This window comes from Gymnodraco acuticeps, unplaced genomic scaffold (genome assembly GCF_902827175.1).
Source record: "Gymnodraco acuticeps unplaced genomic scaffold, fGymAcu1.1, whole genome shotgun sequence".
NCBI lineage: Eukaryota > Metazoa > Chordata > Actinopteri > Perciformes > Bathydraconidae > Gymnodraco > Gymnodraco acuticeps.
Genome location: NW_022990673.1, coordinates 3,514,328 through 3,586,416, shown reverse-complemented (window position 1 = coordinate 3,586,416; position 72,089 = coordinate 3,514,328). Strand labels below are relative to the sequence as shown.

At 41.1% G+C, this 72,089-nt stretch overlaps 2 protein-coding genes and 1 long non-coding RNA gene across 4 annotated transcripts in view; 2 read left to right on the top strand and 1 right to left on the bottom strand.

The window, feature by feature from the left end:
- LOC117555151 (vitellogenin-2-like) overlaps positions 1 to 5,317 on the top strand; it is an 8,592-nt gene extending 3,275 nt beyond the window's left edge. The window contains exons 14-34 of the mRNA XM_034229919.1: positions 5 to 129; positions 234 to 335; positions 451 to 570; positions 663 to 849; positions 934 to 1,027; positions 1,146 to 1,331; positions 1,418 to 1,538; positions 1,616 to 1,832; positions 1,919 to 2,268; positions 2,334 to 2,378; positions 2,459 to 2,527; positions 2,618 to 2,824; positions 2,902 to 3,044; positions 3,197 to 3,335; positions 3,444 to 3,573; positions 3,668 to 3,851; positions 3,959 to 4,053; positions 4,150 to 4,244; positions 4,326 to 4,491; positions 4,845 to 5,006; positions 5,094 to 5,317. Of these exons, the coding sequence (XP_034085810.1) occupies positions 5 to 129; positions 234 to 335; positions 451 to 570; positions 663 to 849; positions 934 to 1,027; positions 1,146 to 1,331; positions 1,418 to 1,538; positions 1,616 to 1,832; positions 1,919 to 2,268; positions 2,334 to 2,378; positions 2,459 to 2,527; positions 2,618 to 2,824; positions 2,902 to 3,044; positions 3,197 to 3,335; positions 3,444 to 3,573; positions 3,668 to 3,851; positions 3,959 to 4,053; positions 4,150 to 4,244; positions 4,326 to 4,491; positions 4,845 to 5,006; positions 5,094 to 5,206 (3,050 nt within the window). The 3' untranslated portion in view covers positions 5,207 to 5,317. The remainder of the gene's footprint in view (positions 1 to 4; positions 130 to 233; positions 336 to 450; positions 571 to 662; positions 850 to 933; positions 1,028 to 1,145; positions 1,332 to 1,417; positions 1,539 to 1,615; positions 1,833 to 1,918; positions 2,269 to 2,333; positions 2,379 to 2,458; positions 2,528 to 2,617; positions 2,825 to 2,901; positions 3,045 to 3,196; positions 3,336 to 3,443; positions 3,574 to 3,667; positions 3,852 to 3,958; positions 4,054 to 4,149; positions 4,245 to 4,325; positions 4,492 to 4,844; positions 5,007 to 5,093) is intronic.
- Positions 5,318 to 43,715: 38,398 nt separating this feature from the next.
- Positions 43,716 to 52,545, top strand: LOC117555147 (vitellogenin-1-like). The gene is made up of 34 exons (XM_034229917.1): positions 43,716 to 43,755; positions 44,445 to 44,465; positions 44,625 to 44,776; positions 44,864 to 45,115; positions 45,200 to 45,361; positions 45,451 to 45,599; positions 45,679 to 45,829; positions 45,920 to 46,077; positions 46,161 to 46,326; positions 46,407 to 46,532; positions 46,622 to 46,840; positions 46,927 to 47,138; positions 47,225 to 47,322; positions 47,414 to 47,538; positions 47,634 to 47,735; positions 47,826 to 47,945; positions 48,036 to 48,222; positions 48,387 to 48,480; positions 48,568 to 48,753; positions 48,871 to 48,994; positions 49,077 to 49,287; positions 49,377 to 49,729; positions 49,806 to 49,847; positions 49,955 to 50,029; positions 50,133 to 50,339; positions 50,438 to 50,580; positions 50,669 to 50,798; positions 50,889 to 51,012; positions 51,102 to 51,285; positions 51,368 to 51,462; positions 51,554 to 51,648; positions 51,798 to 51,963; positions 52,127 to 52,288; positions 52,381 to 52,545. The coding sequence occupies exons 1-34, from the start codon at positions 43,716 to 43,718 to the stop codon at positions 52,482 to 52,484; spliced, it is 4,935 nt and encodes a 1,644-aa protein (XP_034085808.1). The 3' UTR covers positions 52,485 to 52,545.
- On the bottom strand, positions 52,379 to 64,619 carry LOC117555149. Of its 2 annotated transcripts, none has more exons than XR_004570364.1 (3): positions 63,826 to 64,619; positions 53,203 to 54,628; positions 52,379 to 52,975 (listed from the first exon to the last, which is right to left on the bottom strand). It is a non-coding gene; the product is annotated as an uncharacterized LOC117555149 (long non-coding RNA). The 2 variants fall into 2 exon arrangements; XR_004570365.1 differs by having other exon boundaries at positions 54,556 to 54,628.
- Between the last annotated feature and the right edge of the window lie 7,470 nt (positions 64,620 to 72,089).

The window sequence follows — 72,089 nt, the reverse complement described above, 5'->3', positions numbered from 1 at the left end:
GCAGGCCCCTGGATGATTGGTGCCGCTGCCAGCGCCTTCTATGTTAATGATGCTGCAACTCTGTTGCCAAGAGCCATTGTGGCCAAAGCTCGCACCTACTTTGCAGGAGCTTATGCTGATATTCTTGAGGTATGACAAATATGTCTTACATCACTAGTTAACACAACAAAAGGCTAATTTATCTAGCATGTGCTTAGTAAAAATACTAAGGCTTTAAATGCTGTTTTTCTCAGGTTGGAGTGAGAACTGAGGGAGTGCAAGAGGCCCTTCTGAAAATCAAGGATGTTCCTGCGAACGCTGACAGGATGACCAAGATGAAACGCGTTATGAAGGCTGTACGTTAAACAGATCACACTGAACATTTTTTAAAAAATTATTACAAATTATGATTGCACATTTTATTAAGAGAAGTATTATACTCTGTTGAATTTTACCTTTTCCTTTACACAGCTTTCTGATTGGAGGGCTCAGCCTTCCAGCCAGCCCCTGGCCTCCATCTATGTGAAGTTCTTCGGACAGGAAATGGCATTTGTCAACCTTAACAAAGCCATTGTTGATCAGGTTCTCGAGGTAATGCATATTTTACTGTACGCATGACTGCTTAGTAATAAATGTATTATGAACTTAATATCTAATGTCTTACGACAATGTTGTGTTGACAGCTCGCTAATGGACCAGCAATTAAGGCTGCTGGCAGGCAGGCTTTGGATGTTCTGCTGGGAGGTTTCGCTCTGCATTACGCTAAACCAATGCTGGTTGCTGAGGTTCGTCGCATCATTCCCACCGCAGTTGGTCTGCCAATGGAGCTCGCTTTCTATACTGCTGCCGTGGCTGCTGCATCTGTTGAATGTAAGTTGCAGTTGTTCAGCTTAACTGTTCCTGATTTGGGAAAATTATTCATATTGATACTGAAAATGTTTGGTTTTCTTCCAGTCCAAGCAACTGTGTCACCACCTCTGCCTGCGAACTTCCATGCTTCCCAGCTTCTGAATTCCGACGTCAACATCAGGGCTACCATTACTCCAAGGTAATCCACGTGTTGCTTACTTGAGCAATGATTAAGACTTTTCTCCTCACTTTTACTATGAAAAATAAATGTATTCGTGAAGACTACCCTTAAAATCAATATGTTCTGTCCCTTGCAGCGTTTCCATGCATACCTACGCAGTTATGGGAGTGAACACTGCTTTCATCCAGGCTGCCCTGCTCTCAAGAGCAAGAGTACACACCATCGTTCCCGCAAAGGTTGAGTTAAGAATTGACATGATTAAGGGTAACTTCAAGCTTGAGCTTCTGCCGGTTCAAGGCATCGACAAGATTGCTTCTGCAATGTAAGTATTTGTCCTTGCTTAAAGTCACAAGTTTCACCCAGTTCTGAATAATACTTTTTTCAACTATATATTTTCTTCTCCAAAAGTGTTGAGACTTATGCTGTTGCAAGAAACGTGGAAGACCTTGCAGCTGCCAAAATCACACCAATGATCCCAGCTGAAAATGCAACACAGGTGTCAAGAGAGACTTCAAAAATGGCATCCTCGGTGAGCTTGATTTACTGACCACCATTTCCAGCACTAGCATTTACTCTGTAATTAATCTGGTGCCCTCTGTTTTACAGTCAGCATCATCTGAAATCATTCCCATTGATCTGCCAAGTAAAATGGCCAGCCAACTGAACCTCCCCAAGACCTTCGAGAAGAAACTGTGCGCTCAAATGAAAACCTTCGGAATCAAGGCATGCACTATGATCAAATCTCGCAATGCTGCCTTCATCAGAAACTGCCCACTCTACGCCATGATCGGAAAACATGCTGTCACCGTTGAGGTTTCTCCAGGCAAGTGAAATGGATAACAACAAAATTCCAGTATTTTGAAGAAGTTTATAAAAAGGTAACATATGTAATTATCAATTTGGTTGTAGCTGACGGACCAGTCATCGAGAAGATTGAAATTGAGATTCAGGTTGGAGAAAAAGCAGCAGAAAAGATCATCAAAGTGATTAACATGAGCGAGGAAGAGGAAGTTATCGAGGACAAGAACGTCCTGATGAAACTGAGGGAAATCTTGGTTCCTGGTCTGAATAATAGGTCATCATCTTCATCCAGCTCCAGCAGCTCTCGTTCAAGCCTTTCATCATCTGCTTCATCTATTTCTTCATCCGAGTCTTCCTCCTCTAAACGCAAGAGCAATATGGTGGACCTTCTCTCTCCACTCAGCAGGCCACCAAACAGACAGAGAAGTTCCTCCGAAGAGTCCAGCTCCTTGTTTGAGGTAAGTTGGCTTTACCTATGAACATATACAATATGTGCAGGAATGATTCTATTTGTCTATTGCAGCAACAACTGAATGAGATGAAGTTTATCAAGAACCATGTCCATCAGGTAATTATCAGATTAATGAGACAGAGACATTGTGTACGTCAAGACTTAGTATGCTTAATGTATGGTTTCTTTGTTTGCAGCATGCCCTCTCCACAACTCGTGCCAGCAGCAAGAGCAGTGCCTCCAGTTTCGAGTCCATCTACAATAAGGTAAGTCAACAGACCAAGCCATTCCAAACTTGTTTTTGGTTTGATATATCTAAACTTTCGTTAATATCAATATCTTGTTTGCACTTTAAGGCCAAGTACCTCGCTAACTCCGTCACTCCTGCTGTGATCATCCTCATCCGCGCTGTAAGAGCCGACCGCAAGGTTCAGGGATACCAGATCGCAGCTTACTTTGACAGAGCTACCGCCAGACTTCAGCTCATTTTTGCCAACCTTGCTGAGGGGGACCACAACAGAATCTGTGCCGATGGTGTCATGCTGAGCAAAAACAAGCTGATGGTAAACACATTGATTTTATGATTAGGCAATAGTTGTGTGATGCATGAGATTTTAACTCATTTAAAAAATCCTCCTAGGCCAAGGTTGCCTGGGGCCTTCAGTGCAAAGAGTACGGAGCTGAGATCACAGCTGAGACTGGTGTTGTCAGTAAAAATCCTGCAGCCAGCGTGAAGGTTACCTGGGAGAAACTTCCAAAGAGCTTGAAGCGCCACGCAAAGGAGTAAGTCTCACATTTATGCAGATTTCAAACATTTTAAAAACAGAGTAATGAGTTCCTACGTACTCTGGGAAACTTTATTTGAAATGCAACATTTCAACTTCATTACATTCTTTACTTAAACACGAAAATAACCATAATCTTTATGCTTATAGGATCTCTAAGTACATCTCCTGCATTGCTAAGGAATACGGAATAAACCTGGAAAACACCAAAAATATTTGCAATGAGATTAAACTGTCTGTGGCTGTTGCTTCTGAGAAAAGCCTGAATATTGTGATGAAGACACCAAAGGTTTGACTTTTATTGCCCATCATTCACACAAAACACTTTTTTGAATCATATTTTGCCTCCCAGTTTGTATGAAAACACTAAATCGCTTTGTTTTTTTATTTATTACAGATGACAGTTTACAAATTTGGCGTGAGACTCCCTTTTTCTCTGCCAATTGGAAACACCGCTGCTGAGCTGGAACTCTACCAGGACAACTTGTCTGAGCAGATCTCTTACATTTTCACCAAGGCTAACGCAGGTGAAAATATTTTGAAGAACAGGTTTTACTGAATAGGCAGACTGATCAGTGAAAAGCTAACTTGCTGTTTTATCTTTTCTTCCGGCTCCTCCAGCTGAGTGCACCTTAGTCAAGGACACACTGATCACATTCAACAACAAGGAATTGAAGATTGAGATGCCACTCTCTTGCAACCAGGTTTTGGCTCAGGATTGCACCTCAAAACTTAAATTCATTGTTCTGCTGAAGAGGGATCAAGCACAGGAGCAGAACCTGATCAATGTGAAGATCGCAGATATGTGAGGACAACACTTATTTATATCTAAAGTGTAGGATCTGTCCATGTACAAAAAGGCAAGAATACAGCAATGACTGTGAAACATGTATTTCAATTGTCTTCACACAGTGATGTGGACCTGTACTCTAAGAACAACGTTATCATGGTTAAGGTTAACGGAGTAGAAATCCCCATCGCCAACCTGCCATACCAGCATCCCACAGGTTTGTTTTTCTATGGACTCAAATGTAACTGTCATACTAATATTATTACATTTTTTTAAAGTTAAAAATCACATTTATATATGTATTTTTTTTTAGACAAAATTCAGATCAGACAGAGAGATCAGGGCATCGTTCTCCATGCTCCCAGCCACGGTCTCCAGGAGGTCTTCCTGGACCAGAAAGAACTGAAGGTGATAAAAGATCATCAAGATTAAGATTTATTAATGTCCATACTGTTGAGGGAGGAAACGCTGAACTGTTTATTTCCCCAGGTGAAAGTTGTGGACTGGATGAAAGGACAGACCTGTGGACTCTGTGGAAAGGCTGACGGAGAAGTCAGACAGGAGTTCCACACACCCAACAAACGTGTGACCAAGGACGCAGTCAGCTACGCTCACTCCTGGGTGGTGGCTGGAAAGAGCTGCCATGATGCCTCTGGTAAAACGAAATGATAATACCTCTATTCCGCCTATCGTATATAATTCAACAATATCTGTTTAGTTCAAACCTCAAAACAATTGTGAAGTTATCCTTCATTTGTAATCTTTATTTTCCTTTTATTATTCTTGTATCCTTATTATTGTGCAGTTGTATTTCTTGTTCTCGGGTCTCTCTTGAAAAATTACATTAAAATATAAGAATATCATTTAAACTCAGAATGGCAAAAATAGCATATAAAGATACGAATAAAGACTTCTGTAGGTCAACATATATATATATATATATATATATATATATATATATATATATATATATATATATACCTATATACCTTTTTTAATCTTTTCCAGAGTGTTACATCATGCTTGAATCTGTGAAGCTGGAGAAGCAGGTGATGCTCTACGGCAAGGAATCCAAATGCTACTCTGTTGAGCCTGTGCTGCGCTGCCTGCCCGGCTGCATGCCAGTGAGGACCACCCCCGTCACTGTTGGATACCACTGCCTGCCCGTTGGTGAGTCTGCAAGAAATCACAGCTGTCTTACAACACATTTTTTGATATTTTATGATGCCTAACTACTTTACACTCTCCTCTTTGCAGATTCTAACCTGAACATGTCTGAAAGTCTGAGCAGCATCTCAGAGAAGAGTATTGACCTGAGGGAAACAGCAGTAGCCCACCTGGCCTGTCGCTGCACCGCTCAGTGCGCTTAATGTTAAAGCCTTCAGTCATATCATGTTTTACTTTTTGTTGTATTATTCATGCAAGTCAATTAAATTACTTTGTTTGAGCTGTATTAAATAAATAAATGACGGAAGCATCTATATTGTGTGTTGTCCAAAGTTCTTCTTCAATAAAGCAAACTGAAAGATAATTGATACAGAGGCCCAATTCCAAACCGCCCCCTACACCCTACCCCTACACCCTACCCCTCCGTTTGCATGTTTCCGCAGAGGGTCCGCCACATTAAGTGCTGTTCCAAACCAACGAGTGTGGAGGGATAGTGGGTTATCAAGCCCTCAAACAGCGAGTCTGCATCGCACCTGATTTCACCTGCTGCTCCACCTGACAGGACCCAACACTGTGTTTGTCCGTCATGAAACAAGCTGTTTACAAACAGTTCCGTCGAAACATTCACTGATAAACTGCACAACAAGAGCTATTTAATATCTTCATACAGATGTTAAGAACTTCATGGTTACCTCGTATTTGTTTAATCTTTTTTTAAATCATTTACTCATGTCTAGTCTAGAAAACGGTAAAAGTTGTGTATACACAGACTTTTGCGAAAACAGCTTATTAACATCATATTTTAAAGGTGACCTATCATACTATATTTGAACAATATATTGTAGGGCCATACCTATATAAAGTATATAATATAGTTTTTTTTTCAAAATACCAAACAGATCCTGCATTTTAGCCATGCCTCATTTCGCTCTATATGCTCTTTCCAGCCCTGTTTTTGCAGGGGGCTGATTCTGTGCAACCCAGTCTCATGGCATTTCGTGTTCACCAACACGATTTTTAATCTATTGATTCGTGTTCACCAACACGATTTTCCCCTTTTTTTCGTGTTGCACAGCACAATTTTAAAAGCAATGTATTTCTACTGGTAATGTGTTTCGTGCCTGTGTTCCGGATTAACTTGTTTCCCGATCAACTTGTTTCCCGATCAACTCGTTTCCGTGGGGTGCGCGGCTTTCGACTGAAATACACATTTCGATCGCTTTCTTCTGTCGTTTACATACATCTTTTGGTATATTTGGCTTCTTAGGAACACGTTGATGCACATCCAGTACCAGTGTGTGAGGTTGTGATAACGATGGCGATATCCGGACGCGAACAGCGAGGACTACAACAAGACAAACGAGTTGCTCGAATAAATCATTTAAACCAGCTATTGTTGCCAGACTTATTACGGAATATCGTTGTTAATGTCCAAGTCCATCTGTGTATACCTTCAGACAGCCTCCAAGTGAAGCACACGGTGTTTACTCACAGTTTGAAAGCAGCGTGGAGAAGTCTTCATCTGTGTTAAACTGTGATCCTCCCAGGGAACTGGGACCCGCCCAGGTCAAAATGTGACCCGCCCAGGTTAAATTGTGTTACGATTTCTGTGGCTATCTACCAGCGATCATGTTTAATATGAAAGACTACCCACACATGTATCCCTTATAAAAACGGTATTGTGCAGCACTCATCACGGAGGTGATGAGTCCGCCCACCGTGCACTTTGGGTCGGCCTTGGTCAAGCCCTTTTGACCCCCCCAGCCTGGTTCTCGTAAAAGTTTTTCGCTCAAATGACACCATGGAGGAATGTAACGGGAGTTGACAGGGGACTCTGCCCGCCTCACGAGTGCCTCTCGGCTTTTTTGGCATCCGTCAGGAACTGAATTTCAAAATAAAAATAACCGGAAACAGATGTAGGCATTTCGAGCGATTACCCAAGATCCTCAGCTATGGTTTAATCTCGCTGATTGGATGTTTTAGCCGCAATGCATGCTGGGATTTGGTGTTTATATGATATGAAATCCGGAAAACATTTTAAAATAATACTTAATTCCGAGTGTTCTTGCTTTTCTCTCTGAAAGCCATCACATAACGGCATTGTAATACACGGTTTGGCTGCATTACATATTACAGATCTGCCATAGTTCTTTATTTATAGAGCCCTGATGAGAAGACCTTTGGAAAAACTGGAAGAAATGCCGCCGAAACTGAATACTTGACGTGGATCATAAATATATCAACAATTAAACAACATCTTCAATTTCTCTTCACACAATACGTCTCCTTGCAGTATCAACACTAATTTGGCTGACTTTTACATTTGATCTAATTCATAGATAGGTTATAAATTTACACCATAACGGTGCACAGCTGATATAAAAGGACTTGTAGTTTTTAAAGATATTACTGATTTTCTTTGAATATAAGAATGTAAATACTGAGTCTGAAATAGTATAGCAATATGCTGTAAAATTATTTGAAAGCATGAATAAAACTACACATCTTCAGATGTTGTACATACATAAGTGTCCTACACTAATAATACAAAGTTATTATGGCTGTGTGTACCTTGTGTGCACCGCCTAATGGTTAAAGCATGTTATTGAATTTGTTTTTATGTGTTATATTTGATTTAAAAAAAAATATTAAGAGTACATACTTTCATAGGGGGAAAGTAGAAGGTCTGTGATAGAAATATAGAATATAAAAAATCAAGACGATACTATAAGTGATCTCTACAATAAAACAGTTTAGTGCAGGATGTACAAAGATATTAATAGGAGGAGGTGCAAAACAGAAAAACGAATTAACCTTTATTTAAACATTAAATAATACTTTAGATTAAGGTCTTCTTTTAAATAAGAAAAAAACTTTGGGGGTATCTATCTACAGATAAATATTAAGCCTGACAAAGTACTTAACGTCTAATATATTGCTTTCCTGCAATCTTAACTGTGAAGTAAAAACTTATTTGCAGCAATGTTGAGCCAATCATGAAATGAGTGAAACTGGATTCGCCTGTCAATACACTGATATTTATTGAGAGCCTGAACGGCCGGAGAGTTCACAGCATATCACAGTTCTCATGTAAGATCCCAGCAAACTCTGAACTCTAAAAGCGCCAAGAACCCAACTATACAGACAAGAAGAGGAGGGCCCTAAAACACGCGGGTTTTCCTTTAATGCATGCCAGATGTCGAGACAAAGACTCGTTGCATTGTAAACCCACATGAGCCAAGCTTCTCCCCCACAAGACATCAGATGACCTCTTGACCTGTGTCTTCCTGAGAAGCTATGGATCACATTACAGGCAGGAATACACTTTAACCATTAAACAGATTCCCGAGGACAAATCACTAAACTCTATATACTTTAACAAGACCAAAATATTCCTTTACAGATCCACCCTTTTATCAATTTATGATAATCAATTAACATTAGTCTAAAGAATATTTCAGTCAATACTTAAGTCAATAAGCGTCTTCAGAGTTGTGTGGGCTCACTCACATTAATTACATCAAAAGTAGAACAAGATTGAAAACACTTCAATCACCATGACAAGATACAATCAATCATAATAAAATCATCTCTCTTCAGTGTTTGGCATCATTTGTCAAAAAGCACAATAATAAACACGTGAAATACAACAATATTATAGCCAAATATATGTTTCAAAAATAAGATATTTTATCATTTATCACTCAGTTAATCTCCTTCATCAAATTCTAAATCAGCTTACATCTCAAAGATTTACTTCAAGGCAATTACTTATTAAAACACAATTAGAATTTAGGATTTATAATAAATCCAATTGAGGTATAAATCAGACTTCAACTATCAATCATTATGTCATCTCAAAATCTGAAGGGAAAACTAAACAATTCTCAAAATGTTTAACAATCTGAAGAATCAAACATTTTATTGTATAACGACCTGAAAAGGTAAAAATCAAAACATCTGTTCTTTATTCAGAGCATCAACTGTAATCAACATCAAAACATCTGTTCTTTATTCAGAGCATCAACTGTAATCAATATCAAAACATCTGTCTTACCTGGTAATGATTAAGGATAGTAACATTGTCTGTTATAATATTAGAAATATCTTATTGTTCAATACCTTATAAATCTGAAAATATCAATTAATTAATTAGTTTAGTGTGAAAGTGTAATCTGATAAAATATATTTATCACCACTATTTACCACATATCTGTTCATTGGGAATACAAAAACAATCATTAATTGTACATCTGTAATCATCTGGTCATTCAATTCAAATGTTATCTTTGTACGAGAGCTAGAAGACATGTTTTCCTCCTCTCTTTATGACACAGAATGTCTGGTGTGTAAAGGCATCCTGATACTGTAGATTAGCACTGAGGTGCTGATTGGCTCAAAACTCTTCTTCATCAGAGCGCCATAACTCAATTATCTGTAGATTAGCCCTGAGGTGCTGATTGGCTCAAAACTCTTCTTCATCAGAGCGCCATATCTCAATCCCCCCCAATTGCTCTGCTTTTGTGGCTCAATTCAGTGAGCACTTTATGATCTCCCAGTGAAACAGAGGCTCATCTGCCTGCATTCCTTCTGCTATCTGCTTGAGAGCAGTGCACCTGCCTATGCCAAGTGGCACATCCAGATGCCCCCCCCGTGATGGGAGAGGTTATGAAAACATCTGCTCCTCCAAGAAACATGGAAACCTTGTATGAAAACCTCTGAAGCCATCGCTCGTCCTGCGAGCGAAAATGAAGAAGCATCCCATCTCATCAGAAAGTTGAAGATTAGAATCCTCTCATCTCGAACGACCTCCTTGCCCGTGGATAAGTTGCTCTCTGCAGCCGCAGAGTGTGATCCTCTCTCTCTGACCCTTGGTCTTCAGAGCTCTCCTAGTTATTGGGTTAACACTTGATAGGGATGTTTTCCTGAGTGCAGACAACTCAAGGTAATGGATTAGCACATTATCATTCAATTACAAAAATAGGATAGGCCCCCTCAGAATGATTTGGGAGCCTTCCTGACACATTATAAATGTAAGGTTTGTGTTAGTCATTTAACATGCAAGAATCATATACTCATCAGTCCAAAGCAGATAAATGTTATTTTAAGTTAAATGTGACAATGAATTACAGCAAACATGTGCAATATATCCATTATTACAGCTCCGTGGGATGGCAGTAAGACGATATGGATCCGTTCCCATTGTGCATCCATGGGTAAAGATAAACGCAACTCACATTGGTTCCTCATACAGCATCTCTGTAAACTACGTGTATTCACTGAATTTCACTCTCTGCCTTTAACGCTCGTTGTAGCTCCAAAAACTCCAACCAGAGCCTGGCTCCAGCACCCTCCCTGTGAGCACAGTGTGCTCTGATTGGTCGGGACACGTAACATGAACGTGCCGGGCTGCGCGGTCCCGTGGATTAGATGCGCGTTCATAATGCAGAGGGAAATAACTCCCAGAATAACGTTATTAGCAAATGTTTTACAACTTGAGGAACGAATGTTTTTTAATAAGGGCTATACAAGTGTTCATACTGGGTAGTTTATTTAGTTAAAAAAAATTATCCAACGAGTTACAGACCACTCTTTCCCCATGTAAGTCAATGGGAAAAGTGTTTTCGGGCCTGGCAACCAAACCGGAAGTGTAGTACCGCCATTTGGCCAGCACGAATATTTTCATCTGAGTCCGGCGCACTACCTGGGGGCTTGACTACCGCCGCCTGCTGGTAAGGAAAGTTATTGCCACTCACGCATGCGCAGTTTGTACGTGCTCGACGAGGAAAGTAACGAGTAAAGTACCGAGTTACTTTATGTAGATAGTAACGAAGTAGTGTAATATATTACATTTTTTAAAGTAATACATTTATAATTTGTAGTTCCGGACCATGGACAATGCAGCTTCCTTGCATTGACAGTTGTCTGTGCTGAATTTCTGAGTTTCCTTTGCCTCATTTTCTATTTTGTGACCTGTCTGGTGTAAATGAGTGTGTTGCTGCTTTGATGAAGCCTAATTTGATAAAGTTTCAAATTAATTTCGGAAATATTTCGTAATATAGTTGTCTTTGTCACATTTTATTTGGCATTAGTAAATAATTATGCACATTTACAGATACTTTACATAATATGAGTGATAACACGTGTTATAAGGGCTATCTTTTCACAATAGGTGTGCCTTGAGATTTTTTTTTACTTGTCCTTTGGTGTGCCTTGGGCACAACAAAGTTTGGGAACCACTGGCATAAATGATAGTGGGCGTCTGAGGGTGTCATTACTGAGAAATGTCAAAGAAATTCAAAACCTTACATTTTAAAACAGGTTTGCATTCCTCCACTTAAGGTGACGTTATCATTGGAAACAACAAAAACGAACTATTTTGATGTAGAATTTATAAATTGAATCGTTAGAGCAGAACAAAATGGTTGTATTGTAGCCTGAGTTCCGTGCAGCCCTAGTTTCAACAGGTGTAAACATGGTCCATATAATGTGAATACATGCAGAAGTAGACAGTAAGAGGCCCCTGACATCAGGCGTATTTGTTAAAATAGTAGGGGCTCTTCACTCTGCATAGCAGTATGAATAGCCTTAAAAAAACAAACAACCCACTCCGTGGTAACGAGAGTCATATTTCTGACCCATATGCCCTAAGTGAAGTCGTTAGTCTCATCTAACTGACCCAAGGGTTGGTGCTGGTGTGACAGTTCCAAGTGTTCAGAGCAGACGTCATGCTTCTAGTTCATGGCTCGTGGGGGGGAGCAGACCCACGTGAGACAGTGTCAATGGCTGTATTGTTCAGTGTGAGGAGCGTCATTCTCTCTGGGAGCAGGAAATGGTGTCCATTCTCGGACCAAACCATTAATGTCATGTAGAGCAGCCATAGCATCTCTGTGACTGCACTCAGCCGGACTGTAGCAGGGTAGAACTGGGTGACTCTTAGTGAAGCTGTCCAACGCCATTAGACAAAATGGAACCACGTGCTAACAAAAAGGACACAGGGTCATCAATGTCTCTCTTTACCATTGGCCTAATCATAAACAAATTAGTGGGGAAAATGTGGAACACTAATCCATCATGTGGAATGTTGAGTTAATTTAAATAATTACTTATGGGTTGAAATCAAATTAACATTAACATTAGAACCAAAGTCAGTTAACAAATTGGGCTTGCACAGATCAGTAATCAATACACCATTTTCCAGCTCCGTGATGAAAACGATAACAGGCAGGGATGCAAACTTGTCATATTTTGGGGAAATTTGCCGTTTTGAATCCAAAATAGGTCGTTTGTGTGATTCATGTTGATCTGCAATAAAATATTATTGGGGTATGGGCAGGGTTGCTAACTTTGGGTACCTGGCTGGAGTGAGATTTTGATATCATGGGTTTAATTACACACATGCGCACGAAGCGACTGCTATCGTGTCCGTAGCGGGACCTTAGCATATATTTAGGATATATATATATAATATATATATACAAATACACAATATTGGACACAGACTATAAAGGGCACACAGTTTCATTAAATAATGAAAGTCAAACACATGTTTGTTCCACTGTTTTATTGTGTGCCTGTCGCGATAAGCAACTTATTGACTTATCGGCTCCCGAGTATTTGTGTTAGATAATCTATGGTAGGGCTAACCCATACAGTGGTGGGGCTCAAATCAGTATTTGAAATGTAATTACATACACGCTATATCGCCCCCTTGTCAGTGAAACGCCACGCGTGAGGTTTAGAATATTTCCCTGTCTCAATCCAAATTGAACTGTATGAAATTAAAATAAAATAAAAACATTTGTCTTGTAGTAAATAAAAAGGCGACCTGGAGCCAATCCTGCCATTTCCTCACAAGTGAAAGAGTTCACATTCTGAAAACCCAACCCCCGCAGGGGGTCTGGGGGGATTCTCCCCCAGGAGATTTTTGAAATACTAACATAAAATACACATTCTCTCTTGAGATGAAAAAAAATAAATCCATCTATTACTGCACGACATATTTAAATGAAGCTGAACCTGCTGCTCCTCACAGAGGGACGAGTCTGTTTGAATTACTTTACATTTTTGGATACGGGTGGATCGCCCCCCCTTGTTCTGTGTGTCAAAATGGAAGATAGCCCACACACCTGTCAATCATCAAACCGTGGGGTCTTATTTCATTATGTGATGATTTCTATCAACACGTAATGTTGTATCGATGTATATAGAGATGTACTACCGCAAAAGTATTCCCCGTCGGGACTTCCTGCAACAACACCACGCCGTTATAATACAGTGCTGAGAATGAACGCACTCTTGAACGCCGTTATGTACAGCGCTGAGAATGAACGCGTTCTCAATTACGTTCATCTAGCGGAAATACAGTACGTTCAGTTCACGTTCGCCCAAAATATGAACGCGTTCATGTACATTACTGCCTACGGATGTGTTCGTTAATATTAGCTGTGTGGTCCGGAGTGACTGTGGCACAGACTGGACCGCTGGAGAACAGCTGTTAGAACGGGGTGTTCAGAGCAGAGCTCCCTGTCGGAGCGGCAGAGCTTGAAGCGAACTGAAAATGTTTCTGGCTAACGTTAGCTTAGGTACTCAGATCTTGTTCTTGAGTAAACGTAGAAGTACTAGAGTGTAGGAATACTATGTTACAGTAAAAGTACTGCATTCAAAATGTTACTCAAGTATAAAAGTATTGTCATTAAAATATAGTGAAAATAGCGACAGTAAAAGTAGTCACTGTGCAGATTGGTTTATTTCAGAATAATATATATGATATGTTTTATAATGATTGATCATTAAAGTGTTCTCAAAGCTGGTAAGGTGCAGCTAGTTTGAATGACTTTGTATACTGCAGGGTAGCTGGTGGATTTACTCCAGGTGGAACTAAAGTCTGATTCAACACTTGATTAGATTTCACATCATTCATCCAGATCTGAAAGTAACTAAAAGGTATTAATACATGTAGTGGAGTAGAAATACACCATGTACCACTGAACTGTAGTGGAGCGGATGGCTAAAATGGCAAAACATTTAAATACTCAAATAAAGTACCAGTATCTCAAAATTGTGCCCAAGTATAGTACTTGTTAAGTTTATGAACTTAGTTACACCAGTGGCTATGCAGATAGAAAGACTAAGCCATGCACAGAGGCATGAAAATACATTTTGAAAATGCTCAACAGTACTGGCAAAATTATAAACTGACTGCTGCAATTAGATGTTCCTCTTTGTGCTGTGGTCATAAAACCCCCAATGGGTCGCGCCGTGGTCTGCTTCAGATCAGGTCTCTGACCCCGTGTCTTGCGTTTTATTTTATTTTATTCTTCTGCAGCACCAAGCAGAGTATAGAAAAGGATGTTGAACTATATTTAAAACTGTAATTGAACTTCAACTCATATCCATTATCTGATTCCAGTGGCCAGTTGGAAACAGATAATGACAAAGTTTTCATTTTGCATCAATCGTGCAAAAAAAAAAGGTTCAATCACCATTATGTCTGAGTCTTGTCTTATCTGCTTTGTTTCGGAATGTGTTCAATACATTAGGTTATTTTATTTTCATTATTACCATACAATACATAGATTAAGAATAAATGAAACAAATAATACAACATTGACCTATTTGAGCAGACAGATGACCCGCAGTGATGCCTCTGAGGTTCCCGGGTGTAAAACAGAGGCTTTTTTGCTATTTATTTTCCTTTTGCGGAAATTTAGATTCATTTTACCTTGGCTGTGGACTGATTCATTTATTAGTTGTTAGAAAGCATGCACAAGACGGCAGGTATACAAACAAACACGAAACAATTATACAAACAAACATGAACCCGCAACAAATATCAGGTGACAGCTAAACTCATCCAGTTTAATTTTAATCCGAATTAGGGAAACTTCAGCGGGGGTAGGGAAATATCAGTACTTATTTTTATTTATTTATTTATTTTTATTTGTTATTATTTTTATTTTTTTAAACAACATCCAATTCAATAATCCGTAAATGTATTAAACACAGTGTGAATGTAATATTCTGCCACCACCCTTCCCATTTAATAGCTCAATTTAGTTCTTGAGCTTATGGTGTGATTAACAGAAAATACAAGTCTGTGTTGTTAAACATTCCTTGTGTGCCGTTCACCACAGGGGTGAGGGGAATTCTGTTGATGAGCAATAAACTACCTTATTCTCAATCAAAACCACTATGCAAATGTAGTGGTAAAACTGCTCAACCGACCGAGAGCAGAGATATTAATTAATTTAATTAATTCTAAGAACAGAATCTGCTGAAGAGTAATAACCACATTATTCTCAATCAACAACCACTATGCTAATTTAGTGGTGCTCTGCCCTCCCCGATCCGGAGAGCAGAGACTTTTAATGAATTCAGTACCCTTTATTTTAACAACAGCCAAATTCAACAACCCCTCAGTTTATGAAACACAGCGTGACGTAATATTTAGTAACATCCTAATAAGAGTTATGTTTATTTCCAAAACTCATAATGGTGCGATTTAAGTAGAATACGACACTGTGCTTTGTTTCGTGTGCTGCTTCCCACAGGGGGGGGGGGGGGGAGGGGAATTACCCACACCCTCTTCCTGCAGCAGCAACAGGGTGATTTCGAGGCGAGTTGATTTAACTAGTTAAACCGTTGAAATCTCCAGAATTCGGCGATTCGTTTCAGTACAAATCTTTACATTGCTTTTAAACCGAAGTTCCACATTACTGATGCCCTCTTTAAGGTCTCTCCGAATATTTGCCGTGCACACACACAGAGGAAACCAAAAATATTGCATCTATCTGTTCCACAGGTAATTTTATACCGTCAATCACAGAGTCTGGCGAGGCAATGTCAAAATATAGATTTGAAATTACACTCACCAGCTCGACGATTTGTTGGTAACTGTTCGCGACGCCAAAATGTGAAGTAAAAACTTCTTTGCAGCAATGTTGAGCCAATCATGAAATGAGTGAAACTGGATTCGCCTGTCAATACACTGATATTTATTGAGAGCCTGAACGGCCGGAGAGTTCACAGCATATCACAGTTCTCATGTAAGATCCCAGCAAACTCTGAACTCTAAAAGCGCCAAGAACCCAACTATACAGACAAGAAGAGGAGGGCCCTAAAACACGCGGGTTTTCCTTTAATGCATGCCAGATGTCGAGACAAAGACTCATTGCATTGTAAACCCACATGAGCCAAGCTTCTCCCCCACAAGACATCAGATGACCTCTTGACCTGTGTCTTCCTGAGAAGCTATGGATCACATTACAGGCAGGAATACACTTTAACCATTAAACAGATTCCCGAGGACAAATCACTAAACTCTATATACTTTAACAAGACCAAAATATTCCTTTACATTAACTATGTTGAAGCACTTATTTTAACTGATATTATACATATGAATTATACCCTTATGTATGTAAATAGTATAAGAAATGTGCAGAATATGACAGTTTAATGGTGGAGGTACACACTTATTGATAGATGTCTTGTAATGCGCTGTTGAGGAACCTGTGACCCAAGATTTTCATTCATTGCATACACCGTAGTTGTGTATATGATATGTCAATAAACCTTTGAAAATCTTGAAATCTTGAAAGGGATGTGCAAAATAGCCATAATATACAGTCTTTAATGAACTATTAGTAAAGAATAACGAGTAATGAATATACTTTATTACTCGTTTCCATTCATGTCAATTGCAGATAAATGTTTAGTCTTCTCAAGCATCCATCCATCCATCCATCTTCTCCCGCTTATCCGTGGTCGGGTCACGGGGGTATACAGTTCCAGCAGAGAGCCCCAAACTTTATTTTCCCTGGCCACATCAACCAGCTCTGACTGGGGGATCCCAAGGCGCTCCCAGGCCAGCGAAGAGATATAATCTCTCCACCTGGTCCTAGGTCTACCCCTTGGTCTCTTCCCAGCTGGACGTGCCTGGAACACCTCCCTAGGGAGGCGCCCAGGTGGCATCCTAACTAGGTGCCCGAACCACCTCAACTGGCTCCTTTCGACGCGTCAACTATCAAATATCTCTCCTGATTGTTGGCACTTGACAATCACCTTACCTGAATTTTACTCAGGTGTAACTAAAGTCTGATTTAAGGGTTGTTTATATTTCACATCATTAATCAGAATCTGCAAAGTAACTCAAATAAGTGTAGTGGAGTAAAAATACCAGGTTAACCTCTGAATTGTAGTGGAGTAGAATTACAAAGTAACAATGAGCTGTCATGTGGGTATATTAATGCTGCGCATTATGGACACAAGTGATTTTCACCCATTTATTAATTATATGTTTTACATTTGATAACACCAATGTTTTTAATACTGGCAACTTCTAATTGTGGGAAAAACGAAAACGTTCAGTAGAGACGTCCCATAGAACATTTTGCGAAACACAATAGCCAGCATGTGTAGTTCTGGGGGGGGGGGCGTTCGATTCCAGTTTTGGATAGTCTGGCGTGGTTTCGTTCCATTTCAAACAGCTGTTTGACGCTCGGCGTAACCTTGGCGCACTGCCACTCCAACATCCAATCCCAGAGCTTGAAGATTAATCACGGGGACTGTAGTCCTAAACGATAGCTGGGGATTATGGGTAGTGTAGTGTCTTCGGCCATCCTAAACTCCTAGAGCAGTGGTTCCCAACCTTTTTTCCCAAGAGCCCCCCCAAATGACTCCTGTTGGAAGTTGCGCCCCCCCTCCCCCACACACACACAAGGTGGGAGGGGGCGCAACAGCGGTAATTAAAGTTTAAAAGTCTCAAAAATGCTACAACTACTGTCACAAACTGGATGAATGTGAAGTATTTTGTTAAAGGAGGATGAAAGCGTAATTAAGGAGCACTATTGGAGTGACTTTGATGGTTATTGGACTCAGGATTCATTCATTTGGATTCCCGCTGTATGAAGAAATTAAAGGACGGCGCGGAAGTGGAAACAATTCACAAAGGGATTAAACTGTTTAAAACACATGCTCAACGTAAGCCGGATTTTGCCGATGTGTTTATGTGGATTCAAAAGTCGTAAATAATGTACAAAATGGAGGAGACCGATCTGGTCGGAGCAACTGTGACAAATAATCCAACTGAAACCGGCATGGACAATGACTATGTTTTAAAAATGCGCTTATTCAGAAAAGCCCGGTTTGGACACTTTACGGGCAGAAGAAACATTTCTATAGAAAGAATTATACATTTTTGCCTTTAATAGCTACTAACTGTGATGAAAACTTCTATGCAGCAATGCAATGGAAATGATGGAAGCTGGATCCCTTTTAGTCAAACACCGATATTTATTGAGAGAGAAATACAGCCGGAGAGTTCACAAGGCATTTCACATATTGTCATGTTAGCAGCCAAATCAACTCTGGAGACAAAGAGAAAATAGCATCGATACACTCCTTCCAAAGGGGTGTTTAGAGTTTTGAGAGGTCCTGATAATTTATTCCGGTAAATTATTCTGACCTCCTAATTGACCTTTCCGAAGATTATTGAGTCTATGTAAGTTTGCGGCTTGGCTCAGATCCACCAACGTCAGCAAGATCTCACCTCTTCCTAACCCCCCCGAAGAACCAGGTTCAATTAACTGCTGTTTCAATTCAGACAACTCTTTTTTAATCTGTTTAAGCGATCCCGAAGGATTTTGATATCAGTAAATGGAGTGTGCTCCTACCTAAGTGTGTGTGGCAGGGTGCAATCTTACCTTTGACGCAGGAGAGGAGAGCACAGGTGTCTTTTAAAGGATCCCAATCCAACAGGTGGGATTCAGTTTATTTGAAGAAAAATAGGTCCAAACTAATACAGGGTTTTTACCTTCTCTCTTTACAACATTATAATCATACTAAAAACCTGGTGCTGTGATTATGTTCAAATGAAACTTTAATTCACAGTCTTACATTTATTACCAAAATGTTTTAATTTCAACTGCCCATTTCAGTTGTGACATTTTAAAATTCTCCCGATAGAATTTAGAGGTATTTCCTCGTAAAAAGACCGGTGACAATAAAAAGAGCATTCAACTTTTTCATTTTCACCAACTCAATTCACATCAGTTTCATACCGTTTTTTCCGACACAGACGGCGGGTATAACATTTAAAAACCCATACCTATCTGCAATTTCGGAGGGGAGATTTTCCTCACAGATGGCAGTATTTATAACATTCCATACACTTTTTCCGACACAGACGGCGGGTATAACATTTAAAAACCCATACCTATCCGCAAATTTCGGGGGACCAGATTTTCCCCACAGGTCGCGGTATTTATAAAGGTTCATACACTTTTTCTGACACAGACGGCGGATTAACACTCAAAAACCCATACCTATCCGCAAATTTCGGGGGACCAGATTTTCCCCACAGGTTGCGGTATTTATAAAGGTTCATACACTTTCTCTCATCAAATCATTCCACTCAGCCAACAACCAATAAATTCGAGAGATATTTACCCCGTCTAGAAGGACCTTACCGAGAGCTATTAACCCAGCTCTGAAGCACACAGCCTACCCGGAGAGAGTCTACCAGGGGTCACCCCCCCTCTCTCGCGCTCTCTCAAAAAACCAGTCTCTTTATGCTAAAAAAGCTGGATCCTAAACCCAAAAAAACAAACTCCTCCTCTTCACGTAATTTGTGAAGAACTGCGCATGTCCTATAATGTACAAGGCTGAACATGCCTCAACATGTTCCACAGCTGTTATGGGATAAGACAACCTTTCATATGAGGTAAAAAGGACATGAACTCTCTTTGGCCTCTTAATGTTTCTCCCCTTAGTGTGAAGCCCCCCCCCCCCCCCTTCCCTGTGGACTGCTGCCAGAGGAGAGGAAGAAAACTCAACCTAAACACCACTTTGTTTTGTTTATACTGTAACTATAGAAAACCTCAAATATGAAGCATTTTCCTTGTGGGTTATACAAGAATATAATTGATTATATTTGATTATAACTAACTTTCGTTTTTAAGTATTAAACATACTATGAAAACTCACAACACCCTCTTTTCAAAACGCAAAGTTATCAAAATAGCAACAGAAAAAATTGTAAGCATAGATACATATTCAAAAACCGTCAAGAAGCATTCTCATTATGGGTTTATACAAGAATATGATTGATCATGTATGATTTATAATTAACTTTCGTTTTTTAAGTATTCACTTCATACCATGATCTCAATTAACTTTCGTTTTAAGTATTCACTTCATATGAAGATCTCAACAGGGAGGAACCCAGAAAACCTGCGCTTTTACTTAATGATTGCCAGACGTCGGGACAAAGGCCTGTTTGTCTCGCAAATGCATAGAAGCAGAAAACCCCTCCCCCACAGGAAGGCAGAGGACCTCTTGACCTGTTGCAAGTCAAGAGGTTTACCAGAAAAGCTGAGGACACAAAGGGATTGGATTAAAATATTCTCTTACACTAACTTGAATTGATATTCAAATGAATTAATCAATTACTTTTTATATTTTATTGTAATGTAGAGACAAGGCTTTTAGTGACAATCATGTATTGCTTTACAATTATATGTTAAAAAAAAAAAAAAAAAGTCTAAATATGATATTTGGCCTCAAATCATCTGAGGCCTGGTGCCCCCCCTGCGATCTTTGGCGCCCGCCCCCAAGGGGGGCGCGCCCCCCAGGTTGGGAACCACTGTCCTAGAGGCCTACGTCTGTTTCCGGTTATATTTATTTTGAAATTCAGTTACTGACGGACGCCAAAAAAAGCCCGAGATTATGGAATTAAACCAATAAATAAAAGCAAGGATAATTGTGCAGGCACGAAACACATTACCAGTGGAAATACATTGCTTTTAAAATCGTGCTGTGCAACACGAAAAAAAGGGGGAAATCGTGTTGGTGAACACGAATCAATAGATTAAAAATCGTGTTGGTGAACACGAAATGCCATGAGACTGGGTTGTTCTGTGAGCTGTAGCTGACCACGCCCCCCTGCAGGAGAGGGGAGCGTGCTCTGAGATCAGCTGCTAGGCTGCAGCGGGGAGAAGAGGGGAACAAAAAGAGATCTCCTCCTCCGTGTTTTATTCTTATATATGATTATATAGAGTCATTATTCATTTGTTTTAAAGCTCAATAAATAACAAAGAAGACCTTTGACTGGCACTTTTCTAATTTTATCTGGAAGATTTAAACTTTAACGGACATGTTGACCGGCGAAAATAAATCTAACTGAAACTCTGCCGCACGGTCCCCTCGTTCCTTGGAAGAGGCGGAGAGGTGGGTGTTTGTCATCTGCTGGTGGACTAACCGGAGAGAATTACAGCGAGGGAGGGATTGCAATGAATAATAGCAGCAGGAGCAAACGCTTGCCTCGGGGAGGGAGAAAAAGAGCCACAGCGGAGAATAAACAGAAGGGCAACCATGCGCGGGAAGTCTTCTTCGCTGCTTTTGTGGCAAACTACAGCGCCACTTACAGGCCTCACATATGTACTACAGCGTCTCCAGCACTTTCGAGCATAGACATATAAAGAGTAGACGCCGCATTGGCTGCTGGGGCGCAAGAAATACGGCCGCCATCTTGGACCGGTCATCCTACAGACATTCTACCCACAGGCCCCTTCTCATTTCTCTAACTCCCCTCCTCGACTCCTATCCTCGATAGTCCCGCCCACAGGAGATGCGAGCGGAGGAGCCGAGGAGGGGAACCGAGGAGAGAGGAGGGGAAGCAGCAGGCGGTTAGAGAAATGAGAACTCCTCTCCTCTGAGCGGTCATTTGAAAGAGACGTCCATTAATGATGACAGGAGGCACAGCAGCCCTCTGTCTGATGGACAGATGTGTTCATGACGACTTATATATTTACTTTTAATTCATTCACAGTGCGGTATAATGAGACAATAACAGGCTACAGATGCGGACACACACACACACACACACACACACACACACACACATATTTGTATATATTTATATAAATATATACAATTTCAGAATCAAACAGAGCACTCTCATAATAACGTAACACTATCAGAGACTGGATATACCCCCCCTTCTCTGGTCGCTACAATGAGGAAAATAAATTATGGGCCAAAAGTTTTATTTACAAGTATTAAAAGTAAGGACACCAAACCAACTGAGACCTGTCTGTCCGCTGCATCTATGCACACACTGTACAACACACACACACACACACACACACACACACACACACACACACAACACACACACACACACACACACACACACACACACACACCACACACACACACACACACACACACACACACACACACACACACACCACACACACACACACACACACCTACACCACACACACGGACATACAGTTCCTAAAACAGGCTACGAAGAATTATCACTGCACCCGCCTGAGGAATGTTCTGATTATGGGAGACCTATGACACACATGGAGGAGTCTCCACTGCCCGTCACCCCCCCCCCTGTCAACACCTTTGAGGATACTCCGTTCACCCTTTCACCCTCGCCCACCCTCCTGGAGATCGCTGAACACACAAAGGAGATACAGAGGGTTGGCACCGATTCCTTCCTGGAGTTCAAAGACCAAACGAAGGCGATACGCAGGGCTGGCACCATGTCCTTTACCCCCACTCCTCAACGACGCCCACCAAAATCACTGCAGAGACGCGCACCATCTCCCCCGTCCTCATCACCGCGCCTACGTCAACCACCTCCCCCCCTGGCAGCATGTCCTCTACCCCCGCACCATCTCGCCCGTCTCCATCACCGTGCCTACGTCGACCACCTCCCCTCCCTTCGAGGGGGCATCTGCAGTCTCCGAAGCCTGATAAGGATGTGTGTGTACAAAACACAACAAACTCTTACTGATATGTGATGGGTCCAGGCTCAAGGGCGTATGGCACTCTCAACTCTTTCCAGGACATGTCGGGGCCCTGCCTGCCAGTAGCTTTGCCGATATCTGTGTTGATAGGTATTAGATTAAGAGCGGTGAATCATAGAAACAGGAAGCGCTCAAACGTTTGTGTGAGTTTAGCAGTGATTCCATGTCAGCCACAGCTTGTTACAAAAAACATGACTGATAGTGTGTTTAACAAACTTAAACTAGCTTTATTAAATGTCAGGTCTTTGGCAGGAAAAACATTTTTAATCAATGATTTTATCACTGAGCACAATCTCGATTTTATGTTTTTAACAGAAACTTGGATTGAACAAAATAACAGCTGTTCTTATCGAATCAACCCCTCCCAACTTTAGTTTTATGAGTCAGGAAAGAATGCATAAGAAAGGGGGTGGAGTTGCTATTCTGTTCAATGATTCCCTTCAATGCAGGAAGACATCGTATGGAAACTTTGATTCTTTTGAATATGTGGCCCTTCAGCTGAAATGCTCCTCTCGAGCTCTGTTCCTAAATATCTATAGACCACCCAAATACTGTGCAAGCTTTTTTGATGACTTTACTGAACTGCTGTCTATAGTGTGTATTGACTTTGACCGTCTAGTCATTGTTGGTGATTTTAACATCCATGTTGACAACCCCCAGGACAGAGGGGCTAAAGAACTGTTTTGTGTTCTTGATAGCTATGGACTGACTCAGCATGTGACGGAGCCCACGCACAATAAGGGGCACACTCTGGACTTAATTATCTCAAAGGGTCTGAATATCTCTAAGGTTGTGGTGACTGATGTTGCACTCTCTGACCATTCCTGTGTTTTCTTTGAGAGCTCTATTTCTGTTCACAAAAATGTTCAAAAAGAGGTAACCACAAAGCGATATTTAACTGAAAATACTAGGGAAATGTTTACTCAGAATTTTTCTTCCACACTTGCCCCTGCTAACATCTCAGTAAATGAGCTAGTAGATCATTTTAATTCAAAAATTTAAAATGTTATAGATGCCATTGCTCCAACTAAGGTAAAGGAAGTGTCTGGCAAGAAAATATCTCCATGGAGAAAGGCCATGACCGTGAAAACAGAAAAAAGAGAATGTCGAAAAGCTGAACGCAGGTGGCAAAAAACAAATCTCCAGGTTCACTTTGAAATCTATAAAGAGAGAGACTTGGCCTTTATAATTTGGAATTGAAAAACGCACGACAATCGTTCTTCTCTGACATCATTACTAAAAACAAAGACAACGCACGTGCCTTGTTTGCTACCGTCGACAGACTAACTAACCCCCCAGTGTCAGTAGCCTCTGAATTTCTATCCACCAGGGCGTGCAATGATTTTGCCTCCTTCTTCACTGACAACATTCAGAAAATCAGACAAGCAGTCAGTGCCTCTGCATCAGGAACAGCAAATGTGTTGTCCCTATCTTCACTTAACATCAATTCAAACACCATGACACAATTCCATCAGATTAATGATAAAAACCTAGAGGACATTATACAACTTCTGAAATCCTCCTCCTGCTGCCTTGATATTATTCCAACAGGATTTTTCAAAGATGTTTTGCCTTGCATGGCCTCAGATCTACTTCATATAGTAAACAAATCTCTTCACTCAGGTATTTTTCCACAGGCCCTGAAAACTGCAGTCATTAAACCGCTCTTAAAAAAGAATAATCGAGATGCTTCAGTAATGAACAATTACAGGCCCATATCAAACCTGCCATTTCTAGGTAAAATCATTGAAAAAGTTGTTTTTCAACAGTTGAGTAATTTCTTGCATTTAAATAACTGTTTTGATGTGTTCCAGTCAGGCTTTCGTTCAAACCACAGCACTGAAAATGACCGCTCAGAGGAGAGGAGTTCTCATTTCTTTCAACGTCTGCTGCTTCCCCTCCTCTCTCCTCGGTTCCCCTCCTCGGTCCTCCGCTTGCATCTCCTGTGGGCGGGACTAAGTCTCGAGGAGGGGAACCGAGGAGGGGAGTCGAGGAGGGGAAATTTGAGTATTGAGAAGCCTCTTCTAAATGCACTTCGAGGACCGAGCATCGAGGAGGCTCTCTGGAGGAGCTCTAACCGAGGATACACTGATGGGTCCTCCACGGGGTCCGCCCAGAAAAGGGCAGGACTACGTCTACTTCCAGAAAAGCTGAAGAGAGCCTGTCTGTGGCCCCCGACCCAGAAGCTTCAACCTCACACTCACAACCTCAGCCTAATGATGTGAGTATTTCTATTTTCAACATCATATCATAATGGTCCTAGACAAAGTAAAATCTCTCTTGTTTGTTGCCACTCATATTAAATACACTCACAAATAAACCCATACACACACAATTGAAGACATGCATTCTTGGCACACTCACACACACACACACACACACACACACACACACACACACACACACACACACACACACACACACACACACACACACACACACACACACACACACACACACACACACACACACACACACACACATGATGCTGGCAGTGGCTTTGACAGGTGATGACTATAAGAAAGAATGTGGGCCATACTCTAGTTGTGTCAAAGTGATGTGTGTGAAGTGAAACATCAATCAAACCATGTTCATCCATCTTTCTACTAGGATCATAGCTATGTCTTGCCTGCTTCTCCTACTGCTCTTAAGGCCAGACTCAATGAAGCTTTAGCAAGAGTGGAGAGTCTCGAGCGAGAGAGGAAGAATGCCATGGCTAGAGAAAAGAGGGCAAAGACCACAGTGAGGAGTCTTTTGGGGGATTTGAGGGAAAAGAACCTCATTAATGAAGAACTCAAAGAGAGGCTTGATTTCTACTCAGGTAAAATGAAATTAGCACTTTGAAATTCATGTACATCTTACTCTTACACTCTTTATTAAACTCCTTTGTTATTATATGAAGGGGACTTATTCATTTTTTCTCATACAATTTCAGATCTTCAAATAGACTTCAAGGCAAAGCAGGGCCATGAGTACTCAAAGGACCACAGAGAGTTTGCCCTCACACTCCATCTACATGGTCCAAAGGCATACAAATACCTCAGAGAGACTAAAAATCTTCCCCTCCCTCATCCACATACATTACAAAGGTAGTCTTAATGTTGTTCAATTTCATTTTTGGAAATTACGGTTGCAAATACGTTAAATAGCTACTTCTCAATTTTTTTACAGGTGGCTGTGTTCAGTGGATGGCAAGCCTAGCCTGAACAAGATGATGCTGGATATGCTGGAGAGAAGATGCCAGGAAGACCAGGCTAAATATGGATGTGTTGCACTCATGTTGGATGCCATGGCCATCAGAAAACATGTGCAATATAATCCACATAACCAGTCAATGTCTGGTTTTGTAGACATGGGTGATGGAAACAATGAGACCGATGTTGCTACTGGGGCTCTTGTGTTCATGGTGGTTGGCCTACAAGGACATCGGTAGGCTCCCATTGGATATTACCTGACAAAGTCTCTGTCACCTGAAACACAAAGGGTCCTTCTCAGTCATGCTTTGGAGGAGCTGCATGCACGGGGCATTCGGGTGGTATCTGTCACCATGGATGGGCATGCCTCCAACGTCAGCATGTGCAACCAACTTGGGCGTGAGCTGAAGGGAAACCCACAGGAGCCACTTCAAACCAGTTTCCCGCATCCCTGGACTGGTGACAAAGTATTTGTAATGATGGATGCCACATGCTGAAGTTGGCACGTAATATGTTGCAGGTAAATGATGATTGTTGTAGACCTATTTGTACAAGTTATGTCTCTGCTGCTAAAAGTTGTATCTAAATATTGTTGTCTGTTCATTTGCACAGTTATGGCTGGACGTGATGATCAACATTTTGCTGTTTGTACTTGTTTGAGCAGTGACTGAATCTTTCTCTGCAGGCATACAGTCCAATTGCAACGACCACCGGACAGATCAAGTGGAGGTTCATCAATCATCTCAATGATGTGCAAAAAAAAGACGGACTGCATGCTGTCAATAAAATCACAGACAAACATGTCTACTTTGAGAACCACAAGATGAGGGTGTCCCTGGCTGCACAAACACTGAGTCGCTCCGTGTCAGTTGCTCTCCGCACAATGAGGGATCTTAGGTGCTCTCAGTTTAAAGACTGTGAGGCAACGGCAGAATTCATTGAGGTAAACAGTTAGTGATTATAGAACCAAGTACGTGTTTTAAAAAAAAAAAATTGATCAAAATGTGATTTGAGCATCAGGAACAATTTGTTGATAATTCTCTAAGTTCAACATGCAAATATTTTCATGAACCGTGATATTGCATATTCATAAATACAAAAGTTTGTATATAACCTTACACATACCTTCACACATTGTAAAGTGGTAAAGCTCTGTGTGAAATGTGCTGTAGCACAAAGCAGGCCTATGGAGAGAAGGAAGTCAAGCAAATACTAAGTTTGCATGTTGCACGTTGAACATACAGTTTAGAAATAAGTACTCTGTTCTCTTTATATCTTGAATAGATGAGTATTGATTACAACTATCTGATACCTAATGAAACACTGTAATGATAGTGATTTAGATGCCGATATTTCTTTATAGATTATTGACAGGCTGTTTGACACAATGAATGGACGCAATCCTCTTGCCAAAGGATTCAAATCTCCCTTGGGTGCTTTGAATTGGATAGAGAGGAAAGCATTTTTGTCAAGAGCCAGGGAGTACTTGCTCACTTTGGTGACAAAAGATGGAACACCACTTCACCGATCTAAGAGGTCTATTAAAATAGTGCTTGTTATTCATGCATGAAAAGTTCACGACATGAGTTCAACGATATGCATCGAGTTCATAAGATGCTCTGTTCTCTACATCAGGTTCATATGATGCTACTCTTACAATGTGTTTTCCTTTCGTTTTGTCTGCTAACATGATGCTCTTTTATTTCAATGTTTTTCTGTGTTCAGTTTTGTTTGTTGGAATTATCTTGTATTCATTGTTTTTGAGGTCCCAGATGCTTCTAATAGTATGTATTACACAACATCAAGTTTTGCAGGTGTCAGAAGGAGGGTATGTATGTTGAAATGATGTTCTCTTGTTTCAATGTTTTTCAATCTGCAGTTTTGTTTCTATTTGAATTATCTTGTATTCAGTGTTTTTGAGGTCCCAGATGCTTCTAATGGTACGTATTACACAACATCAAGCACATGGTCAAAATGGTATGTATTGCATGTGTTCTTGCATGTGTTCTTGTTCTCAAGTTATCCCAGTTCTGCAATTACATTGTTCCTAGTTAGCTAAGTGTCCTACAAGTATACTGTATATGTTTTGCCATGATCAGAGTAATAAAATGTTTTTCTTTTGCAGGTACTTGTCAGTCATCGGATTTGTCATTAACATCGACACGTTGATGCTGATGATTCCTGAACTGCTCCAAGTTCAGCGGTATGTCCTCACCTACAGGTTCAGCCAGGATCACTTGGAGCTCCTATTTAATTCCATCAGAGCGTCAGGTAGGGTTGATGTTCTTTTAATTGCAATACATTCTGAAAATGACTTATGTGTAATGTATGTATTGTGTGCCTGTTTTCCATACAAGGTGGCTGGAATAACAATCCATCTGCACGCCAGTTCCAGGCCATCTTCCGCCGCCTGATGGTTCGGTGTTTCATAGTGAGACAGGCAATGTGGCAGCCCAAGATCACACTGTGTCCCTGTCTGCGGTAGAGATGTCCTCTGCTGAAACTGCTGAAGAGCACCCATCTCCATTCGCCAACATTTCGGCTGTTGTGAGTGACCACAGCTATCTTCCCGCTCGGTTTGGTGGTCTGGTGGGAAATGCCCCGCTGGTCTACATCGCAGGATTTGTAGTCCGGCAGATTCTGCGAAAGCTGTCCTGTGATGTGTGCCGTGCAAGCTTGGTCAGAGATGCTGTACCTTCATCATTTGATGAGAGCTACCACCTTCTAGCCCTGAAAAACAACGGTGGCCTAGTGATTCCATCACAAGGCACAGTGAAGGTGCTGAGAGCTGCAGAGAGGGTGATTCGCCAAGCTTTAACAAGGCAAGCTCCAAAGGTGTCGACAGTCACCTACATCGTCCGGGAGGAGATTGGAACGGAGGATGTTTTTCAGCTTGGGGAACACATTGAGGAGATGCAGTTTGGCATCGACAACCATTATTCCAACTTGTTGTCATTGGTTGTGTTTCTGAAAATAAGACTACACCACATTGCCAAACTCACCTCTCTTGACCTGCAGAAAGGGAGCATGAGAAAGAAGCTCTGCAAAACAGTCCTCTTTCAGGGCTTTTAGCTCATTTAAACTTTCATGAGCAACTTTGTGTAAATATGGTTTGGGGCGGGGTGGTGTCATGTTCTTGTGTTTAACTTGAAAATTTACATTTTTTATATAGACATAGATATAGATATTCATTTTTACTGATATATAACTTCTGTCTATGTATAATGTATTATTGTTTCTTCATTTTTCAACTTATTAAAATAGCTGAGTAGTAGGCCTACACAATCTGGTATATAGACCAGTGATTCTCAAATGGGGGTACGCGGACCTCTGGGGGTACGTTGGGGTACTGCAAAAAAAAAAAAAAAGGATAATTAAAAAAATAATCTTGGTAAAATAAGTTAAATAGAAAACACAATTTTATATAAAACATTCCTAGAACCACCAAGGGGGTCCTCATATAAACATGTCAAATGTGTGTATTGTATTTTATAGTTTTTCACAATAAAATATTACTTAAATTGAAAAACTCCTTGGAAAAATCTGTTTTATAAAAGTGTTATGTTATTTTTTTTCATGCATAAAATGAAAATATCCTTAGTTTGTTGTAATGCATACCACGAAGGAGCTAATACATCACACACTGAGGGAACATCACTATATTGTAATTATTTATATAGGCTTTTTCGATCAAAAATGTTCGGGATCGGTCAGGGGGTACTTGGCTGAGAAAATGTTTCAAAGGAGGTACATTACTGAAAAAAGTTTGAGAAGCACTGATATAGACCATTAGTGTTTTTTTATATGTGTGTGTGTGTGTGTGTATATATTAGCCTACACATATTATATATCGTGTGTCTTTTGCAAAATACCTATCAAACATAACATATAGGCTATCAAATACCAGAATATTCTATTGCTGTTAAGCCTACTATGAATATTAAAATACGCCGAATCATGTGTCCGGTATCATGCCTTTGCAGAAAACCCCCCCCCGTGAAAATCAGTTTTGTATTCAGCGAGTTATGATTGATTAAATGCGCTGACACTTCATTGCGCCTGCCAGACAGATTACACTGAGTGGAGCGGGTGACCGGTCCAAGATGGCGGCCCCACGGCTCGTCAGCGCCAATAGGCAGTAGCGGTCGATGCCGCGTCTACTCTTTATATGTCTATGCTTTCGAGCGGCAATGGTCGGCGGTGGCCCAACCCCACATTCCCCTGATAGGTGGAGAGTTGGCCATATAGGCGGAGCACCACTTCTGTGACGTAGAAAATTATTCAAATCTGGATCAGTATCAGATCCGTTGCAGCCCCGTTTTTAGAGATTTGGGTATGGAGGAAAAGAGAGAGGGTTGTGTTTTCTGGCACTTGGTGAGTTCCCTGGAACACCGGGGACACATATTCATGTATAAAAGACGTACAAAAGAGCATTTTGCATGATAGGTCACCTTTAAAACAAAAATGTGTTTACAAAAAATATATGCCATAAAAGATTTTTTGAGTTTTATTTTTGATATTTGTCATCCAAGAGATGCTGATTTGAAACCGTTGTTTCGTATTATGGCATTTCCTGTTTCTGCTGGAGAGAGGGGAGTTCGTCCCAAAGCTTGCAACTGTATTTACACCCTCCATCTGAAAGGAGGGAGCCTCGTTAAGCTACGAGTGTGACTACAGACAGAGTTCACTCCATGGAGGGGGAGTGGGTATGGGTGTGGTTTGGAATTGGGCCAGAGAGTTGATGGTATTTACACTATACAGACAAAAGTATTGGGACACTCCTCTTAATCATTGCATTCAGGTGTTTCATTCAGTCCCATTTCCACAGGTGTTTAAAATCAAGCACCTAGCCATGCAGTCTGCCTTTCCAAACATTTGTGAAAGAATGAGTCATTCTAAATAGCTCACTGAATTTGAACCTGGTACTGTAATAAGATGATACCTTTGCAACAAGTCAGTTCATGACATTTCTTCTCTCCTAGATATTCCACGATCAACTGTAAGTGGTATTATTGCAAAGTGGAAACGTTTAGGAACTACAGCAACTCAGCCACGTAAAGTTACAGAGCGGGGTCGCCGAGTGCTGAGGCGCATAGTGCGTAAAAGTCGCACTAGTTCCAAACCAGCTCTGGCATTAATATCAGCACCAAAACTGTGCGCCGGGAGCTTCATGGCATGGGTTTTCATGGCCGAGCAGCTACATGCAAGCCTTACATCACCAAGCACAATGCCAAGCGTTGTATGGAGTTGGGGAAGAACTTTTTATTTTCCAGCATGACAGTGCACAAAGCAAGGTCCATAAAGGCATGGTTGGATGAGTTTGGTGTGGAAGAACTTGACTGGCCCGCACAGAGCCCTGACCTCAGCCCAATTGAACACCTTTGGGATGAACTAGAATGGAGATTGCGAGCCAGGCCCTCTCATCTAACATCAGTGCCTGACCTCACAAATGCTCTTCTGGATCCAGAAGAGTGGAAGCTGTTATAGCTGCAACTTCATATTAATGCCTAAGAATTTGGAATGGGATCTCATAAAAGCTCCTGTACTGTAGGTGTAAAGTGTAGGTGGCCCAATCCTTTTGTCTATATAGTGTATATAATATAGGTGAAATAAATATATACATTTCTTAATCAGGCAGCAGCCATTCTCAAAAAAGAAAGAAAGGAAAGCTCTTCCATGCAACCAGTGGCACAGCCCCATCTACAGTCAGCAGAAAATCATTAAAATAATAATAGTTTAGTGGTCTCTACATTGCTGCTTCGGACTGCTTTCTTCTGATTAGTGTCCACTGTGTGCCTATTGAGCCGGATTGAGCGATGTGGGGCAAGCCCCGGGCTGCCCCTCTCTCGCTGTCAAAATGAACGTGTACTGTGAAAACTACACTGCGCATGCTCAGAGTATTTTTGTATTCAATGTGTGCGGCAAAAAATTATCACAAGTGGGGCAAAGCGCTCGCAGCCCCACCAAAACGTCATCTCATAATTCAGAGAGCTGATTGGCTGTAAGTATACGTGTGCCGCGAAAAGTGTAGTTGTGAAGAAGAGACGAGAGAGAGCAGCGTATAGCCAGGGTTGGGTTGTAACGGAATACATGTAACAGCATTACGTAATCAGAATACAAAAATCAAGTAACTGTATTCAGCTCGCGTTACATTTGAAAAACGAGTAATCTGATTACAGTTACTTTCGTAAAACTGAAGTGAATACATTTTGGATTACTTATTGGAATTATTGGTGAAAAGATTTCCTCACAACATGTAATATTCATTACTAAAGGTACAGCCGAATCATCACAGCGCACAAAACCTATTACCACCGGCGCCACAGATGGACCAAAAAAGGGAGCGTTTGAAAAAAATGTGCGGGCCCGCTCAGTGAAACAATATGTCAAGGAGTGAACTCTGAGGCATGAACTCAAACTCAAATGCCTGAAATGAGAGGGAGAATTACTTAACGAAATAAACATAAAGCACAGGACAAAGGGACATGACAAAACTAATATAAAGAATAAACTTTCACAATAAGTTTCTTAGACATGACAGTACCCCCCCTTCTAGGGACGGCTCCTGACGGCCCAGGCTCCTTCGAGTTGAGGCGGTCAAAATCCTCAATGAGGCTTTTATCAATGATGAACCAGGAAGGAATCCATGACCGCTCCTCAGGGCCATAACCCTTCCAGTCAACAAGGAGCTGTCGCCCTCTACCCCTTTTCCGAGTAGCCAAGAGTGTAATGACTGTATAGACCGGACCTTCATCGATCATCCGGGGGGGCGGGGGGGGGTTTGGCGGTGGGAACCATGGCGCTCTCCTTCAGTGGTTTCAGTTTCCCCACATGGAAGGTGGGATGTACCTTCATGGACCTGGGAAGCCGTAGTCTCACTGAAGCCGGGTTGATGACCTTGGTGATGGGAAATGGACCCACAAACCGGGGAGCCAACTTGCGGGAGAGTACGTGGAGGGGAAGGTCCCGCATAGAAAGCCAGACTTTTTGGCCTGGCTGGTATACAGGGGCTGGTCGGCGTCTTCGGTCTGCTGCTCTTTTTACCAGCTGCGAATTTCTGCAGAGGATTTTCCTAGCCGCAGCCCACACGCGATGACAACGCCTGACCAGAGCGTGGGCAGACGGGACCGTGACCTCTCTCTCCGTGGCTCGGAACAGTGGCGGCTGGTACCCATAAACACAATGAAACGGGGACAGGCCCGTGGCAGAAGTGGGAAGGATGTTGTGCGCATAGTCAACCCAGGTGAGGTGCTCGCTCCAGGAGGATGGAGGACTCCTTCTTTCCCTCACTCGCGTTCCTTCCTTGCATCTTAGCTCCGCCTCCGTAAGATGCGAGCGAGAGACACGAGGAGGTGACGCGAGGACAGAGGAGTCCTCAGGTATTAATTGGGATAATAATATATTTTATTTATAAGTGCACTTTTCATTTGCGTAAACAAAACTCAAAGTGCTACAAAATTAAAAAGGGTGAAACAAAACAACAAAAACAATAAAACAATAAAAAACAATTTAAAAACAATTAAAACAACATAATAAAAGCTGTGACATTCATGCCGGCATGGCATAATGTGGGGGATTTAAAAATTTAGTTAAAGGAATGCTCCACTCATTAGATAATTAATCAAAACTTCAGTATTTAGTGAAACATTATGTTTAAACCATACCCTGAAGAAATCAGCGATATTTCCCGGTAAATAACGATTTTATAGCTCTTTTTTATCAAAACCTGTATATTCCGTCAGGCCGCTGCCATTTTGCCCATTTTCAGTAGTCACGTGATGGTCGTGACGTCATCCATGCGTTCACTTTGTAAACACCATATACAGTCTATGGTAAACACACGAAAACATGGCGAAGTTTTGAGCAATATGAAGAGATTGGAAGGGGGAATTCAGCCATACAGGTTCGAGCCTACTTAGTACTACTTAGTAGATACAATGATTTTGATTACTAGATATGTATGCATGTAGTACCACCCTTGCTAGCGATTCCCTCTCTAGTTTAGCATACTCAGCCTCGTTGTCCCTGGCCCTAGAACCACGATTTTATGGGGCCGGAAAAACTGGGGGGAAATACCCACTAGCCGGTACTACGCTATATGGAAAGGCCACCAAAAACTGGCCTGGCCTGGACGATAAAGGACGTTTAAACGGGGCTACCCGCTGCAATGGAAATGCGCCATAACATACCTTATTCTTACTCCGAGCACTACTTCTGGTCCTCCGTCGCTTCACACTTGCAGAGGGCGATTTCTCAACTGGCCGAACTGGTGTCCTGGTCGGTGATGACACCAGAAAGACCGATGGTACTGCATCTCCATTAAGTAATGGTTGTTCAATAAATCCCATGTTATGTTTTATCATACTCTCAGAGTAGTCGTCCGGAAACTTGAAATGTTCGCTGCATACATGCGCCTGTGGATCTTTCGGTTCGGGCCGGCCACATTTCGCTAGCCACTGCCTCCGAACGTACTTCCTACGCTTACCTTTTGATAACAGATGGAACCGAGCATTCCGTGGATTGTTCCTATCAGAATTGTGGCAATGTTTCGCGATACAATGAGGCATATTTGAAGAGAGTAACTACAGTAAATAACATGAACATCAACGTGTCCTCGAAACCAAACGCATGGTTTACGTCACGTCCGGTAAAATGGCGCCGCCCACAGTGTTGATGTTATTTCGGTAATTAATCAGTTTAAAATCACTGATAATGTCATCGGATTTTAAAAAAAAAGAGAGAGACTGGCAGAGACTGGTCTGTTTTATCGGATGATAAAAAAATTTAAATGAGTGTCATGAGCATACCATTCCTTTAAAGTTTTTAGGCCTTTTTTGAAAGCCTCCACAGTCTGTGGTGTCCTCAGCTGGTTTGTGAGGGCATTCCACAGTCTCGGAGTAGCGGAGCAGAAGGCTCGGTCTCCCATGGTCTTCAGTTTTGTCCTTGGTGGGATGAGGAGGTTTGCCTTTACTGAACGTAGGTTCCTCGTGGAGGTTTGTGGGGTGAGCAATTCCTTGATGTAGGAGGGAGCATTTCCATATATGCACTGATGAGTGAAGAGGCAAGGCAAGGCAAGGCAAGTTTATTTATATAGCACTTTTCAACACAAGGCAATTCAAAGTGGTCAATCCTGAGTGAGACCGGGAGCCAGTGCAGTGATTTGAGGATGGGTGTGATGTGTTCGTACTTCCGCACTCTCATTAGGATCCTAGCAGTGGTGTTTTGGATGTATTGCAGCTTCTGGATGTTCTTGCTAGGAATCCCAATGTGAAGTGCGTTACAGTAGTCCAGCCTGGAGGAGACAAAGGCGTGGACAAGCTTTTCAGCATCTGGCTGAGTGTGGGGCGGAGTTTCGCAATATTTCTCAGGTGGTAGAAAGAGGTCTTGCATATTTGCTTGATGTGGGACTCAAAGGTCAGGTGAGGATCCATTTTAACTCCCAGATTGGTAACCGTTGGTGAGAGTGAAATGTTCTGACCGGAGAAGGTGATGCTGGTGATGGCGGATGAACGGACCTGATGTGGAGTGCCAATAAGAATGGCTTCAGTCTTGGAGCTGTTTAGCTGGAGGAAGTTGTGCTTCATCCACACCTTTATCTCCTCCAGGCATGTGGTTATTGTGGATGATGACAGAGGTGCAGAGGGGGTTGGGTTTGCTCTGATGTAGAGCTGTGTGTCATCAGCATATAATGGAAAGATATTCCATGCCGGCAGATGACACGACCAAGGGGGGATATGTATATGGTGAAAAGGGTGGGGCAGAGGACTGATCCTTGGGGGACACCGCAAGTCACAGAGTGAGTTCTTGATTTAGCCGCTCCCAAGGTGACGTGCTCAATCCTCCCGGTGAGATAGGAGGTGAAGACGGTGAAGTAGGATGTCATGGTCGACGGTATCAAATGCTGCAGTTAGATCCAGGAGGATGAAGAGAGATGGAGAGCTGTCATCAGCAGGTCATTGGTCACCCTGACTAAGGCAGTTTCTGTACTGTGGCCCTGGCGAAAACCAGACTGGAATTTTTCAAAGAGTTTAAAGAGTCCGGATGTCCTCGTTCACTCAAACATCACTCTTAAACGACGTCTGTTAATGATGACATGTGCACAGCTGTATCCCCTCTCATCGGGCTTAACTGAATAACCCTTTAGAACCGGCCCATTTCTGGTTAAATATTTATTTAAATGAATGAATCTTTCTCTTTTTAGTCAAGGAATTCAATGTATGATGGTTGGTCCTGCTTTTGTGTTCCGTTTTGGTGTAAAATGTAGCCTACATTTAAATAAAAATATAATTATAGTAATGTGAAAGCCTTTTAGAAATGAATTGCACATAATAATTCCCACGGAGCTGTGAGCACTTATACATTTATGTGACGCTTTTCCACTCATCTTCCAGTTGTCGGTTTTCTTCTGTTGAAATCGACCAGCTGTGAAGGGGGGGGCGGGGCTTTTATACGCTAGTAGTGAAAACACTTCCGGTAGTCTGCTCGCGTGTATCCTCCCTTTCGTCTCCTCCCTCACCCCTCCTCGACTCCTCCGTGTGCATTTCAGCTATTGGGACGTCCTTCATATGGCGTGTCTTGATCGATTTCCGGGTCAAGTCCCGGAGGAGGGGAAGAGAGGAGTCGAGGAGGGGTATTGGGATGAGGCTTCAGTGTTTAGATAGTTCACTTTAGTCTAAGTCAGCGGTTTTCAAATTGTGAGGCGCGCCAGAGGAGGGAGGCGCCCCCCTAACTTTATGCAAGGGGCAACATGGATCGATTTTTAGTGAAGACAGCGTCTGGCAGAAAACGTCAGCTTTGTTTTGAAATAAAAGTTGTGGCTCATCGGACATTTATGAGAGAAAATACCTAATGTCCGAGTGCAAGTGAATGCAACACAAGACACGAGCCTTGTAACCCCTCCCCCGGCCCTGGCGCGAGCAAGGAAATGTGACTGGCTGCGATTTAATTTGAACGGGACGGCGCATTCGGACCCAAGTACACGGAAGGAATGAGGTATTTGCAGTCTACAATGACAGAGAAGAGCCTCATCCCAATACCCCTCATCGACTCCTCTCTTCCCCTCCTCCGGGACTTCGCCCGGAAATCGATCAAGACACGCCATTTTGAAGGACGTCCCAATAGCTGAAATGCACACGGAGGAGTCGAGGAGGGGTGAGGGAGGAGACGAAAGGGAGGATACACGAGAGCAGACTACGCGGAAGTGTTTTCACTACTCGCGTATAAAACCCCCGCCCCCCCCTTCACAGCTGGTCGATTTAAACAGAAGAAAACCGACAACTGGAAGATGAGTGGAAAAGCGTCACATAAATGTATAAGTGCTCACAGCTCCATGGGAATTATTATGTGCAATTCATTTCTTAAGACTAACAATTTAAGTCATGTTTAATGATCTTGAAAGTCACTAAAACATAACTATTAAGAAAGCTATTTCACGAATGGCTAGATCTTGATAAATAACAATTATTTGTATTGTTTTGCGTTAAGATATTCAGGAGTTAAACATTTTTAAATTCACAGTCCTGAATGTGAGTTTGTGGTGAATGTGGGGATCTACAGGACACACATTTTCAGAGTAAAGGCTTTCACATTACTATAATTATATTTTTATTTAAATGTAGGCTACATTTTACACCAAAACGGAACACAAAAGCAGGACCAACCATCATACATTTAATTCCTTGACTAACAAGAGAAAGATTCATTCATTTAAATAAATATTTAACAACAAATGGGCCGGTTCTAAGGGGTTATTCAGTTAAGCCCGATGAGAGGGGATATAGCTGCACATGTCATCATTAACATACGTTGTTTAAGAGTGACGTTTGAGTGAACGAGGACATCTCAATTAATACCTGAGGACTCCTCTGTCCTCGCGTCTTCTCCTCGCGTCTCTCGTTCGCATTTTACGGAGGCGGAGCTAAGACGCAAGGAAGGGAGGCGAGTGAGGGAAAGGAGGAGTCGAGGAGGGGTATTGGGATGAGGCTTGTCAAGTTTGGCTGTACTCAGCATTGAATCAAAACCAGTGACGTGCGGTGAGGTTCATGGCTGGTGAGGCACTGACTCTTTCAGAGTCAGATTTACAAATATTATATTTTGACCTTAATCGAAATGTTCGGTTATTTTCAAAAGCTTTTTTAGTCTGATGCTTCAATTCATTTTAAACAGACTGTTCAACAAAAGGATACCCAACATCTAAATATTGGATTGTTCTTTCTTAGTAAGATCCCATGTTCATTATAATTGTGGTCTTACCTTGACTTGAAGATGAAGTCCATGCTATCCTTCTGGACAACAATCTCCATTACATTTTTGTAAAAGTCCTCCTTATCTTCCTGTAGTTTCAAAAGTCTAGCTTGTTGTTTGCGTCTGGGTAGAATAACAGTAGCAACAAGAACCTGTGGGCTCATGTGCGCCCCCTTCAGTGCGGCAGAGGTTATGGCTGCCTCTCCTGGTGCTTTTTTCATTGCCGTTGTATGATGAGACCAGCGAGCCTAAATATCATACGTGAAATAAGTTATTTAGAGACTATGGATGGCGAGGATAAATGTAATAAAGGGATCTACAAACATTACATTGGTGACATACAGTGAGATGGTGCAGGCATGCGCTTAGGGCCCGCTTTCCAGCCAGTTTCTGTGGGGTGACGCATTCTGAGGTGAGGCACATCTCATCTGTGCCTCACCTTACCTCACAGTAACTGGCTTGAGCGCGCTCACAAAATAAGTGCCCACGCTACATTAGTGCCCGCGCTCCAGCCAGTTACTGTGGGCTTACGTGAGGCAGAGCTCGTCCCTGCCTCACTCCTCATCGCTCCCATGTAGGCCTAGTTGTAGCGGAGCTCGGCCAATTTGCTGATTTTGACTATAAAAAGCGATTGGAATCATACATAAATCACATTTACAACACAGATCAGTGGAGACATTTTATTATTATTAATATTGAGTTTTTCTTTAGTTGTTTTTCCGTTACATTGGAGTATGACAGGTGGGGCTCTGCCTCCCCTGCCTCCCCTGACTGCACGTCGCTGATCAAAACGCACTAAAGCTTTAGATCTTAATAAGTTTGTGAGGCGTTTTGCTGAACAAGATGGTAATCGCTGCATTCAGCTGTTATAGGCATGCCAACTTGATGCTCTGCTCACGGATGACTCGATGAGCATAACAAACTGTTAAGATGATGACCTTACGTGTGTAAATATATATTTTTCTTTGTGGGGGTCTGCCCCCAAAAAACAGTTTTAAGTCCTGAGAAAGTCAAATAAGACGTTGTGTAAAACTACACTGCCCAGCCAAAAAAAAGTAATCACTTTGATTTACTAGGCCAGTATTTAAGGGCATTCCACTGGTAATGATAATAATAATACCCCTGCAAATAGCAACAACAACAGCAATAATAATAATAATAATAGCAATAATAATAATAATAATTGGGAGGCGGCTGTTCTTGTGTTCTCTGAGGGGAGGCTCACCTTCCCACACTTTGAAAACCCCTGGTCTAAGTTATCTCAGTGGGTCTCAAACGTTTTGATCACAATTTATGTAAACACATATTTCCAAGGCACTCCTTTATAAATATTGGGATGAACAGGTTTGAAATCATTTCAATATATACTATAGGACAGTAAACCAAAAATATCGTTTAAAACTGGAGAGATAAAAAAATCTCCAGCCAGCTAAATCTCGTCTAGGGCACATTTGATTTAAATCCAATGCTAAGAAGAGTGCTGTAATGATCTGCAGAGCAAAAGGGGATAAGAACCTTGGTTTTCCAATATTCTACCTGCCAGGGCAGGTGCTGTCTGTTTGCTGTAAAACTATGTATCTGGGACACATCATTACAGCTGAAATGGCTGATGATGATGACATAGACAGCGGCGTGTCTTACAAGCTAACATGTTGGCTAGAAAATTATCTTGGTGTTGAGATAAGGTTAAGGTGAACCTCTTTAGAGCTTATTGTACTCCTCTTTATACTGCCCCCTTGTGGGTCAAGTTTAAGAAGGCGAGCCTCCAGAAGCTCCAGGTTGCTTATAATGATTGTTTGCGTATACTGCTTAGAAAACCAAGGTGGTGCAGTGCAAGTGAAATGTTTTGTAATGCACGAGTCAACACGTTCCATGTTCTCTTGAGAAATCTGATGTACAAATTCATCTGTCGATTGAATGTTTCTCATAACTCTGTCATTATGCTGCTTTCAAATCCGTGTCTCAGTGCTGTACGATACCAGTCACCTCTGTGGAAACATTGGTATAACTGCCTTTTTTAATTTATATTTGAGTGTTGTATGTCTTTTTTTTAAATGGACCAAGCTGATGATGATAAGGAGTCAAACCGCAGCGCTTGGGGGACACAAAACAGTAAAGGTATTGAGAAACAGTGACTTTTACCTTATATCATTATTTTTTTCGGAAGGTCTACTAGTCCTAGATAGTTAATTGAGACTGAGACGCTAGCCAAATAATGAAAGAATGAGCAACTAATTAAAGTTAAGGCAAAACAATTATCCTTTCAGACTGTTAATGTCCATGGCAAGATTATTCTCAAGGAAGAGCACAATATGAAAAAGCCCTGTTGGCTGCTGACTGTATTCTAAGAGTGGACTGTCCTTAATGAGAATAGGTTTTAAGGAGATTAGACAAATAGAAAGGGCCTGCCCATTTAAAATAAGATAAAATGCATCTTTATTGATGCCCCAGGGGAAATTCAGTTTTCCACGCGATTGTTTATTTGTATTTTTGTTTTGAATACACACACAATTGCAGTACAAATACACACATGTATTGGAACACAGGTATAGGTGAACATATGCACGCATAACAGGTTTTATTTCCAAAAGTCACCAGAAGATACACGGTGCAACTGCCTTTTTGTGTCTCTTTGTGTGCCTCAGGTTGTTGACAAATACATAAAAAAACGTTAGGACTAGTTCATGACATTACGAGTATTTTAGATAATAAGTAGAGTTGTGCAGCTCTATTTATTGACCTTTCCAAAGCGTTTAATACCGTCGATCATCGCATCTTAAAGCAGAGGCTTCTCAGTATTGGCATATCCAGCCATGCAGTGGGATGGTTTGTGAACTAACTCTCTGAAAGGTCCCAATGTGTTCACTTTGATGGGCTCACTTCTGAGTGGTTGAACATTGCTAATGGTGTTCTTCAAGGTTCTGTTTTAGGTCCACTTTTATTCTCCATATATATCAACAGTTTAGGTGAAAATGTGGATGAAGCTACTTTACATTTTTATGCGGATGATACCGTGATGTACTGTGCAGGTCCCTCATTTAAGGAGGCTGGTGTTAAATTACAGGCTGTTTTAACATTATTCAGACTCAGTTCGCTGAACTTAAGCTTATTTTAAATGTTGATAAAACCAAGGTAATGCTATTTTCAAAAGCTAAAAAGACTCCAGAGACTGCTTTGGATATTGTTACTATGCAAGGACAAGTACTTGAAGTGGTTGCCTGTTATAAATACCTTGGTATCTGGCTTGATGATTGTCTTACTTTTAAACTTCATGTCAATAACCTGCTTAAAAAGCTGAGGGTTAGACTAGGTTTCTTTTTCAGAAACAAGTCCTGTTTCTCTTTTGAAGCCAGGAAAAGGCTAGTCACTGACCTTTTTACCTGTGCTGGACTATGGTGATTTGATCTATATGAATGCACCTGCCCATTGCCTGGAAAAGTTAGATGCTATCACAGAGTGCACTGAGATTTGTTACGAACTGTAAAGCACATACTCATCACTGTACCCTGTCTGCCTTCACTAACTGTATGGAGGCTCAGTCATTGGTACATGTTTATCTATAAAGCCATGTTGGGTAAACTACCAACTTATATGTTCTTTGATCTCACAGAGAGTGGCAAGTATATATTGCCTGAGATCCAAGGATGTGTTTTTATTACATGTGCCAAGTGCTAGGACTGTTTTAGGTACTAAAGCTTTTATGTGTGCTGCTCCTCTAGCTTGGAACACTATGCAAAAAAAACTGAAACTGAGCATTTTGGTTCCCTTGCATCATTTTAAATCTCAGATAGATGAAATGTTATTAGATATCTGTCATTGTGAATTGGTTGCTAATGTATACCCCTGTAATTATGTTGTATTGATGTCCTTTTTGTTTTCTGTTGTTTTTATGTGTAACCAATGTGCTGCAGGTTTCCCTTGAAAAAGAGATCGTTGATCTCAATGGGATTTTCACCTGGTTAAATAAAGGCTACACATATCTAAACTTTAACAGTCAACACTTGAAGTCCCACTATATTTGGCATTCATAAGCAGTATATACAAAATGTTTTACATATGTAAATGTGTTTACATACCGAGTTGTTTGTATTGAGATTATGAACAAATTAATTAAAAGTGAGCATGGATGAAAAAAATGTTGTACCTTGTTAAAAAATATTTTCCTAGGCTTTTCCTCCTTAAATTATGGCAGAGGAAAAGATAGACAGAAAAGGGGGAGAAGGAGGGGGATGACATGAAGATTATAGATTATTAAGTACAATTTTAAAACTTGTTTGATTTGATATATACAGTCAAGTAGAATATTAGTGTAATGGTGGTATATTGTAGATCAACTAAGATCATGTCTAAGAAATAATTGAAATATAGGTACCCTTTCTGAAACGTATCTAAAATGCTAAACACTTTTATAGATAGGGTGAGATCTTTTGTAACGGCCCATTATACCTTTATTTTTATACACTTTCAGTCTTAAAGAATCAAATTGGTGATTCACTTTTTGTTTGTACTGGGCAAAAGGCAACAAAACACCCTATTCCCAACAACAACAGCTGGAATCTTATCCTTGGTGTTTTTCTGGATCATTGTTTTACAAGTAAAACAATCAATAACATGATTAATGGTTTACTGTTGATTGGAATTACTGTAAAAATCTGTAAAAATCAAATCACCAGTGTCCAGATTAAAACACCTTTAGTAATTCATATTTAAAATGCTTCCATCTCACAGTTGAAACGGTGTCAAGCACGCAGTATCTGCAATATCTGCTGAAATGTCATTGAAATGTCACCCTGACTACAACAAACAAACTAAGCAAACATCCATAGTCATGATGCCCTGTGAGGGTTAAACTTCGAAGCAAAGTCGATGCAGCCAGGAATCTCTTTTTTTTTAACTGCCTCAAAAAATATGAATAAGTTAAGACAAAAAAGATCTCAGCCAACACCTAAAGCAAATTACATCAGTACGAAACATTAAATAAAATAAAGGATCCTTGGATTAACGAAAAATCTAAGTTTACTTAATTAAACCTATAAACAATACATTTCTTTTGAGAAATGGTTTGCCTTTTTCTATGTTATTCTGTTATATTTTTTATATTTACCAAACATTTACATATACAGCAAAAAACTGAAATGTTTAAAAAAGTACGACTTATTGTCAGAAAACAAAAAACATCAACTGTTATATAAAATAAACAGCAAACTGTTTGAAACACGACACTTAACTTTTGACTTCGCATATGCTAGAAAAAGGTCAGGTGCCCCTAACTTTTCATTTACTGATACACAACCTGTAGCACTCCCCTCCCAAACCAGTGATTTAATAGGAGGATCGGATTGGCTGTATCAATCAAACTTGGCAGGGTTCATATCCTACCTCAGCTATCCAGAAGTGTGAACTATAAAAGACAGGCATTCACTGCAAAGATTCACAATCCATCAGCCATGAGAGTGATTGTGCTTGCCCTGACCTTGGCCTTCGTGGGTGAGTATTATCTCTGATTTTGAGAACATTTCACATTTAAAAGAAAATGAAGTTTTTATCAGAAACAGCAAATAACTTTGACAGAGACAAAAAACAATTTTGCATAATAGGTGACCTTTAAAACATTTAAACATATTTTATAACTTGAATTTCTGAGATTTCAGTACTACTTTTCTGTCTGATTTTCTTTAGCATCAAATTGCCTTCTTAATTTGATCATATTCATTATACGCCATTGTATATTTGATGCTTGTATGTTACACTACAGGCTTACTGGTTGATAGTTCCAGTGATCCTGCTTTTAAAAGTCAAATTAGGATGTGAGAGATTGCTATATTATAATATAAAATAGAATATAATGTTATATTGAACTTTAAAAAAAATCAAGGGACCAGAACATAAAAGACTATCTATTAATATTATAAAGAATAAGAGATTAAAATATCAGTATCAGAGTAACAAGATAAGAACACCTGAAATTATCATGTACATTTATAAGAAAAATACACAGTATCTGGATGTTTAAATACAGTGAAATCAAAATATGTCCTGCTTTCAACCCTACCTTAAAATGTATTGCTGTTATTATATTATATGAACAATAAAAACAATTGCATTGTAAATTAGTAGATTTAATAGTTTCACAATGTTCTTGCTGGATTATTAATATATTTTTTATCTGATTTCAGCTGCTCAGCCCCAAAACTATGGTAAGTCAATTCATTTATTATTATCAGTAAAATACAGCTTCTACCTATAAATACCTGGATGCACAATGCATTGCAACATTCACCACAACTACATTTCCACAGGAATAATCTACTTGATAAATGATGGTTAATATGAAGTGATATAAATTGTTCTTACAGCTCCTGATTTTGCTGCCGGTAAGACTTATGTCTACAAATATGAGACACTGCTCCTGGGCGGTCTTCCGGATCAAGGTTTGGCAAGAGCCGGACTCAAAATCAGCAGCAAAGTTCTCCTCAGTGCAGCAGGTCAAAATACATTCATGCTGAAGGTAAACAATAAAATCAGTTGCACGCAACAATCCTCTCAGTTTTAAAATGCAATTTGTCCTGTAATAAATCGTATTTTTACACTCTAGCTTGCTGAACCAGAGATCGCTGAGTTCAGTGGTGTCTGGCCCAAGGATCTTTTAGTCCCAGCACCAAAGGTGACCGCAGCCCTGGCCGCTCAGCTCTCGACTCCCGTCAAGTTTGAGTATGCCAATGGTGTTGTTGGAAAAATCTTTGCCCCTGAGGGAATCTCAACAATGGTGCTGAACGTCTACAGAGGTATCCTGAATGTTCTTCAGCTCAACATCAAGAGGACACAGAATGTCTATGAGATGCAGGAGGTTTGTCAAAGATCCTTCAGAACTGATACGAAATGCATTATAGGAAGTTGAATCTCTCTAGTAAACGTACACTCTTCTTTTAAGGCTGGAACTCAGGGTGTGTGCAAGACCCTTTATGCCATCAGTGAAGACGAAAAGTCTGAACGCATCCATTTGTCAAAGACCAGGGACCTGAACCACTGTAAGGAGAGGGTGATGATGGATATAGGATTGGCATACACTGAGAAATGTGTAAAGTGTCAGCAGGTAGGTTAAAACTAATTTTGTGTCACGCATTCATCTATAAAAGTAGAAAACGTTGCATTACTGAGCAACTATGTGGTTTGTCTTCACAGGATTCAAAGAACCTGAGAGGAGCTACAGCATACAATTACGTCTTGAAGCCAGTTGCTAACGGCACCCTGATCCTGGAGGCAACAGTCAATGAAGTGATCCAGTTCTCACCTTTCACTGAAATGAATGGAGCTGCTCAGATGGAGACAAAGTAAGTCAGCTGATAGTGTACTAAGAAGGATGGAGTAATGGCCACGTTTTTGTTCTAATGGAGCTGCATTACTTTCAAGGCAATCCTTGATCTTCCTTGAGATTCAGAGAGCCCCTATTGTAGCCCTCGCGGTTCAGTATCTTCCCTGTGGATCTCTCAAGTACGAGTTCTCCAATGAGCTTCTTCAGACACCCATTCAGCTCATCAAGATCACCAACGTCAAGGCTCAGGTAAAGTCTCAGACTGGTTTAGAATATATTAAATAAATATCTGAATCTATTCCATATATAACTAATCCACCTTCAATTACCTGTTCTTAGATTGTGGAAGCTCTGAATCATCTGGTTGCCCACAACGTTGAGAGAGTCCATGAAGATGCACCTCTGAAGTTTTTGGAACTCATTCAGCTCCTCCGTAATGCACCTTTTGCAGACCTGGAAATACTCTATAGCCAATACAGAACCAAACCTGCCTACAGGTGACTTTAAGTGTTTGAACATTTTAATTACATTTAAGAAAATATATGGAAACAGGTTCACTCAATCCATTGTCCTCTTCCAGACAGTGGGTCATGGATGCAATCCCTGCCACTGGAACTCCTGCCGCTCTGAAATTCATCAAGGATAAATACATAACTGGTGACTTGTCTGTTGCTGAAACTGCTCAGGCTTTGATTGCATCTGTTCACATGGTGACAGCAAACACTGAGGCCATCAAGATCATCCAGGTAAGTACCTGACAAAGCAAAATACTTTGTTGTAATAAGAATTGAGGTATGAAACATTTCTGATTGTTGCTTTCTTTTAGGCAATGACAGTCAACAAGAAGATAGTGGAAAACCCAATTCTGCGTGAGATCGTCTTCCTTGGATATGGTACCATGATTGCAAAATACTGTGTTGAGATGGCTGTCTGCCCTGCTGAACTTATTAAGGTGAACAAATGTTTGTCTTGACATATTACTCTTCTGCACATTTCTAAATGATGAATCAAGTTCTAAATGTCTCCTTTCCCTTTCGTCAGCCCATCCAAGAGCTCCTTACAGAGGCTGTTACTAAAAATGAGATCCAGGACATCATCCTGCTCCTGAAGGTTTTGGGAAACGCTGCCCATCCTACTAGCCTTAAGTCCATCACAAAGGTCCTGCCCATTCATGGCACTGCAGCTACATCTCTGCCCATGAGAGTCCACGCTGATGCCATCCTGGCCCTGAGGAACATTGCAAAGAAGGAGCCTAGAGCGGTAAATACTAAATACCAAAGAGAATTTAAAATGTTCTAGTTTTTACACATAACATGAAAATGACTTTGCTTTCTCGTGTAAAACAGGTTCAAGAATTGGCCATTCAGCTTTACATGGACAAGGCTCTTCACCCAGAGCTTCGTATGCTTGCATGCATTGTGCTGTTTGAGACAAGGCCTCCAATGGGTTTGGTGACAACTCTTGCCAATATTGTGAAGACAGAGCAGAATCTGCAAGTGGCAAGCTTCACTTATTCTCACATGAAGTCCCTGACGAGGAGCACTATCCATGCCACAGTGTAAGAGCACTTAATGATCCCAATTCATCATCAAGTCTATATCCATTAATTATGTTACTCAGCTACTCTCTCTGGTGTCATTTTAGTGCTGCAGCTTGCAACGTCGCCATGAAGCTCTTGAGCCCAAGGCTAAACAGACTGAGCCTATGTTTCAGCAAATCCATCTACATGGATGTCTATAACAGTAAGGCTCATCTCATATGCTATGTCACACCCCCCTTATCCCCCATTTTTTCTGGAACATCAACTAACTGCATTTTGTCGAACATTTACAGATCCCTTAATGCTTGGTGCTGCTGCCAGCGCTTTCTACATCAATGATGCTGCCACCATTCTGCCCAGATCCTTGATGGCTAAAACCACTGCCTACCTTGCTGGAGCTTCTGCTGATATTCTGGAGGTAAAATAAGAAAAAAACATAGCCTCTAATCTACATACTTGGTCTTTTAATACAAATTTTAAAAAAACTTTTCAACATTTTGATTTTTTTCCTAGGTTAGAGTTAGAACTGAGGGACTCCAGGAGGTTCTTCTGAAAAACCCTGAACTCGTTGACAATGTTGACAGGATCACCAAGATGAAGCGTGTTATTAAGGCTGTAAGCAATTAAACATCAGGAAGTTGCAAATATGTAATAGCAAACATGGAACATAACAAAACATAACACACCAGACTTGTCTTTTTACAGCTTTCTCAGTGGAAGGCTCAGCCCAACAGTGCACCTCTGGCATCCGTCTATGTCAAATTCTTCGGACAAGAAATTGCCTTCGCCAACATCGACAAAGTTTTGATTGACAAGGCCATTGCGGTATTTTTCAAATGACTATTTGTCAATCTCAAGATTACGTTTCCAAACCAATTGTTTATCACAATAACTATGATAATTGTTTCCCTACAGCTTGCCAATGCACCCTCTATGAAGGAATTGGGTATGAACGCTCTCAAGGCTCTGCTGGCTGGTACTTCCATGAACTTCGCTAAGCCCCTGCTTGTCACTGAAGTGAGGCGTATCCTGCCAACTTCTGCAGGTCTTCCAATGGAGCTCAGTCTTTACACCGCTGTCGTGGCTGCTGCATCTGTTCAAGGTGATCAAGTCCCACATATTTACTCAAGTCTAGTTTGCCAATCAAAAAAGGTGCTGATTTGCTCTAGATTGAAAACATTTTTTATTCCTGATACAGCCATAAAAAGTCAAGGTTATCTTGGGTCCAATTATAGTGGTGTTGAACCTTTTTATTTGTTTTCTCAGTCAAGGCCATCACAACACCAGCTCTGCCAGAAAACTTCCATCTTGCTCACCTTCTGAAGACTGACATACAGCTTGAGACTGAGGTCAAACCAAGGTAGGTTCAATCTAACTTTTTTTAAAGTAGCGCGTCCAAAATATAACACATTATACTGTATAACATCCCAATGTCCTCTTCTTCCAGCATTGCTTTGAACACATTTGCTGTGATGGGAATAAACGCCCTCTTACTCCAGGCTAATGTGATGTCCAGAGCTAAACTCAACTCCATTCTCCCAGCCAAAATCACCGCAAGACTCAACCTCACCGAGGGCCAATTTATGATTAAAGCTCTGCCCGTTTCTGTGCCTGAAAACATTGCAACTCTTCAGTAAGCCCAACATTTTGAGCTTAATGTATACCCTGGAAAATATTAAAGTCCTGTGACTCCTATGATGTATTTATCTAAGGAATATATTTGATTACGTTTTTGTTTTTCAATCAACAGAGTTGAGGCTTTAGCTGTGTTAAGAAATATGGAGGATCATGCTGCTGAAAGAATCATCCCCATCATCCCTGCCAAACTCTTGCCGCCCGTTTCTAAGCGTGTTTCATCTGCTTCTGCTAGTTTGGTGAGCTTTAAACATTGTCTTTAATGATACCAAAACAAATATCTACATTTACAACATAGTTAACATTTCTTTCTTTTCATAGTCAAAGTCTTCAGAGATCCTTAGCCAGGAGGTCGAACCCCCCTTCATTACACCCAAAGCAGTGCAGTTTGAGAAGAAGTATTGTGCTAAAGCTGTTGCCCTTGGAGTGAAGGGATGTTTGAGGGTTGCCACTGAGAATGCTGCTTCCCTCCAGGCTGCTATTTTGTACAAACTGGTTGGAAAGCACTCTGCTGCTCTCTCCTTAAAACCAAGTAAGTATTATAGAATCAGTCCTTACAGCATTTTGTAGAAGCAGTGTGCATAAAGCAATCATTAATATATGATCTAATGATACTTTCAGTTGAAGGAGAGGCCATTGAGCGAGTGGAACTTAAGGTTCAGATTGGACCAAAGGCTGCAGACATGCTTGTTAAACAGATCAACCTGAGTGAAGACATTCTTGAAGAACAATCACTTATGATGAAGCTGAAGAAACTCCTGGTCCCTGGTCAGAAGGTCAAATCATCTTCCTCTTCTAGCTCCAGCTCCTCCTCTCGTGTTACATCAGCTGATCCAGCCAATAGATTTGGCAGCAGCAACAGCAGCAGCAGCAGGGCCTCCAAATCTGTGAGCAAAACCAGCTCGGCATCTAACCTTGCATCACTCTTTAGTGCTAGCTCAAGCTCCTCCAGCTCCAGTGCTCTTATCTCAAAGGTAAACATGGTAGAATCTAAAGGTGACTACATATGAAAGTAAGTCTGGAATCTAACAAAATGTTCCTTTTAAACAGCGACTGATTGCTCGCAAGTTCCAGAAGAACCACAAGTTGCAGGTATGTTTGGATGGTGCTTCAAACCATGACAATATATTGTACAGTTTGAACATGTTAACTTCTGTTGAAGCTTTCTCATGGTGGACTTCTGTACATTATCATTGCAGACTCTCAAATCTCAAGCATCTGCCGTTTCCACAAGCAGAAGCAGTGCCTCAAGCTTTGAGGCCATCACCACACAGGTAAATCTTGGTCATATATTAAATTAGATAATCCTTCTTCTTATTGATTTACTGATTGGTTTGTTGTTGTACTCAAATTATTCAACCCTGATTGATCCCACAGAACAAATCCCTTGCCAAACATCTTGCTCCTATCTTTGCAATCATCGCCCATGTCATCAAAGTCGACAAGAGGGAGATTGGATACGAACTGGCAGGCTACTTGGACAGACCTACCTCCAGACTTCAGATTGTTCTGGCTGCCTTGGCTGCCGATGACAACTGGAAGCTCTGTGCTGATGGAGTTCTTCTTAGCAAACACAAAGCCACAGTAAGACACTCGCTTATTGAATAGATAATAGGGCATAATATAACAAGGTAACTGTTAAAACCAGCTGCCTTAACTTCACATCTGCTGTTTCTGAATAGGCTAAAATCGGCTGGGGAGCACAATGCAAGCAGTACAACACAACGATCACAGCCGAGACAGGTCTTCTTGGAAAAAGCCCTGCAGCTCGCCTCAGAGCGACCTGGAAAGAACTGCCTTCTGCCCTTAAACGCTATGCAAAGAAGTATGAACCCTCATACACACTGCCTTTACACTATTCACATGCAATATACACTATTTTAAATATCTGATATTTGGAAAATAATTCACAGGGTTTATAACTACATTCCTGCACCAGCTGGCGTGATCAAAGGAAAGGATGAAACGAGCGTCAATCAGCTATCCTTAACAGTGGTTGCCACATCTTCCAAAACTATTGAACTCATTTTGAAAGCACCAACAGTAAGAATAATTATGTGCTTCTTCCAATATATAAGGTCATGTTTGGTTTGAGATTTATTTACTAGTAACTATGAATTATTCTGTCTACAGTGTACTGTCTATAAGCTGGACCTGCATCTTCCAATGGCTCTGCCACTTGAAAAAATCAAGGATCTTACCCCCTTCGATGAGGTTATTGATAATGTCAACTACATCCTTGCCGAGGCTGGCACAGGTAATGAATGACCTTAGTGTTTAAAATGAAATGCACTGACAGTTACCTTTGGCTCATGATAATAATTAAATCATTTTTTAAATTCTCAGCAGCTGAATGTAGCTTTGCCAACAACGTATTGACCACATTCAACAACAAAAGATACAAGAACGAGATGCCCCAGTCTTGCTACCAAGTTCTGGCACAGGATTGTACCAAAGAGCTTAAATTCATGGTTCTGCTGAAGAAGGATAATGTTGAACAGAACTACATCAACGTGAAAATCGCTGATATGTGAGTATCCATTAAAAAACAAACACAAAAACTGTCCACAAATGGACAAAACTAAACAGGATTTTCCTTTTTCCACTTGCAGCGATATTGACCTGTACCATAAGAACAGTGAAGTGATTGTGAAGGTCAATGGAATGGAAATACCCAACAACAACCTGCCATACAAGCATCCCACAGGTTTCTATACACATTAATGTCCCCCTTAACATCTTTTACTGGTGTAAAATAAGGTTGAAGATATGACTATGAAACTGTTACTTGCTTACAGCTCCAATCCAGATCAAGCATAAGGATGAAGGTATCTCTGTGTTCGCTCCCAGTCTTGGTCTACATGAAGTCTACTTTAGCAAGAACTCATGGAAGGTAAATGAAACACTAACTAGGAACAATTTAATAAAAATACATAACATTGAAAGATCTATTCATGTAAATCCAAAGTTGTTTCTTTGTTCTATAACTAATGTGCAATTCTTAAAACTGATTGCCATGTCTAATATGATCTTGCAATGCAGATTAAAGTTGTGGACTGGATGAAGGGACAGACCTGTGGACTTTGTGGAAAGTCTGACGGAGAAATCAGACAGGAGTACCGCACACCCAACGGACGCTTGACAAAGAGCGCAGTCAGCTTCGCTCATTCCTGGGTTCTCGCAGCCGAGAGCTGCGGGGACACCAACGGTTAGACCTAAAGTTCATTGTGAAATTAGTTTTACAGCAACATCCTTTTGCACTGATATAAAACAATAGTAAAACATTTGTTAATTGTGAGAGCTGATCTTTTAAACATGCACGATGCACTGAGTCCTACAGAAACTCACCAATCACCCTTGTTCTCTCTCAGAGTGCCGCATGAAGCTTGAATCTGTGCAGCTGGAAAGTCAGATAAACATCCATGGCCAGGAATCTAAATGCTTCTCTGTTGATCCTGTGCTGCGCTGCCTGCCCGGCTGCTTCCCTGTGAAGTCCACCTCTGTCACTGTTGGCTACCACTGCCTGCCTGCTGGTGAGTCTTGCAAAGAAGTCACAGTTGGTTCTATTTAAATAATAAGTAAAAATACACAGTTACTGATTGTTCCCCTTTTTTCCCTTGTGCAGATGCTGCCCAGAATTGCCCCGAGAATATCTATGATAAGAGCGTGGACCTGAGGGAAACAGCAGAAGCCCACCTCGCCTGCAGCTGCACTGCTCAGTGTGCTTAATAATATTAACTTCTTTCAATAACTTGCATTATGTTTTGAATAAAATTCATTTCAAAGAAAACATTCTGTTATTAAGTTATTTCAATTATTGGGGCTTGCATTACTTACTAAAAATAATGTAATGGCACAAGTTGTTGCATTCAAAAACATGCTTTAATTCAAAGGTTTTAGTGTCATATGCACAAAAGCTAGTGTAGTTGTTAGGAAATCTAATCCTGCCAATCCGGCCTGCCAAGTTTGTAAGACACAATAGGCGCTTTCACGCCTGGCTCTTGGCCATAACAAAAAGTGTGGAAAGGACAAGAATATATATAAGAAAATATATTTATTAACCAGAACTCAACGGGAACCAACACTAACATAAAGGCAAGGCAAAAGTATAAGAGAGAGTGGCCGCTCCCAGAACAGGTCCTCCGCGGAGAGAGTGATCGAGACTCTGGCTCAGGCCTTTCAATCCTCCGGTGCCAGCAGCCAGGTGTGCTCAATCAGCACTGACACAAACAGAGGGAGAACATTAAAGAGCCATACACACACACCACAGGAGACAGTAAAGCAGGGGTCGTCACCCCCCCCCCCCCCCCCCTTAAAGTCAGTGTCCCTAGGGCCACCGGCATAACAAACCAACCCCATCTCAAACAAAAACAAAAAACCAATGAGTAATGAACAACAAAAGACATATGGTACCCTATTTTAAAGAAAACCAACAATTGTAACATACAATCTTCATACTGCCAACCGCGCCTCCAACACCCAACCACAACTTTAGCAACACAGGTACCTGAGAAGCACACTTTAAAAAGATGGGCAGAGCGAGAAAGATTTACAAAACAGTATGAAAGACAATACATTACAGTCAAGGCCAAACTAACAACTATCTAGTGCTGATTCCACAAGGGGTTTAGTGTCAAGAGTGTATTTCTGCTATGAGCTGTAAAATAATGCGTTTATGGACTGAAGTGCTACATTGCATTTGTTTGTCTTGATCAACAATCTGCAGTACTTATCTTCGATCTACATTGAATGGCATACCTTGATATTAGATACAGATATTCATGATCCCCAGAGGTTTAAACCAGAGCTGTGGGTTACGCCAATGAAAAATGTGTCAAATGTTCTCTGCCAATGCCAAACAGCTTTTTTTTGCTGTTGATTCTTGTTTGGTGGATTGGATGATTGAAGTCTGACTAAACAGACATATTGGTAATTTAACAATTTATTAATTTAAGCGCAGTTATAGCAGCCTCCTGGCAGCCCTATGAGATGAGATTGGTTGCGTGCAGTTTGGTCTGGATTGTCTGGGCAGAGAGCCGTCGGCCATATCGTCCGGCAAACCTTGACTGCAAATCTATAGTACAGTAATCTCCCAAACTCAAATGTCCTTACTTTTCATGCTATGTTTATATCAATTTAAGGCAAGGGTAGGGAATTCGTTTTTAGAAGCATTTTTTGTTATATTGTACATATAGCCCATTTACCTACAATCATACATAATAAAACTCATTGTTCGTGACCAAAGTCTTATCCAGACTAAATGTCCCTATACAGAGTTGTTTTCTTGTTTGTTCCAGAGACATGATGTAGAAAAGTATGGTCAGTGATGACAAGGATGTGCTGCACTTATCTTCCCAACTCTTCCCAATGTTTTGGAGTAGTGGCTTTAGAACAAAGCCTGAAGTGAGGGGGGTTTTCCATGTGTATACTTTCAGAATCTAGTTTACTCATGCTAATTTCCCAAAAGCTGCTTACCCCAACTATAACTGAATTGAACATCCAGGCTTCTTGATGATATTTCCTCTTTAAACTGAGGTTGTTTCTGTCAAACCTGTTTACTTTCACATATACTTACCACAAACTATCATTAATTTCCCTCTCAGTGTAAACAATAATAACAGAGCAGAGCAGGAAACGGGCTATTATGAGTCTCTGTGTGAAGGTCTGTCCTGTGTGTTTTCAACTGGGGATAAACCCCTGTGTGTGTGTGTGTGTGTGTGTGTGTGTGTGTGTGCCTCTTTTGGGGTTTTACTCCTTATTTAAGACCAATATTTACCCAGTAGCCCCAGGGTGAGATTACCTCATATTCTCCCGCCCAGCTGTGCTTTCTCAGCGTTTCCACGACGACCGGCGGAATGTCCCATCATGTTTATCTGCCAGTCGGGAAAACAGAGAGCGGAGAGAGATTGAGAAGATACACTGAGGTATAAAGACACTGGTGCGCTCACACTCTTGTATAATAATCACACAGGAACGCATAAAACACAAAGTTACTGTCACTAATGAGACAACATGTTAACAACATGTTACTGAAAGAGGATCCATACTGCCAAATGAATTTGAACTGCAGCCTTTTAAGAAAATATTTCAAATGAAACACTTTATTAAAGATATAACATCTCATTATAATGTTTAAAAACCACTAGTCCTATATTTAATTTGTTGTTTAGGTGTGATCAGTATCCCAAAAGTTTACATGAATATTCAAATTTAGACAAATCCAAAATTGTAATTAAGGTAAAAGTCTGTTTTATTTAGTAGTGTCTCTCTTTTGTGCATGCATCAATGTGCTAGTCTTTCCAAATAAATATTACTTTTCTTCTAGATTAAGCAATTTGTACGATACATTGTTTAGATCAGTGGTTCTCAAACTTTTTTCACTCATGTACCCCCTTTGAAAAAAAAATGCAGCCAAGTACCCCCTGATCAGCGCAAAAACTATTTGTTAAGGAAAAAAAAGCATAAAGAGGTACAGTGCAGCGCTGCACCATCAGTGTCTGATTTATTAAAACAACAACCTTGTAACTGAGAAACACTTAAATGCTACACTTCAAATGTTTACAATCCATCACTAAATTCATGGCAAACCAATTTTAACATCATGCAATAACACAGACGACATTAGTTGCATTGAACTGATCTTTTTAAGAAGTTGTACAATGTAGTGAAACATGGGCTTGAGCTTCACTGAGGATCCTTGTCATTCTGACAGGGAGGCAAACTGCAGTTATTACACTCTGCGTTTTGAAATATGTGAAACTCTGTTAATATAAAACCCACACTGCTCAAACTTCCTTACTTTTCCTAAAATTGGTATATTTATTTATTTGTTTTGGGGCGTGGGGAATGAAGAGAAAAAATATAGTAGCCTTTTATGAGCATGGGATTTTGACCCCTCATATAAACATATGCATAATGCTGTGCTATACTTTGCGGCCACACGCCGTTGCCAAGCAACGCTTATTGTTTAGGTCCTTTGATAAGCAGGCAGTCATATCATTAACTAGAACTAGCTAGATCTGATAGATTTGGACATAGACGCGAGTGAAGTCTAACCGGACGCGAGAGAGAGAGATCAGAGATCCGATCAGCTGCTGCTGACGGAGAACACGCAGCTCTGCATGATCACAGCTCCGCCGCTGTGACGGACCGTTGAGCCGAGCAAAAATACACTAAGAGTTAGACTTAACACACTTAGCTAGTTTATCTACTCTGGAACTAGCTAAACTAATTATATTTATTTTTTACTGTCGGTCACTTATTAGAGGTTCAGCGAGCTGCACGAGACTGACGGGCTGTCAGGAGAGGAAAAGAGAGCACCCGTTTATTTTTCCCATTGTATTATCCAGAATTACTGTAAACCTTTGAATTAAGTAGTTAAACTACTATTAGTAGTTTGTGTAAATGCATGTGTGTATGAATTATACGTTTTTGTTTTTGTATGATTTTAGTAGAATAAATTAAAAAAAATTTAAAATGTTTTTTTTTTCATTAACATAAAATAAATCTCACGTACACCCTGCAGTACTCCAACGTACCCCTAGTGGTCCGCGTACCCCCATTTGAGAACCACTGGTTTAGATCATAAATGTATATTAAACTCATTAAGACATACAATTATGAATGCAACTAATTGAAAGGCTTAATGAGTAGGATCTTCCCTATAGAACAATTCATGGACTCAAAAGATAATCCCTTTAATGACTAATGACCTACTGGAAGTTTGGTGGAGTATTTATCTGCAGAGCCCTCTGCTTTATTTTAATTTTGGGACGTTTCTGAACTTCTATAAAAAGGCAAGACCCCAATAGGGAAAAGACTAGTCCTAAAATAAAAATGAATTTGTAGTTTGCTGTAACCCTCAGTAAGCCTGTAGACTCTCTTAATGCTTTGTTTACAAACCGCCACCTAATCTTTTTTAGTAATTAACAAATTACTTTTTTGTCTGCAACTATGTTATAATGGATCATGAAGCATTTATTCATTTTTTCAACCCTGTTAAATATAAAGTATGGCTGATTAGAGAGTGACCAAACTTGCTGTTAATGGTTGGAAAGTGACCTTACATCACAATAGCAAAAGCAACAAACAGTACTCAATACGAATTCTTAAACCTAACAACAGCACAAGACCACCACTCAAATAAAAACAAATCACATGTTGGTTGCAGGGACCTGGCAACCAACTGCATTAATGAATGGCATCTTCAGCTACAATGCAAATCTCTGTCAAGCTCCGTAGGTGACTAACCAAAACCCCTCACTTCCCAGAAACGGCCAAAGAGATCATAATTCAGCAATAATATGATGAGTTACCCAGTTACTAAACGTTTGAACATTGCATGTCTCAGGAACAACTTGTCATCATGAGTGGGCTTTAACCCACCAGCACTACACTGGCTGAATTCATAAACCTTCAGAACAGCTCACCACAATAGTTGATTTGCCCTTGAGTGAGTTATTTAACCCCAAGAGACTAAAAGTCTGCAGACTGTTTTTGTTCCTAACAGAACCTGTGTTTATGTATGAAATGCAACCTTACTTCCTGCCTTTTCAGTTATTAGGCCAATCGCTGTTTGTGTTCTCAGTCAAACTGTCTGATTCGAGTCAAATTAAATTAAATACACGAAAGCAACACAGGTACCTGAGAAGCACACTTCAAAAGATGGGCAGAGCGAGAAAGATTTACAAAACAGACAATACATTATAGTTAAGGCCAAACTAACAACTACCTATGCTGATGTCACTTCTTCTTCTGCTTTGGGTTTACTGGCAGGCCGCAAACAACTTCACGACGTATACTGCCACCTAAAGGAGAAGGGTAAATCGCCGGAAGCGCCGACACCTCTTCATCACTCCACCGCTCCCACGTTTTATTTTGTGTTGCCATAAGTTAGTCTCTCTCCGTTGGTGCGCTAAGCTAATGCTAATAATGCTAATGTGAGAAAATAAAATGGCGGCTTCACAAAACTTTTCGGAGTTTTACGGGCCGTGGTTTGCAATTCAGAAATTGGAACCTTTTCCTCTCCAGGAAAGTACCACCTCTCTAGCAGGGACTGAAAACGGGTGAAAAGATTCCCGAAAAAAGTTCTAGTTCCAGATCTTTTTGGTGTGAATGCAAAATCCCAGGAACTAACGGAACTACTCCTGGGAAAAGTACTCCGGCTTGAAAGCGCCTAAGACATGAAAGAAATACCGAAGTAAAAAAAAGTGCAAAACAAACAGTGCAAGGGATACAATGTTGAAAGTAAAATGCAGAAATAAGTCAACTTTGTACTAGTGTTGCACGGTGTACCGATACTTGAAAGGTACCGCGATACCCTGCCGTTAAAAACGTTACGATTCCTCCGTTTCATTAGTATCGGTACTTTAAGAATGACGGGGAAAAGTACTCCGGTGAGAAAGCGCCGTTTTAATAAGAGCCGTGTGTATTCAGCGCTCTACTTCCACTCCCTGCACTGCAGCCGTGCCTGCAGTCCCTCTCAAGCACACTCTAAGTCCCTCCCCTCTCTCGTGCACGCGCTAGCTGCACGTGAGAAAGCGAGAAGCATGGCTGCAAGTGGGAGTGCAACTGCCGCTGCGCCTCGGCTTGTTGACAAAAAAGACGCCAGAAGCGAAAAACAAAAAAGCTGTTTATAGATGATGCTGAACTGTATTTAATACAAATTCTAGTCATTTCTTTAATTTATTGTTCTCATTGTTTAAAAGTTTGTGTTATGGTTCTGGTGTGAAATAAAGCACAATAATTACATTTAAGACTGTTTCCCTTTTTTTAAGAAAAGTATCGAAAAATAATCGGAATCGCAATTCTTGACTTGGTATCGGGAGCGAAACCAAAATGTTGGTATCGTGACAACACTACTTTGTACATGTAAGATTGAATAAATGTGTCAAATGACTGTACAGCAGAACAGATACTGTATAATGATATATAACTGTGGATATATGGAATTACTACCAGCATCTCTACACCCAACCCAGTCTCACGGCATTTCGTGTTCACCAACACGATTTTTAATCTATTGATTCGTGTTCACCAACACGATTTGCCCCTTTTTTTCGTGTTGCACAGCACGATTTTAAAAGCAATGTATTTCTACTGCCTGCAGCACGTCTTTTTCTCCGGTCGGGTCGAGGAAGACCGGAAGCTGTGTGGTTCATAAAAACATGTTCTTACTCAATATCAAGCCACAGTTATTGCTTTTATTTGAAATCGTATAATTTCTGACTTTTGTTGCCGTCTGTGAGGAAAATAAATGGGGCTCAGAGCCTCAGGATACTGAAATCTGTATTTTTTAAAATCTTTTGTTCCTTCTAATTTGTTATTCTTTTCAAAATAACACACTGTTATTTACTCACCAATAACACACAATTATCCTTGCTTTTATTTATTGGTTTAATTCCATAATCTCGGGTTTTTTTGGCGTCCGTCAGGAACTGAATTTCAAAATAAAAATAACCGGAAACAGACGTAGGCATTTCGAGCGATTACCCAAGATCCTCAGCTATGGTTTTAAGCTCGCTTATTGGATGTTTTAGCCGCAATGCATGCTGGGATTTGGTGTTTATATGATATGAAATCCGGAAAACATTTTAAAAGAATAAAATACTTAATTCCGAGTGCTCTTGCTTTTCTCTTTGAAAGTCATCACATAACGGCATTGTAATACACGGTTCGGCTGCATTACATATTACAGATCTGCCGTAGTTCTTTATTTATAGAGCCCTGATGAGAAGACCTTTGGAAAAACTGAGAAAATGCCGCCGAAACTGAATACTTGACGTGGATCATAAATATATTCAACAATTAAACAACATCTTCAATTTCTCTTCACACAATACGTCTCCTTGCAGTATCAACACTAATTCGGCTGACTTTTACATTTGATCTAATTCACAGATAGGTTATATTTACACCATAACGGTGCACAGCTGATATAAAAGGACTGTAGTTTTTAAAGATATTACTGATTTTCTTTGAATGTAAGAATGTAAATACTGAGTCTGAAATAGTATAGCAATATGCTGTAAAATTATGTGAAAGCATGCATAAAACTACACATTTTCAGATGTTGTACGAAAACAAAAGTGTCCTACACTAATAATACAAAGTTATTATGGCTGTGTGTACCTTTTGTGCACCACCTAGTGGTTAAAGCACATTATTGAATTATTGTGTTTTATGTGATTAAAAAAATATTAAGAGTACATACTTTCATAGGGGGAAAGTATAAATATAGAATATAAAAAATCAAGAAGATACTATAAGTGATCTCTACAATAAACAGTTTAGTGCAGAATGTACAAAGATATTAATAGGAGGAGGTGCAAAACAGAAAAACGAATTAACCTTTATTTAAACATTAAATAACAGATTAAGGTCTTCTTTTAAATAAGAAAAAAACTTTGGGGGTATCTATCTACAGATAAATATTAAGCCTGACAAAGTACTTAACGTCTAATATATTGCTTTCCTGCAATGTTAACTATGTTGAAGCACTTATTTTAACTGATATTATACATATGAATTATACTCTTATGTATGTAGATAGAATAAGAAATGTGCAGAATATGACAGTTTCATGGTGGAGGTACACACATATTGATAGATGTCTTGTAATGCACTGTTGAGGAACCTGTGACCCAAGATTCATTCATTGCATAACTACACCGTAGTTGTGTATATGATATGTCAATACACCTTTGAAAATCTTGAAAGGGATGTGCAAAATAGCCATAATATACAGTCTTTAATTAACTATTAGTAGAGAATAACGAGTAATGAATATACTTTATTACTCGTTTCCATTCATGTCAATTGCAGATACATGTTTAGTCTTCTCAAGCACCAACTATCAAATATCTCTCCTGATTGTTGGCACTTGACAATCACCTTACCTGAATTTTACTCAGGTGTTACTAAAGTCTGATTTAAGGGTCGTTTATATTTCACATAATTAATCAGAATCAGCAAAGTAACTCAAATAAATACAGTGGAGTAAAAATACCAGGTTAACCTCTGAATTGTAGTGGAGTAGAATTACAAAGTAACAATGAGCTGTCATGTGGGTATTAATGCTGCGCATTATGGACACAAGCGATTTTCACCCATGTATTAATTATATGTTTTACATTTGATAACACCAATGTGTTTAATACTGGCAACTTCTAATTGTGGGAAAAACGAAAACGTTCAGTAGAGACGTCCCATAGAACATTTTGCGAAACACAATAGCCAGCATGTGTAGTTCTGGGGGGGCGTTCGATTCCAGTTTTGGATAGTCTGGCGTGGTTTCGTTCCATTTCACACAGCTGTTTGACGCTCTGCGTAACCTTACGGGGACTGTAGTCCTAAACGATAGCTGGGGATTATGGGTAGTGTAGTGTCTTCGGCCATCCTAAACTCAGAAATGTTGACCTTCGCAATGATGCTCGAAATGTCCCTTATAGGCCTACGTCTGTTTCCGGTTATTTTTATTTTGAAATTCAGTTCCTGACGGACGCCAAAAAAGCCCGAGATTATGGAATTAAACCAATAAATAAAAGCAAGGATAATTGTGTGTTATTGGTGAGTAAATAACAGTGTGTTATTTTGAAAAGAATATCGAATTAGAAGGAAATAAATATTTAAAAATACAGATTTCCGTATTCTGAGGCTCTGAGCCCCATTTATTTTCCTCACAGACGGCAACAAAAGTCAGAAATTATACGATTTCAAATAAAAGCAATAACTGTGGCTTGATATTGAGTAAGAACATGTTTTTATGAACCACACAGCTTCCGGTCTTCCTCGACCCGACCGGAGAAAAAGACGTGCTGCAGGCAGTAGAAATACATTGCTTTTAAAATCGTGCTGTGCAACACGAAAAAAAGGGGCAAATCGTGTTGGTGAACACGAATCAATAGATTAAAAATCGTGTTGGTGAACACGAAATGCTACACCACATGCTGTGGAAGAATGCTGGACTATTTTTATTCCCCTTTCATGGATAACGCCCTTGTCCACCCTTCAGGCGGTGTCTGCATCCCCCCCAGATGGAAGACTTGTAGGCAGGTTTGAGAGCTCCCAGGCTGTGGAGGTACAAAAGGCCCATGCTCCCTGCCCTCTTGGGTTTTATGATGGATGGCAAGAGTAAAGACAAAGGCCTGAGATATTGGTGCAGAAAACAAGACAACAATGTCCATCTCAATGTTAGCAAAACCAAGAAGCTGATGTTGGCTTACAGGATGCAAAAGAGAGAGGGACACGCCCTTTGTAGGAGCTTAAGGTTGTTCAGTATTTCATATCAGTGAGGACCTGACTAAACCAATCACACAAGTTTCATCCCCAAGACAATAAGACAGCAGGGGGGTATACTACAAAGCAGGATTTTCTCTTAGCCAGCTAACTTCAGGGAAAACTCGGGGTTTCCGGTCCTACGAAGCTGGTTCTCTTTTTAGCAGGCTAGATCTCCATGGTAACTTATGCTTAGCGGCTAACCTGGTCGGGACCAGGTTAGGTTGCAGGCTAAGAGCTCAACTCAGTGAAAGCACTGCCTGCTGACCAATCAGAGCTCAGTGTGCAGAGTTTAAAGCAATCAAGTCATATTACAGGAGAAAGGAAATACAGAAAAGCTGCCGTCGCAGGAAAGACGGCCGGCAAAAATCACCGACTGTGTGAACATGAACATTAATAGAATATCACCTCCCATCTTCAGAGCAATCTGACTATTATAACATTAGCGTTAAGAAAGCTTAATTAAATATCTGCCACAACATAAGTAACCGGATCAGAGTAACATTAAGTACAGTCCGCGGCATATCAATTCATAATGTATCATATATCTCCTGATCTGAGTCAGCTGAGCCGTATATGGACGTGCAACACTCAGTGTCACATACTGTATGCAGAAGTGTTATTTTAAGCAACACATTAAGTTGACGAAACACTCGAGACAAATGTAATTAAAGTCAGATCGTGTTTTAGACGGGGCAGTGATATCATAAACCTGTTAATGTATGCATTCAAACACTTTTCTTTTACCAGCTGTATTCACCTTGCAGGTGCAGCTATGTGGCTTTTATCCTGGATAAAGTGTTTAAGTCATGGATGTTTAAAGTTTAACTTCTTCATATGTCTAATATTAAAGTTCACTTTTCATTCGGGAAGTATGACGCTGCGCTGTCAGTACGCTTCTCCATGTTTGTGATTGGTCGAATGCTCCAGATACCACCCCTTTCATGTGAACGCGCACCTAACTAGATAGGACACGAGCGATCCACTTGATAACCCGCGTCGTAGTACCGTTTAGCGAGAGCGCGTATGTTTTGGATTAGGCCAACCGGCTAACTCAAACATATCCAGGTTAGGTTGAACCAGCTTCGTAGTACAGGCCCCAGCTCTTCTTCTGCGGGCTGTGGAGGTTCAACAAGGACTCCAGGATACTCTGTAACTTCCTCACTTTTGATACTTTTTATGATTGCATTCCTCAAGCCGTTGCATATCCACTGTGTATAATATTAAAAAAAATTACATTTCGTTTTATCCAATTATTTTTACCTGGCGATAGTTAAATAATAATAATAATAATATTAATGCATTTTACTTGCACCATTTCCTCACTTTTCATTGCCAACAACAAAGCTGTAGCTATTCTGCAAATGACAACAAAGCCTTCGAATCTTGCATAATGTGAGGGAGTAGCCTACTGGTAAACTTTTTTATTATACAAATCATGAACATTTTAAAACTTTGATCACCACTGCAGGAACACTCGACAGACAATTGACAAAAGGAAACAAGTCACAATAAACAAACATTTAAACTGCTTGCTGTTGAAGGCATTTAGGGTAAAATATGTTGACTAACCATTACATAGATGTACGACTCGCACGCCAATTAGCTTGTGTTGCTCACGTTAGCCCAACCAGCGCTTCTATTTCTTAGCATTTCGGAGGTAGAGCTCTTTCAACCCCCTTACCACCACTGTATTGCCGACATCTCATCGGACCCTCATTAATTAATTATATGAGGTATTTTGAATGTAAAACGCCGAATAACGAGGAAAGGAGACAAGTATTGCACCACCTACCTCTTAGCAGTCCTGTTGAATGGCTGCTTAACTGTGTTTACCCCTCTGAATACATGCATGGTTTACCCATACATCCATGGGCTGGAGCTATTGGAGCTCCAACGACGAGCCGTTAAAGACAGAGTGAAATTCAGTGAATATGTAGCGTGGTACAGAGTGAAGTAGCCCTCCACTACACATTTAATTTGAGTCTTTTATTTTGTTCTGCAAAGAGCAAAAATATATATCTTATTATCACAGTTCGCCACACATACACCGTGACTTCACTCTAGTGTGTGTTTACGTTCTCTGTGCACGTATTTACTATACTAACACAGAAACATAATGAACATCTGCATCAACATCCAAACAATAATCATGTCTGTTGCATTGCTATTCCAGACCAGTTTCATCTTGTACATTCAATATCAATTTGTTGCTCTGATACAGTCAGCCAATCATGTCTACCTAACATTGTCACATTAACCAAATCAATTATGTATCTCTTTTAACTTATTTATTTATCTATTAACTATACACGAGCAGTCCGGGCTCTTTAGACCGGCTCATAGTTCTACTTTCCCGCCTCACGCTCGCTCAAGCTAACTAGGCCACCAGTGCTAACTACTGGCTAGCCATTTTCAGTACGTTACGTTTGCTGAACAAGTAACGTTCATAAACACTACTACATAAAGTCCAACCGGGATCATAAACTCACACATAACATATTCACTCATCAATTACACAATTCCAACTCTCCGTTCTTACCTGCAAAGAGCAAAAATATATATCTTATTATCACAGTTCGCCACTCACACACACACACACACACACACACACACCGTAGAGGCTTCTCAATACTCAAATGTCCCCTCCTTGGTTCCCCTCCTCGAGACTTAGACCCGCCCACAGGAGATGCGAGCGGAGGACCGAGGAGGGGAACCGAGGAAAGGAAGCAACAGACGTTTAAAGAAATGAGAACTCCTCTCCTCTGAGCGGTCATTTTAAAGAGACGTCCGTTCATTATTACGTGGCAACAGCTGCATCAGCTGCATCAGCTGTCGAGTGTTTTGTCATAGCGCTGTATCTCTGTTAGATCAGCTGAACATTGTTCCCCCACATATTTACTTTGAATTCATTGAGAGTGCGGTATAATGAGACAATAACAGGCTACAGATGCGGACACACACACACAAATATATTTATACAATTTAAAGTATGAGAGCACTCTCATAATAACGTAACACAATCAGAGACTGGATATATCCCCCCCTCTCTCTGGTCGCTGAAATGGGGAATTGAAATTACGGGCCAAAAGTTGTATTTACAAGTAGGCCTATTAAAAGTAAGCAGAGGACACCAAACCAACTGAGACCCGTCTGTCCGCCGCATTTACGCACTGTACAACACACACCTACACACTGTACCACACACACCTACAGCTCCTAAAGCATAAGCCGTTGTGTATTTTATTATGTGAAGCAATGGTCTTAGAAAAATATCGACTCTTTGTTTGTAGATATCTACTAAACTAAAGCAAATAAAGAGAGTAGGCCTGTTATACTGAGTGATATATATTATACACACTGCTCTGCTTTCTGCATGGACCTTACGGCCCCTACACACGGCGGCGTGCGTTACCGCTTGGCGGTGGGCGTGTCTGAAGCTTGGGGATTTTTTACGAACAACGCGACCAACAACCAATCACATGAATGTCCCGCCCCGGACATACAAAGCAAAGCATTCAAGCTACATCCATGCTGGCTAAATATACTGTCTATGCTTGCTAGCTGTCCATTCAAACGAAGTACACTGGCTATAAACTCCCCAAACAGGCGAACACCTACCAGTTTCACTCACTGCCACCTCCCCCCATGCCTGGCTCCTCCGGTTTGTATCCCTGTATGCAGTGGCGTTTCTAGGTGTACAAAACTGGGGGGGCAGAAAGAGGTCGGGAGAGAGAGAGAGAGAGGGGCGGGACAGAGAGAGGGAGGAGAGATAGGGGGGACAGAGAGAGGGGGGGAGGAGAGAGAGAGGGGGAGTGTCAAATTACATACTGAAGACCACAGGAGCAACACTGTGAGCGCATACATTTACGTACACAGCGTGGGGATGTCATAGTAATGCACCTTCATACATGGAGTAAAGGTCACCATCACAAAGTAATTCTTAACAATAACAACAACCGTAATGCTTTAGCATTAAAACACCATAGACTGTAAATATAAGGAAAACACAGACACTCATCATCGAGGTCACAATATCAATCGATCCAGCAGAGGCAAAACACAGAAGATCAACAAAATATATGACATAAATGAACTTACCAAAGCTGAAGGCTCACTTGAAAAGAAAAGCGGCACGGCGGTCCTTCCTCTGACAGAATGTGTCTATCACTTTGGGGATGAAGTCCTGTAGTTGCTGGATCAACTGGCTTTCAATTGAAAGCATGGCCAATGCGTTAAGTCGCGGCTGTCCCATGGTGTTGCGAGTGAAAGTCTTTATCCTTTTGAGGGTGGAAAAGTTCCTCTCTGACTCGGATGTCGTCATCGGAGTTGTCACTATTATTTTGACCAAAATAACAGTCTCAGCAAACGTTTCCTCCAAGTTGTTCTCGTGAATGGATTTCAACAGAGACAGGGCAGTGTTTCCAGTGTGAAGCTCACTGTGGCGGTAGAGCGTGGTCAGCTCAGACTTCAACTTCTCCTTGTTTCCCAACGCAGGCCACAGTTTCACGGCGCAGTCAAGCTCAGGTGTAGGAAATGACAGGACATGCTGTGGGAAGAATGAGCTGTCAACAAGCTTTGCAGCGATCAAATGGTCACTCTGTGAGAACCTCTGTTCCACCTGTGAGATGACTGTGTCACAAGCCTCCTTCATCACCGGCGCTGTGCTGCTGACTCGTCGGCCTGGCTCGTCTGTTCCATCATGAGCAGTGGCGGCCAATGCATCAGTTTTCTGCCTCATTTTCTGAACATTTTCCTTGAAACGACAGAGCGCGCTGTTGATCCCAGGTGCATCGATGCTTCGTTTTTGCAGAGTGTTGTATAGAACATCCACTTCTGGCATAAGCAACGAAAAAAACTCCAGGAGCTGCATAAATGCTCGGTCCCGCAGTTTCTTTGACAGGCCGTATGCCTCACTTATGGTGACCGCATCCCATCCTGGTTGTGCGCGTATATGCTTCATACACTGAAGTAGTGCATCTCGGGTCTCCCAAACCGCGTTCACAGTTCTGCTTTTAAAGTTCCATCTCACAGCCGGTGGCCGTGGGATGCGTCTCTGTGTTGCCTCTGCAAGAGCTGCAACACGTTTTGGAGCACCGGAGAAAAAAGTGGAAAAAGCAGTTAGATCTGCAAAAAAACACCTTCAGGATGCTCATCCTTGCTGAACACAGTTGCTGCAGGGTCAGGTTCAGTTGGTGGGCGTAGCAGTGAACAAACTGAGCGTTTGGGTACGTCTCCTTCATCACCGTCTGTACCCCGCGCACGTTACCGCTCATGACGGCCGCCCCGTCATAGGTCTGAGCGATTAGCTTTTCTTTCAGCTTCAGGGGTTCCAGAATAGCCTTGATGCTGTTAGAGAGACCTACACCAGTTTTGTCCTTTACTTCCACAAACTCCAAAAAACGCTCTGTAACTGTGAGGTCAGGCATAATGTATCGCAGCACAATCACCATTTGCGATTTACAGGAGACATCGGTTGTCTCGTCGGCCTGAACGGCAACAAATGATGTGTTGTCCACTTGCTTGGCTATTTCCTCCCTGTACACATCATACATGCAGTCCAAGAGTTCATTCTGTATGGTGCTTGATGTCCCTTTGAAAACAAGCTGAGCTTCGTAGTGCCGTTGAAGCCTGGAATCGCCCTCACACATTGTCTCGAAAATTGACCTGAATATCCCTGGATTCAGAGAGTCCGCCGACTCGTTGTGGCCCCGCAGTGCTGTCTCACATTTCCCACACAGTTTAATACAGGTGATGATCCGACCAAGCACGTACCTGTTTTCTTCCACCTTCCTATTATGAGAATCAATGCCGCGTCTGTAGGCGCTGTCAATCTGAGCTGCAACATTCACCCTTCCAAGTAATCCCAATTTTACGGCATTTTCCAAATGACTGTTGCTGCTCTCATGCTTCATTGTCCTCTCCGAAAGATGCTTTAAGTCCTTGTAACCTGTCCTCGACCAAGTACCTTGATCTTCACCAAAAAGCAGGCAAGGAAAGCAAAAGAGGGAATTCTTCTGGATGCTCGCCGTTAGCCATTTATTTTTAGCAAACCACTCAGCGTTAAACCCACGTTTAACTTTGCCCGCAGTCTGGACCATTTGGAAATCCGGTGGATGGTGGGCACCGAGGCGCTTTACCTCCAGTTTCTCTCCGAGACTAAGTGTCTCAAATGTGTGCTCCAGTAAATGGTCAACTTCATTCATTTTCTTTCAGTTTTTTACTTCTTTTAATCGCTGGTGATGTCAGCTATATGCTGCTCTCTCGTCTCCTCTTCAAACTACACGTGACGTTTCGCAGCACTGCACACGTGAGTACTTACAGCCAATCAATTCTGAATTATGTGAGATGACGTATGGTGGGGATGGGAGCACTATGCCCCTACGGTCATTATTTTTTTGCCACACACATTAAATAGAAAAATACTCTGAGCATGCGCAGTGTAGTTTTTACAATCACCGTTCACTTAGACTGTGAGAGGGAGGGGCAGGATCGGGTTTTGTCCCACATGGCTCTAAACAGCTCAAAACGGCACTCTAGACACTAATTAGAAGAACACAGACTAAAACAGAAATGTACAGACGAATCAGATTATTAAACATGACCTTAAATATATTTTATATGTTTTTTTATTTATTTTTTAGTATTTTTTTGTAATCATTATTTGTAATACTTTCTTCTGACACTAGGTGGGGCTGTGCCCCACCTGCCCCTAATGACCCGCCGCCACTGCCTGTATGTAAAGAGGGACTGGTCATATAGTACCGCCACCATCATTTTCTCCTCCATTTTTTGACATGGGAAATAACTGCGGTCTGGCTCTCCCAACATACACGCGGTTCGATTGGCTAGCGCTTGTAATGTCAGATTTGCATACGCGGGATTTGATTGGCTGACGCCTCCGTCGAGGCGGCAAAAGTAGAACATTGCTCTACTTTTGCAGCGAGCACCGCGAGAGAAGCTACGCTTTGCTCCCACAATGCAGTTCGGCGAATCGCGACGTCACCCCATTTAAAGTGAATGGGCAGAAGCGTTGAAGCGGCAACGCACGCCGCCGTGTGTAGGCTCCGTTACAGCTGTTCTCTCTGGAAACATCGCAACGCGATGAAAGCAGTTTCTAAAATAATATCCAGGGGATGCATGCATAGCTGTCATTGGCTGAGATAAGTCCGGCCGTGCGTCACGCCTCCATCGTTCCCGGAAATGCATCCGTGGAGGAACCATCAGTGTATCCTCGGTTAGAGCTCCTCCAGAGAGCCTCCTCGACGCTCGATCCTCGGTGTGCATTTAGAGAAATGAGATGTCCTTCAAAATGGCGCGCTGAAATTCATTTCCGGGTCACTACCCGAGGACCGAGGAGTCGAGGAGGGGAAATTTGAGTATTGAGAAGCCTCTCGTGACTTCACTCAAGTGTGTGTTTACGTTCTCTGAACGTATTCACGCGAGACTTCTCTTTGTCCCCAACACAGTGTAGCAAACGCGCCCTCTGCTGGTCGGAGTTAGACACGACATACTGCTAGATAACACTACATTTTTCAAACAATAAACCAACCATTCCTTATCAGAAAACACACAGACAATTCTCACCACACTCTGAACATGAGCTGTACTAAATGCAAATCATGTTAACCATGTCATTAACCCGGCACGTTCATGTTACGTGTTCAGTACTACATGAGTTTCTCTTTACCCATGGATGCACAATAACAACGGACCATATCGCCTTACTGCCAGCCCACGGAGCTGTAATAATGGATATATTGCACATGTTTGCTGTAATTCATCATTTGTAAAATATTATACAACATGGGCTGTATGATGTAAATCTTGTATTAAATAAAGTTAATATTACCGACGTAGATTAACGTTCCTGTAGCTTCTATTGCACTTGCAATTATTTTAGTTACTTGTGGGCAATAATCACAGTTATTATCCTTTTACTCCATCACATTTAAAAAATAAATAGGCTATTGTTATTTTAACTCCACCACAGTAATCCATCATCAGCTTTACTTTTTAGATAAAGTTTTAACTCACAATTGATCATAACAGGCTTCAACATATACATTTTTATATATTACCAAGTGGTTTCATGTATAACCCACACAAGTATCATGCTAAATGAAGCTCTGTTGCTTGGATATCACTAGATCCTGATGTCAGCGTAATATAAAAGTACATAACGATTTATGTGTAATTTAGCATAATTTACTATCTAGCCGCTAGCTGCCGCCTCGTTAATATAAATCCAGTACCATGCTGTCATGAACGCGCGGTGCTGTTACGTGTGACATGTGACATGGGACATGGCCGCTATAGGGACTGGCTGCAGAAAGGAGCAATTTCCATAGACCACCATGTTAAAATGCCCAACTTTACAGCAGAAAAAAACATGTTTCTACCCATGGATGCAATACATATTATTATCGATATAGTTAGATTCCACCTTCATGATTATGAATCTGTGAGTGAATTGTTTTCTAACACGACCCTTTTATTTATATTAGGGCTTAACGTTTTTGCATAAATTAGGGCGTGGTTACTTTGATGGACACGTACATGCCTCAATGTCAGCTAACAGCAACTTGTCCACTCTGCTAGGCTACAACCATAGAGGCTACAACGTTAGTTAGTCATAGTACTGTACTTGACCCTTTAGCTTTAGCCGTGTTCGTGGTGATTGTGCCTTTTAGGGAATATTGTTACAAATACCAGACAATTACAATGTCGTGATGTGCGCTTGAATGTACTAACAGAACTTCCAAGAAGTCTAAAATGATAATATTATACATGTTAACCCCGTTCGCAGGTGTTTGTGTGCTTGGTAGCTTAGCTTGTTACTTATTAGCCAGCTAAGGACGTAACCCTTTATGCATACATATACATTTTAGTTTATGATTCAGCCTTGGGTAAGACTTTTATAGTCTATGGCTAGACGCTCATAATGCTAAACGGGAGCAAATGTTAATAGGGGACCCGATTATCCCAGTGGTGGCCGCCGGAGCTAACAAAGCCGCAGGGGGCTAGCTCCAGCCGGCGTCCCGGAGCTAGCCCACTGCGGCTCCGTTAGGTCCGGGCGGTGGAGTCCGTCTTTTCTCAACGTGTGAATGACAAGCATTAAGAATAACAAAATATAGCTAATTCTCTTGCAGATTGTCTCATTTGATTATGAATGTAACGTTTATATAGGGGAACTACACTGTTAGCAGTAACTTGGTATGCATGTAACTATTTCATGTTAGCTTAGCTTCTTAGCCTGAGCTAGCTCTGTTTACTTCCAGTTCGGAGGCAGCAGGTCCCGCCTCTTTGCCCTTATTTGGAGCAGGCGGGATTAGACTGACGTCACAGTCGAGCCGTTAGTGGCCGACTCCACCTACTAAGGGCTTCACGGCAACTCTGCAGAATCCTATGGGTGACGTCACGGACACTACGTCCATTTATACAGTCTATGGTTTACCCCAATGCCTCCACTGTTGTAAGTTTTTAGGCGAGACACGGCAGGCAAAAACATCGTTTTTCAAGTAGGCCTACTGGTCAATTTTGAGATTTTGTGCTATTTTGATTCTATAACAAAATCAAAATAGCGGGCTTTTGGAAGGAAAACGTACAACATACACATTTAAGTGTTTATTTTACTATAGTTTGTCTATTTGCGTCTGTAGATTTCTCCTAAATTCACCAAAAGTTAGCATTCTAACGTAACATAAAGTACCGCGACCGCTGTGTGCACCATGTTGGAAAGCTGTGTCTCTCCTACACAATCTCATCGGATCCAAATACGGTCATTTCCTTTGAATCAGCAACCAATCGTGAAAGTACCAAGAAACGAAATCTCATTGGCTGGTGTCAATTTATGACAACGTGATTCGTTCAGATGCGTCAGGTGGTGTGCTAAAACACTTCCTGGTTAGCTTTCCGCTAGAAATTGAAATCTCAAAATGGCAAAAGAACGGCGAAAAAAACGTTCACAGAGAAGACGACAACAATTGTCACTTGCACGAAGCAAGGTTATACAAAAAACAAATGACCCCGAACATGAAATACCTTCACGGAGTGTGT

Bases quoted from the DNA above. Each gene is read 5' to 3' on its own strand.
- LOC117555147 (XM_034229917.1), top strand. From the start codon at position 43,716: ATGAGAGTGATTGTGCTTGCCCTGACCTTGGCCTTCGTGG. The intron at 47,139-47,224 runs GTAAGAGCACTT...GTGTCATTTTAG, and splicing joins AGCACTATCCATGCCACAGT to TGCTGCAGCTTGCAACGTCG. The intron at 50,030-50,132 runs GTAAATCTTGGT...TTGATCCCACAG, and splicing joins TTGAGGCCATCACCACACAG to AACAAATCCCTTGCCAAACA.